Below are 72089 nucleotides of genomic sequence, written 5' to 3'. Positions count from 1 at the left end.
ATCTTTGTTATAGAAATACAAGTTTGGTCTCTATTATTCTTTCTCAATCACTTTTTGTAAATGTAGCCATATACACTTCTAAGAATAAATTTAAATCATAGAATAATTATGAATCTTTTTTTTATCAAAGGTACAAACCTAAAAAAAACACTTTTAAAGAAAAGTACTCCAATAAATCCAATTTGTTTAAATCCATCAAATTATTGAGAAGGATGTAATCTTAGATAGAGATTTACTTATTATAGAAATCCTCAAAACTTTGATTTTATTCCATCAAACTTCTTAAGTATACTTATTCTTTCTTCTCTTATATTTGTATTAGCAAGACTTCTCAGATTTAATTAAGAACTTGATTGACTATCACGGACAAAGAAATATAGACTCGAGATTTAACAAGAAGTTCAAGAAGAACTCGCAAGAATTAGATTAATCAGATGAATACAAGAACAACACCAGAGAGGTGAGCTAGAGCTCTAAGAGATGTGTTGTTGAGACTGAAGAATTCTTCAGCCTCGATTCCAATAAATACTCCTATTTAGGAAGCTTCTCAGGTAACTTCTACTAATTAGGAAGCTTCTAGAAGATTCCAAAGACTTACTTCTAGAAGATTCTAGAAACTTGTCTCTAAAAGGTTCTAAGGACTATGTCCTTAACATCTTCTATCAACTAAGAAGCTTCTAGAAGGTTCTAGGGATTTGCTTCTAGAAGGTTCTAGAAACTTGTCTCTAGAAGGTTCTAGAAACTTTTCTCTAGAAGGTTCTAAGGACTATGTCCCTAATATCACTCCCTCTTTTAGCTTCGAAGTCTCTGAGAAGGAATGTTATTGTTAATTAGTACCAACGCAAGAAAATGAAGATTTGTCACATAACGTTTGCTATGAACTCCAACTATTATTCATGAGGCAAGTGATTCATCCACCCTTGAAGCCAACGGTAGTGGCCCACTCCTTCAACTTCTGACCAAGCATGAACTTTCGTGTCCTCATTGTGAAATTGTCTTGCAAATACACCTTCTCGCTGACCATCGTAATCAGGCTCAAACTCGAATACAATCACCAATGATCGGTTACTCGATATCCTCCGTTGTCGTCGTAGTGTAGGCGATTCTTCATCTTGGGGTTGCCTTCGTGAGCTAGTCGGTTGAGATAATCTGACTGGCATAGTATCTATCTCTAGGCTATCCATATCAAAAGACCAAACTATGGCTACTGAAAAAATTCTACTTTATCTTGGAGAAAATGACTACATCAACTGTAGATTTTGGTGGTGCTCTCCCTCTTTCTTATATTTTTAGGTGAACAAGCTTGAGAAGGAAGCTATCGTCGAACCGGCTTAGGTTTATGAGGATGTTGTTGATGAAACTCCTGTACTTTTTGTAGCACATTGGCAAGATTTTCAGCTGGCTTCCACGTTCGCTTATTAATGACATAGCTGAACCAATGAGCAAGATACTCCAACTTGCTCCACCTTCGCCGTGAATCCAAGACCTTTTCAACCTCGTATTCCTCATGGTTCTCGATCTCAATACTAGGTGGCGGACATTGCACTCTTCTAGGAAAAGATGACTCTCGATAAGGCTCCAATAGAGAAACATGAAAGACTGGATGTACTTTCATAGAAGCCGGTAATTCCAGACCGTACGCCACTAAATTGATTTGCTTCTAAATGATAAATGGTCCCAATCTTCGATAGTCCAACTTATCACATGGTTGCTTGGTCTTAATATTCTGTCAAAGAAGCCATGCTTTATCTCCAATTATAAAAGTAGGTGCTTGATTTTGAAATCTATCTGCAGATGCCTGGTAGGATTCTTGAGCGGATTGTAATTGAAGCTTCAACATATTTTGAAGCTCTGATAGTTGTTTCGCAAATCCTTCAGCTGCTGAATTGATATTTGTTGACAGACTCAATAAATCAAGCTTCAGATGATACCCATAGTTGGAAAAGAATGGTGTGTATTGAGTCGACGCATGGAGGGTGTTGTTATATGCAAACTCGACTAGCGACAGATATGTGGTCCAATCATCTTAGTGATAATTGATGCTGCATCGTAAGTATTGTTCCAAGACTTGGTTCACCCGTTCCGTTTGGCCGTCAGTTTGAGGATGAAAAGCCAAAGAAAGCTTGATATCCACCTTCAGTATCTCAAAGAGAGATTTCCAAAACTTTGATACGAATTGGGTTCCTCGATAAGATACGATATCATCTGGTAGTCCATGATATCGATACACATTATCGAGAAAGAGCCTTGTTGTGACTTCACTAGACGATGTCTTCTTGCAAGAGATAAAGTGTGCCATCTTTGTAAGCCAATCAACCATGACAAAGATGCTGTCAAATGAGTTCGATGATGGCAGGTCCATGATGAAGTCCATGGAAATTGAAGACCATGGTCGACGTGGAATTGGCAATGACTGTAGGAGTCCATAAGGGTGATGCCAAGGATTCTTGGATCTTGAATAGATGTCGCAAGAGAGGACAAAATCTTTCACATCCTTCTATATTTGAGGCCACCAAAAATCTCGAGAAATAAGCTCCAAGGTCTTGTTGAATTCAAAATGTTCCACAACTGGAAAATCATGGCGAGATTGAAGAACTCGGAGTCGTACTGGTCCTTTTGGGATATACAACCGCTCCTCAAAGTATAAAAGTTCTCCCTCCACCTTGAACTTGTTGTCATTGGCACGCTGCTTAATATCAATGGCTATTGAATCTTCAATGGTCATTGCACGTACCTGATTCAGGAAGTCAGCATCAATTGGCACAATGGTAGCGCAAAGCCAAAATTGCTCTAGCTTCAACAACGTCATACATTGTTGATCAAACGCTGCTTCTCCAATCTTTGGTACAAGATACGATCTCCTTGATAAGGCATCAGATAGTCTTTGCTACTTTTTAGGTCGATAAGTGATAACAAAATCGAACTTAGATAGCGATATACTCCACCGAGCTTGACGTCGATTTAGAACTCAAGCTGACATGAAATACTCCAAATTCTTGTGATCTGTGTATACCGTCACTAGGTGTGTAGCTCCTTCAAGAAAATGATGCCATTCTTGGAAAGAATCCACTATAGCAAGAAGTTCCTTATCGTGGATCTCATAATTGATTTGAGTAACAGAGAACTTTGAGAATAGAATGCAACTGGATAGAGCTTCTTGTCTTCTCCCATTTGTGAAAGTACAGCTCTCAAAGCAAAATCCAAAGCATCAGTTTCTAAATAAAAGGCCTTTGTAAAGTCTGGATATACTAAGATTGGAGCTATAGTAAATGCAATCTTCAGGTCTTGAAATGCCTTCTCCGCTAGAGGTCCCCATTTCAGCTTATCCTTGCATGTCAATCGAGTGAGAGGAGCAATAACTTGAGAGTAATTCTTGATGAAGATCTGATAGAAGTTGGCAAAATCAAGAAAGCATTGTACGTCTCTAACTGTCTTTGGAACCTCCCAGGACACGATTACTTCCACCTTCTTGGGATCCATCTTCAAGCCTTCCATAGTTGCAACAAACCCCAAAAACTCCATCTCTATTTGGTGAAATAAACACTACTCCAACTTGGCATATAGTCCTCGCTCGCATAGTTTCTCCAAGACCAAACAAATGTGCTTTTCATGCTCTTCCTTGTTTTTGGAGAATATCAAAATATCATCCAAATAGATGACAACAAAATCATCAAGGTGCTCTCGAAAAATATCATTCATCATATGTTGAAAGACCGCTGGAGCATTGGTAAGACCAAAGGGCATGACATTATACTCAAAATGGCCATATCTTGTATGGAACATTGTCTTCTACTCATCTCCTTCCTTGATTCGTACGAGGTTATAAGCTCCCCTTAGATCAAATTTTGTAAAGATCCTTGCACGTCCAAGTTATTCTAAGAGACCAAAAATCAAGGGTAATGGATAACGATTCTTCTTTGTTACCTTCTTGAGGCCTCGATAGTCCACGCACATCCGCAATGAGCCATCTTTCTTCTTCACAAATAAGATAGGTGCTCCAGCTGACGATTTTGAATGACGGATGAAGTTCTTGGCTAGATTCTCGTCGATGTACTTCTACAACTCCACCAACTCCATCTGCAATAGATTGTAGATTGGGCCAAAAGGCGGTTGTGCTCCTTCCTGCAAGTCTATGGCACAATCATATGGTCGGTGTTCTGATAGCATGTCGGCATTCTTCTTTTAAAACACGTCTTTAAAATCTTTATATTGCTCAGGTATACTTGCTGTCGAGATTTCCTCCCCGATAGTTGGAGCCGCATAAATGAGAAACGGTGTACCTTCCTTGGACAATCTTATAAACGCTCTTGCTCCAATGAATAAAGATTTTTCTATTCGGGATTTTCTACTAGGCTTACTCTTGGATGGTTTTGTGGAAAAGGTCATCTTCCGCAACTTCCAATCTATGGATGGATTATGCTTTTTCAACCAAGAAAGACCAAGAATAACAGGATTTGATGGAGTTCTAATAATATTAAAAATAATATGACTACTATGGCCCTTAAACATCACTTCTATAGGTTCTGATTCATGGGTGATACTCCCAGACAATAAAGGTCACCCATCTATGACCTCAACGTGAACAAGTTTGGATTTTTGTACTAAAGGGATCTTATGACGCTTTGCAAATTCTTTGTCTAAGAAACAAGCAGATGCTTCTGAATCTAATAATACTAAGGTTCTCAATTTTTGAGGGCCAATAAGCAAAGAGATTGTAAAGCAAAGGGCAAGTTGAGCGGAAAGAAAGGAACCTGGTTGTTGTTGCGATATTTCACTGTCTAGCCGCACGGTTCCTATTGTGGCTGGGCATCCTCATTTTCCTGAACAAACGTGCCCCTAGTCTTGACAATACGTCGATTTTGCTTCTTGGAACAGTTTCCAACTTTGTGGCCTTCTTCACCACAATACAAGCATAGACCTTCCTCCATGCGCCACTTTTTTTTTTCTAGAGTAAGAGATTTGATACGTACCACATCAATTTGCATGTCTCCTATCTCTGAATGTGAATTCACGCTGCTTGTTGACATAGTTGGGACATGACAAATCATATGTTGGCTTGAACGTTGGTCTTGGTGGCATTGAAATAGGCGGTTATTGCACTTCACAGCTTGGCTAATAGCTTCATTCAGCGTTTGTGGATCAGGAAGAGTTAACAGCAAATCCTTCACATCGTCCCTTAAACCCCAATAGAATTGACTAATCAACGCTTCTTCGTCCCAATTGATGTCGCATGCTAATTGCCTAAAGTTCGATGCATAGACTAATGTAGAGCGCATCCCTTATCGTAGTGACTGGATTTTTATTGTAGCCCATTGAACCTTGTCGTGTTCACCAAATGCTTTTGCAAACGCCTCCAAAAAGGTTTCAAACTTGTTTAGTATGGACGATCGTTTCTCAAACAAAGGAGCAAACCATGATAGAGCTTGTCCTGTAAGTAAGGTTCCAACAAGCCCAACACGTGACTCCTCCATTGGATAGCGTTCGGGCTGTAAAACTGTTATCAACCTGATTTGATTGCCGAATCCTCGAAACTTGGAACGCGTACCATCAAACTTGTCTGGAAGGCTAACTCGGGGCTCTTTATGTTGTAGAACCAGCGGTGCTTGTTGAACTTGAGGCAAAGTTGCTTCTCCAAGTGCAGAAGTTTGAGGCTGGTGCAACCTAGATTGTGCCATCCTAGATGCTCTATTATTATGAAGCCTTGCCACGACTCCTTCAATCTCTGCAGTTCTTTGCGATAACGTAGCGAGGGCATTCATGATAGTATCCAAATTGGACTCCAAACTTTTCATCATACTAATGTCTTAGCCTCCGGCCATTCTAAGAGAAGGACAGAAATGACTCTACAAGAAGACAATATTGGTTTAGAGGAGAGTACTCCGCAACCTCTAAAATGCCTTAAGAGCTTCAAGAAAAGGGGTAATCCACTCTCTCCAAGAAGAATAAGACTCCAATATTATAACAAAAGAAATATCAGTTTAGAGGAGGGTAATCCACAACCTCTAAAATGCTAGTACACTTCCAAGCAAAGGGGTAATCCACACTCTAACAAAGAAGAAACTAGCTCTGATATCTGAGGTGAGTGCAGTCTCGACAAACTGTCACGGACAAAGAAATACAAAATTGAGATCTAACAAGAAGTTCAAGAAGAACTCGGAAGAACTAGATTAATCAAATGAATACAAGAACAACACCAGAGAGGTGAGCTAGAGCTCCAAGAGATGTGTTGTCGAGACTGAAGAATTCTTCAGCCTCGATTCTAATATATACCTCTATTTAGGAAGCGTTTCAAGTAACTTCTACTAACTAGAAAGCTTCTAGAAGGTTCTAGAGACTTGCTTCTAGAAGGTTCTAGAAACTTGTCTCTAGAAGGTTCTAAGGACTATATCCCTAATATTTACTTGTCTCTCTTAATTATATAACTTCTTAGCGCAAACTTTGAATTTTATTGATGACTTCTTTTATAGGTGTAGGAATAATATCTCTATGATTTATATTGAAAATAAATGGAATTTTTGTCTTAAAAATATTGAGAATTTTATAAAGAACTGTAATAATTGCAAATCTATTCTCACTTCTCCTAAGTGTTTCATCCATAATTTTTCTATCTATTTCAAACAACTTAACAAATCCACAAATCAAATTACAGAAGGATCATCTACAACCTCTAATATCAAATAAAAATTTCTACAAAGAAGGATAATCTGCTCTCTTTAAGAAAAAAATCAATGTTAAAAAATTAAATATTTTATTTTAAAGTAGATAATCCACAATCTTTAAAACAAAAAATAGAAGTGAGGTAATCCATTCACTTCTAAAACGAGACAAGAACAATAAATTAGAACTTTTGTCAAATTGTTAAGGACATAAATTTTTAAAAAAGAAATCTTCAATATATTCTTCTATTACTTAAAAAGACAAGGAAATCACTCAAAGTTGGTAATATATTAAACTAGAATGGCTATTGCCAAAGATAAGAAAACTAAAAAGTCTTGAAACAAGAGTAGAGACTAAAAAGGCATTGAAAAGATTGAAAAAAGCTTTAGACTTGCTTCCATACACTATCTAGTTAAAAGCTACATAACAATGTTTTATAGGACCTTCAATTCATGTTGACTTTATTAGACACATTACTTAACTTGCAAGGCAAATTTTTTTATATGTGTATTATATAGTTAGCTTGTTCCACAAGCTATGAACATGTATAGTACATGATTAATTTGTTGACCAAATTTCTAACTTATTAATCAACTACAAATACTATAAAGTCAAAATCACATTTATAAAGTTTTTCTAGAAGATATTATAAAATTAATCTATATTTATTTATTTCTATTTAATTATATAAGTAATTATTAAAATAAATATATATATATATATATATAATATTAATTCTAAGTCATATAATATAGAGACATATTCTCACTCAATATCATTTCTTCTTCCTATTTTTTTTTTCTTGCTCTCTACCTTCTTTGTGCTATAAAACATGGTCAGTACATCTTTAAATTTGCCAAGAGATTAAAAAAGAATCAAATAAATGAATTTTCAAGTGTTCCCATTTTCAAATTAGAGAAGTAGCTACAAAGATTAAACTGAACTATAAAATTAAGGTGTAAAGATTTAATATTTAAATAAGTTGATTAAATATTTTTTTTATATTACTTTTTTGATGCTAATCTTATCATTAGATCAAATTAATTATTTAACTTATTTTATTATTATAGATTTATTATTAATAATTTTTTTTATGTTTTATTTTATTTAATTATTATTTTATATTAAAAAGAATTATTTTTAGAATATAATGTTTTAATCTCAATTTTAATTTTTAAAATTATATTCTCTTTAATTATTATTTTACTAATTTTTCAATTTATTTTGTAATAATATTTGATTAACTTTTTATTTAAGGTGTTTATCTCAAAATAAATCATTATCTAATATAACTAAATCTTATTTTCTTATGTTAAAATATTTTCTATTCTTGTTCTTTAAATAATATACAAGCCAAGTTTTAGAGGACTTTTGTTTATCCACTTCACTTTTATCTTATGAATGATAATTATTGGTTTTTTTCTCTATTATATATACAAACTTGTTGATAAGTAGATTTGTTAACTTAGCAATTTAGCATAACATTTGTTTTCTTTCCATCACTAGTAAAAGCAAAAAAAACAAGTTTTAAATTAGCATTATGTTGATATATTTGAAAAATAAATTTTAACATTATATATAAATAAATAAATAAAATTATAGATGATTATTATTTTTTAGATATAAAAATAAATTTAATAACTTAAATAAATTTATTGTACAGTTCAAAGTATAAAAAAATGTAATTAATACAATCACTTCTATTAAATCATTATCATTAACAAATCACATATACAATTTAAGTAAAAAGGAAATGAATCATTTTTATTATACACAAATAGCATAATATAATATAAAAATGATTTTATTACAAACACATTGTACAAAAAAGAAATTGTAAATAATAATATTTTCTACAAATAAACTATAACAAAAAATTAAGAAATATAATTGTAATAAAATCGAATCAAAATTAAAAAAGAAAAAATAGTTTAAAATCTGAATTAAAATACTTTTACTTGAATAATTGTCTTTAGGGTTTATTTTATAAAGTTCAAATAAAAATCTATCTATTATGTTATATCAGGGCTTTGATATACACAGTTCTAACCACCATTTGCAAAACCAATCATAAGTCTTTTGTCTTGTAATTTTCAATTATCAGCGATTAAAAGCTTTCATGACTTTTATCTAGAGTAGGGTTTAGAAGCAAATTTGTGTCGAGTCTTTGGTAACACGCTGACAACCTCTCTTCAAACTTAGAGAAATATGTATTGTTATATGAAATTATGGCAGAATTTGTAAGAATTATATGTGTGTAGTGAATATATATATATATATATATATGGGAGTGTTTGTTTTTCATATATCCACACATATATATATATATAGGTCTTCATTCAGAAAGATTTTCAAAGAGTGAAAGAACACGTCGTGTGGAAACCGAATCATTCAAAGTGAACATGAACTCATGCGTCGAATCTGACACAAGAATCATGCTTGCTGCCTCCGGCCTCCATATTTGGAAACTTCTGTTAGCTCTGATGTCGTTTTCTAAGCTGCGGTGTGATGACACTACAGCGATGTTGCCCAAAAATTCGCTTTTTTTATTTTTATTTTTAATTTTAATACTGGTACTCCATACTCACATGCAACTGATGGTGTGAGCCTGTACATCCGTGGAAAACCATCCTACCGCCACTTCTTCATCACTGTCTCAGATGGAGACCGGCCTCCGACAAGCTCGTCGAGTTCAGTGTTGCTTTGCTTGCCCTCACCATATCGCTGTGCTCTGTTGCTTCTACACTACCTGTTCTTCTCGTGCTGCGATTTCGTGCTGAGTCTCGTGCGAGTAGTGCCACCGCGACAGTCGTTTGTAGATGTCTCGTTGTTCAAAAGAGGCTGGTGTGAAGAGGAGTTCGGATCAGAGGGGGGAGCACTTTGTTAAGCTGAGGGTGTCGTGGGTTGAGCGGACTGCAGCGTGAGTGCAAGTTTTGGAGGATTCAGCGTCAAGGCCTTGACGGGATCTGAAGCGATAAGGAGATAACAGCCATACCTGGACGGTGCGTATGAAGAATAGCTTTGCCGCTGTGCCTGTGTCGGTGAGGGTTTGCTGTGAGGGTCGATGTACAGGCTCACACCATCAGTTGGTGGGCTGTGGCGAAGTTGCTCTGCTGAGTCTGCAGGGGTTTTGTTGTTGTGGTTGCTGCTCAGTCACGATTGCATGCGATGGAGGGCGTCTGAGATTTGCTTGTGAGTTTTGGTGTGTTTGTGGTGGTCGTGAGGGGCAGAGTGGACGATGGTGTTCATGTTGTGGGTTTTGAAGATAATTGCCTTTCCTTTGGCGGATTACTGATCTCCTTGCTTGTGCACGCGATTAGAGTTGAGTGGGATGCTGTTGCAGGAAAGCAGTTTGGTGACGGCTTTGTTGTGGTTTTAGAGACAGGAGGATTGTGTTGGCACTAGAAGTTAGGATATAAGAATGTGTTATTTCAACTTTGCGCATGAGTAGTGTTTTTTTCGTATAAAGTTATCACTTTCCGATCAGCGGCGTGATGGCATTGATACGAAATTGTTCAAACATCAGCTCGCATCTCACAAGTGCACTGTCTTGCATGCAACTGACAGTAATAGAGAATTGTTTTGAGCAATGTTTTCATGCGTCCTTGGATGTGGGCCGGCCACCATTCGTTACCGATTATATCCACAACGTGTCTGGATCCTGATCACGGGCTGGCTAGGGTTGTTTGTTGTAGTCGCTCTCACCACATGCTGTGTGCTCTGTTGCTTGTGCGCAAGCTATTCCTTTCGTGCTGTGATTTTGTTCCGGAGCTCGTGCAATTGGAACCAGCACATTAGTCACTTGTGGAGGTTTTGTTGTTCAGAAGATGGTGTCGTGTGGGGCAGTTCAAATCCAGGTGTAGGGGGTGCTTTGCTGAGGATGTCGTGGGTTGAGGGGATTGTAGCGTGAGTGCAAGTGTTGGAGGATTATAGCCTCAAGGCATCGACGAGATTTGAAACGATACAATGACAACAGCTCTACCTGGCCGGTGCGCATGAAATCTTGTCTATGCTGAATTGCATGTATGGGTGAGGGTTTGCGGCGAGGCTCGATGCGGAGTTTCACAACATTAGTTGGTGGGTAATGAAGTAGTTGCTTTACACGGGTGTGCATAGGTTTTGCAGTCGTGGTTGATGCCTTGTCACGATTACATGTGATAGAGGGCATGCGAGGTGTGTTTGTGAGTTTTGGTGTGGTTGTGTTGATCGTGTGGGACAAAGGGGCGGTTGTTGTGGATTTTGTAGAAGATTGGGTTTGATGTGAATTGTAGAAATTTATTGTAATATTGATTTGTATGAAGGAACTAACTTGCATTACATAGAAATCATTGATAGTGAAGGCATTGGATGCTATGTGGAAAAAATAATGCTAGCGATATTTAGTTATAAATCTAGGTGTGAGCATTTGATGAGTCATTCAAATGAAGTGACTATTTATTATGGTGATTGTTTTAACATTAGATATTTATAGTATAAAATATTGACAATAAAGAATATTCATGTGAGATTGTGAGATTAGATATTTGTAGTATAAAATATTGACAATAAAGAATATTCATGTGAGATTGTGAGATTAGATATTTGTAGTATAAAATATTGACAATAAAGAATATTCATGTGAGATTGTGAGAATCTATAAGAAAATGTGGAGGTAATTTAAATTGAATTTAATAAGTTACAAAATGTGTTGTTTACTTTTGCATGAATAGTATTTTTGTATTTTGTGTAGAGTGAAAATGAAATGTATATAACTAAGTAAAGTTTGACAAGAAATGAATCTATAATTTTTATATGATGGTAATGCCTCATGAATTCAAAAGCTTGTATAGAATAGAAGAAGAATTGATTATGAAAACATGGGATATTAATGGCAAGTGAATAAAGAAGGATATATGAAGGGTAGATTGAAAAGAGCATGTGTAGGATTAAATGGTAAGTGTAATTCATTATGAAGAAGAGTGTATAATTTAGCACTTCATGTAGCGATTATGTTTGTATGATTTTAAGTTCAATTTATAAAATTAGAAATCCTTCATACAAGTATTTAAAGTATTTAGAATTGTAAGTTTTGACATATTAGTAAAGTGGATTTTGGACATCATATATTGGATACAGTATTTGATATATTTGAAGATTAATGTTTGGATCTAATAAAAATATGCATTGATATAAGATATAAAGGTCTTAATTATTATATTTGTTATGTTTAATTGTCTTAATTGAGTAATTAATAGATTTGACTTATGTATCTATAAGTAATCTATTATGGCCAATTATTCAATGGATTGTTAGTAAGGACTTACATTTTCATTGCAAAAAGAACATATGAAGGTACAAAGTATTTATTTTGTAATGTCAAATCTTCATAGAAAGAATGAAAGATTTATTGAAGACAAAATGCATGTTGAATAGAAATTAATGTACAAATTTACACATGCAACTTAAGCATGTAATAAGAGTATTTTACAAGTTATTGACTTACAATAATAACATTAGAAAGTAATGTCTCATGTTTGTTGAGTTACATGTAGTAAAAAAACCTACTTATTTTTTAAAAATTGTGTAGATAAAAAATGATGTGAAGCAGTTATCTTTCATATAAAGAATAAAAAAATATTTAGAGAAATTCTTTTAGATTTAATGAATTTTTGCAATGTGACAAGTGAGGTTCTAACAATGTATTATTTAGAAGAATTTGAAGGCATTGTACATTTTGTGTGTAATGTTATATTTGATGAAGTTAAAAAAGATGATATAAGTTTTTATGAAAGGCTTATTGATGCTTGTTTTGAAGAATGTTAATTAACTATATATTTATTATAAAAATGGAAAGACTTGGATATTAAGGATATGAATTTTGAAAAAAAAAAAATCTCAATACTTTTATGAGTCATTACATTACATATGTAAGATCATGAAGACTTTTTTCTACCTTCAATAAAATCATCAAACATTGAGAATCTCTTTTAATGTTATTATATCAAATAAGTTGTATCTCACCATGTATTCAAGGAAGAACTTGTTGTTTTTGAGGGTCTTTATGTTGACTATACAATCTTGAAGATTGTGACAATTACAATATCTCATTTGATAAGTTAGCAAATAATAGTTATTAAGTTGAATTTGTTGGTTATTAGATTTTCATCTATTAAGTCCTATAAATATACATGAATTACAAACAAAGATAGAAGATAAAATATATTATCTTTCCTAAACGATATTTTTTTATAAAAAAGATTTATTATTTTTCATCTTGATTTTGATAAATATTGTTGATGAAAAACATCAACTTTTTTTTCCTGCATTTATAAGATTCTTTGTTAGTTTTCATGTACATTTGCTAATATCATAACCACACTAATGAACAAGATATTCCAACCTATTTTGATGCCACCTTGAATCTAAGGCTTCTTTTATTTAGAATTTTTGATTATTATCTACTTCTATAGGTAGAATTGGCATTTATCTTCTTTTCAAGATATTCATTGTCTTATATGATTTAGAAAAAAAAACACGTGAAATATAAAATAAAACTTCATAGACTTTGATAGATAAAATTTATAAGAAAATAGATTGATTTATTTACAAATAAGAAATGATCTAAACCTATAATAATCCAATTTTTTATAAAAACAATTAATCTTAATAGTGCAATGAAGTAACTATAGCTTATTGTCAAAGTGGAATTGAAGTTGTTTCTTACAATAGGCATCTACATTGATCTTTTATCTTTCTTGAATTTCTTTAAATAATACCTTTATTATTGTATTTAGCTCAGACATATGATTTAGCATATATTTTACAATAAAATTATCAACTTTTGAAAAGTAAAAAATATCAAATTGTAGATGGTAATCATAATTAATAAAAAATGATGTTTATTTAATAGAAAAATATATAGTATTATTATAATCAAACTATGCTAATAGTAAAAAAATTGTCCAATTATTTTATTGGTAGTTGATGATATATTTCAAATATTGCTCCAAAATTTGATATACTTGTTTAGTTTGTCTATTGATTTAATGATAAAAAGACAAAGATAGATTTATGTCTACTTTTAAAATTTTAAAAAAGATTTTTTAAAACCTTGATTCAAATTAAGTCTCCTTATTTGATATAGTATCTTCAAGTAATCTATAATAGCAATAGATGATGTCAAAAAAAAAACTTAGCTATTTCTTCATTGGTGATAGATTATATATGTGGTGAAAAATATACTATCTTAGTAAAATAATCTATTATCTCAAATATAAAATTATATAAATATAAGATTGAAAGATCTAGGATAAAATCCATAGAAACAAACGACCATAGTTGTTTCAAAATTTGTATTGGTTGAAGAAGTCAATAAGGTCAATATTAACGAATTTTTTATCTTGAAAAATATTAAATTATTGTACAAAGTTTTTGATTGCCTTTTTTATTTGAAGCTACTAAAAATTTCTTGATATTAGCTCCAAAGTCTTGTTGTATTCAAAATATCTAATTATTCAAAAGTTGTGACAAATTTGAAGAATGTGTAATTGTGCTTTGTATCAAAGATATGAATCTCGAAGAAAGAGAATCCTCAATACACTCTTCTATCACTAAAGAGAACTAAAAATTCATTCAAAAGGTGATATAATATTAACTAGAATGGCTATTGTCCAAAATATGAAGACTTGAAAGTCTTGAAACAAGACTAAGACTAGAAAGGCGTTGACAAGAGTGAAGAAGGCTTCACTCTTGTCTCCATGTATACTATCTAACTAAGAGCCACGTGGCAATGTCCTACAAGACCTCCAACATGTATTGACTTTGCTAGCCATATGTCTTATCTTACAAGGCAAGTTATCTATGTATGCACCATATAATTGGCATGTTTAACAAGCTACTACACGGAGGTAACTTGTTCCACAAGCTATAAATACATGGTTAGCTTTTTGGCCAAGTTTCTAACCTACGAACACATCTAAAGTCAAAACTGAGTCTGTGAAGCTTCTAGGAAGCTATTCTAGAAGACTTTATGAAATTATTTTATTTTACCTACTTCTACTTAATCATATAGGTAACTATTGAGGTAAATATATATGTCCGTGACATTACCCTCGTTTCTAGGGACGAGTTCCACAAGGAGTGGTCTTCATATGTTGACGAAGTCCAAGATGTGGCAAATTATATTTGCTACATACTCCAATCTTTGCTCCCTTTGAAGATGGTTGATAGGTCCTCTCAACCATCTATAGTATCCCATACTAGGGCGAAAGACCACACTATTATTTGATTATTGTTAAGGCCTTTATAACTTCTTTCACATAAAATATTTGGAACACCGACAAGAGTAGTTCCTACTTCTAATAAAATCACTAAATATTGAGATTCTCTTCCAAGGTCATGATACCAAACACATTATATCTCGCCATTTATTTGAAGAAAGACATGTCGTTCTTGAGGATCTTCATCTCAATTTTATCGTATGATTACTCGTTTTACTTATTTCAAATTAATCTAATAGGAATAAATCCATATAGGAGGATTCAAATACGGAGAATGACTAATTGCTTAAGCGTTCACGTTAGGGTCACACAATCAATTACCTCCTGAATGTATCATCTCTATTTTCAATATGTGAATACACAAGGAAACTATAATTTCTTCCTTCACCTTATTGGTCTCTTCTTTATAGCAATTCAGTCATATCAATAATTGCTATTTCTACCAATATATTCACCTTCATAATCTCCAACTGTAATACTACGTCCTAACAGCTTTCAGCACACAATTACCCTCATTCCAATCACTGGAATTCTTCACACAAAACTGCCATTCATATTACGGTGTTTCACACAAATACAGACTCATTCTCTCTGCTGAACTATAATCAGATTTCAACATTCAATCTTTCTTCTTCTCAAATAATACTAATCACATTTCCATTCCATAATTCACTTCACAATATTCAGAAACTTTCAATCCTCTTATTCAAAGAAAATAACAAATAAAAGAAAAGAGGTAGTACCAAGCTTATCCCGGCTCACAATTATCACACCGATGGCACCTTAATTAACTTCTACAACTCTTATATACTTTTCTTTGATTCTCTAGATTCCAATTGTAATTCTATAATTAATCACTTTTAATAACTAAAACACTCATCCGATCTCTTAAATTTCCTATTATATGGACTATTAATATATTTTACCAATATCTTTCAAAAATGAATTAATATCTATTCTACATGTCATCTTGAAGGTTGTGATAATTGCAATGTCTCATCTAATAAGTCCGCAAATAAAAGCTCTTGAGTTGAATCTGTTGATTGTTGGTGCTCCATCTCATCACAAATATACAAAAGCTACAATAAAAGATAGAAGGTAGAATGTTATTTTCTTTTGATCTTATTTTTTTTATAGCAAAGGTTTGTTATTCTTCATCTTGGTTTTGATGGATGTTGTTGATGAAAGACTTCAACTTTCTTTGCTACATTTATAAGATTCTTTGATGGTTCCTATGTGCGTTCACTAATATCATATCCACGCCAATGAATAAGTTATTCCAACCTATTTTGGTGCCACCTTGAGTCTAAGACTTCTTCCACCTCAAACTCTTGGTTATTATCCACTTCTATAGAAGGAGGTGGCATTTGTCTTCTTTCCAAGATATTCACTATTTTATACGGCTCCAAAAGAGACATGTGTGATACATGATGGATCTTCATAGATTTCGGTAGATGTAATCGATAGGCAACAAAATTGATTTCTTCACAAATATAAAAAAGTCAGAGCCTACGATAATCTAATTTATCACAAAGACAAGTAGTCTTGATATTACAACAAAGTAACCATATCTTATCATCCATATTATATTGTGGTTGCTCCTTGCAATAAGCATATGCATTGGTCTTTTGTCATTCTTGAGCTTCCTTTAATTGTATCTTCATTATTGTATATAGCTCTGATAAGTAATTTGTTAAATCTTCCACTGCAGGATTATCAACTTTTGAAAAGTCAAAAGTATCAAGACGTGGATGATGACCATAATTGGCAAAAAAAGATATGTGTTGAGTAGAAGAATGTACCAAATTATTATATAAAAATTCTGCCAATGGTAAAAGAATTGTCCGATCATCTTGATGATAATTGATGGTATATCTCAAATACTACTCCAAAACTTGATTTATCTATTTTGTTTGTTCATTAGTTTGAGGATGAAAAGTTGAAGAAAGCTTTATATCCACCTTTAGAATCTTGAATAGGGTTCTCCAAAATCTTGATACAAATTGAGTCCCCCTATTCGATATAATATCCTTTGGTAATCCATGATAGTGATAGATATTGTTAATAAAAAGCTTAGCTATTTCTTCACCTGTGATAGATTTTGTACATAGTACAAAATGTGCCATCTTGGTAAAACGATCTATTATCACAAATATAAAGTCATAAGAACCTCAGATTTGAAGATCCGTGATGAAATCCATAGAAACAAAAGACCATGGTTGTTTTTGAATAGGTAATGGTTGAACAAGTCTATAAGGTCGATGATAAAGAGTTTTTGATCTTGAGCAAACATCACAAGATTATACAAAATCTTTGATTGCCTTCCACATTTGAGGCAACCAAAAATATATAGATATTAGTTCCAAAGTTTTATTGTACCCAAAGTGTCTTACTACTTGAAAGTCATGATGAGCTTGAAGAACACATAATCAGGCTTCATCTTCTAGAACATATAGGCATCTTTCAAAATATAATAGATTATTCTTGAATTCAAACTTGGAAGTATCATGGGACTTAGAGGAAGTATCTTTGATATTTCGAACAAGAGGATCAGAGGACATGCTTGATTGAATTTGCTTCACAAACATTGAATCAACAATCAATGTTGATTTTATAGCTCAAAGATGAAAATACTCGGGCTTCAAGAGAATTGATCTTTATTGATCAAAAGATGCATCTCCTTCTTTTGGTGCAAGATAAGAACATTTAGAAAGAGCATCCTATAGACCTTGTTGTTTTTCAGATCAATAAGTGATCTTAAAATTGAATCTAGATAAAGACATGCTCTAATGGACTTGACGACAATTCAAGACACGTGCTAACATGAAATATTCAAGATTCTTATAGTCTGTATACACGATAGTTAGACTTGAGGTGCCTTCTAGATAATGATGCCATTCTTGAAGTGAATCCACGATTGCAAGGAGCTCTTTGTCATGGATCTCATAATTAATCTCGGTTACTGAAAATTTCTTTGAATAAAAATCTATTGGATGGAGTTTGTCATCTGTTCTCATTTGTGACAACACGGCACCTATAGCAAAATCTGACGCGTCTGTTTCCATAAAAAATACCTTAGAGAAGTCAATGCAATATAAGATTGGTACAAAAATAAATTCATTCTTTAAAGCATCAAATGATGCTTTTGTTTCTTTATTTCACTCAAGTTTGCCTTTACAAGTCAAACGTGTAAGTGGAGCTGCAACTTGAGAAAAATTCTCGATGAAGATTTGAAGGTAATTAGCAAAGCTCTAAAAGCATTGCACATCTCGTATTGTTCTTGGAATCTTCCAATCAATGATAGTTTGAATCTTCTTGGGATCCATCATAATGCCTTCGTTGGAAATGATATATCCTAAGAATTCAACTTGAGTAGTGTGGAATATACACTTTTTCAATTTGGCATATAATCCTGCATCTCTAAGTTTTTGTATCACGTGACAAACATGAAGCTCATATTCTTTTATGTTCTTAGAGTAGATTAGAATGTCGTCTAAACAACAAACATCAAAATTATCTAAAAACTCACGAAAAACATCATTCATAAGATATTGAAAAGCGGCCGATGCATTTGTGAGTCCAAAAGGCATGACATTATATTCAAAATATCCATATTTAGTTCAAAAATCAGTCTTCCATTCATCTCCTTTTTTGATACGAATTAAGTTGTATGCTCCTCGTAGATCTATTTTGGTATAAATCTTTGCTTGTTTGAGTTGATCAAAAAGTCCTGAAATCAAAGGCAAAAGATACTTATTTTTTATGGTGATCTTGTTGAATCCTTGATAATCCACACATATTTGCAGAGATCCGCCTTTCTTCTTTACGAATAAGATAGAAGCCTCGGTTGGAAATTTAGAATGGCATATGAAGTTCTTTGCCAAATTTTCATCAATGTACTCCTTTAATGCAGCCAACTCATTCTGCGAGTAGCTATAGATTGGTTCAAATGATGGTTGAGCTCTTTCTTGTAGATCAATTGAACAATCATAAGGTCGATGCTTGGGAAGAATATCTACATTCTTCTTTTCAAAAACATCTTGGAATTCTTGATATTGCTTAGGAATACCACTCGACATTGTTTCACCATTAGAAATGGGTGTAGCATATATAACAAAAGATGATCCTTATCTTGCAGCATGCATGAAAGCTTTTGCACCTATTAGTAAAGGTTTGGATGTACTGAACTTATATACTTCTACTTTGCTAACGCGATCTTGGATTATACTATCAAAAAAATTAAGGTTACGAGAAATCTAATTTATTTGAAGGTTATATTTTTTTAGCAATGATAATCCTAAAATAATCGGATTAGAGGGAGATTTTATTACATTTAATACTACTACGATGTTATGATCTTTAATTGCTATATCTAAAAGAATAATTTCATAGGTAACATTTCCAGAAGATAACAAACAACCATCTATGACTTCTATATGTACAGATTTAACTTTCTTCACTAAAGATATTTTTTGATTTTTGACAAAAACTTCAACTATAAAACATGCTAAGGCTCCTAAATTTAATAAGGCAAAGACTTTGTGATTATTAGGTCCTAAATATACTTCTATTATAAAACAAGATCAAGGGTCTGAGGAGAGAATAGGACCTTTACTAAATGTTACACATGATTCCAGTCGCACGGTCCCTATTGTAGCTGAAGAAATTCATTTTCCGACACACTATCTTCTTTGATAATTGTGCTCCTCATTTTGTAATTGTGTTGCTTCTTTAGACAATATTGAGTAATGTGATTAGCTTCTCCACAATATAAACACAACCCTTTTTGGTAATGTTGAGTCTTTTTCTGCTTTGTAAGAAATTTAAAATGTATCATATCAATTTGTATTGGTTCTGGCTTTGGCAAATATATTTCAGAAAACTTGAGAGCTGTTGCCATTACTTGACTTATTTTTTTCCAACCAAATCTTTGTTCTTGATACCTTTCAAATAAATGATTGTCGCATGTAATGGCTTGAGTAATAAATTATTCTAAAGATTCTACTTTCGACATTATGAATAACAAATCTTTGATGCTATCCTTCAATCCATATCAAAATTGGTTGATAAGTGCTTTGTCGTTCCAGTCCACGTCGCAAGCAAGATTTTAAAATTTGATAGCATATATAGTGGTTGATCATGATCCTTGTCATAAGGATAAAAGCTTGGTCTTTGCTACTTGTTCTCAATCAGTTTCTTTGAATGTAGCCATAAACACTTCTAAAAATGAATTCAAATTGTAAAAGAGTCATGAATTTTTTTCATTAAAGGTGCAAACTAAGAGAGAGCACTTTTTGATAGTAGTGCGCCTATAAATCCAACTTGTGTAAATCCATTAGGATATTGGAAAGGGTGCAACTTTAGATATAGCTTAATTTATTGCAAAAATCCTTGAAATTTTGATCTTGTTCTATCAAACTTCTCAAGCATACTAATCCTTGTCCTTGTCATACTTGTAGAAGCAAAACTCCCTGGATTTGGTTGTGATTTTGATCTACTTGCTTCTTTCAATTGTACAACTTCTTGTCGTAGACTCTGAACTTTTTCTATAGGCATAGGCATAGTACTTCTATGATTCATGTTGAAAATATGTGAGATTTCCACTCTTAGAGTATTGACAAGCTCATGAAGATTTGCAATAGTTACAAATCTATTTTCACTTCCATTGAGAGTAGCATCCATAATCTTTCCTTCCATAGACAACTCAAACGAATTCAAAAGTTAAATTAGAGGAGGGTAATCCGCAAGGTCTAAAAACAAATCCCACAAAGAGGGATAATCCACTCTCTTTAAGAAAAAGATTAGTGTTAGATAATAGGATTTTTTGTTTAAAGGTCAGTAGTCTACAACTTTCAAAATACAATAATAGAAGTGGGGTAATCCACTCACTTATAGAACAAGACACAAACAATATGTAAGGATTTTTGTCAAATTGTCAAGGACATGAATCTCAAAGAAAGAGAATCCTCAATACATTCTTCTATCATTGAAGAGAACTAGAAAGTCACTCAAAAGGTGATGTAATATTAACTAGAATGGCTATTATCAAAAAAAAAGAAGACTAAAAAGTCTTGAAACAAGACTAAGACTAGAAAGGCGTTGAGAAGAGTGAAGAAGGCTTCACTCTTGCCTCCATATATACTATTTAACTAAGAACCACGTGGCAATGTCTTATAGGACATCCAACATGTGTTGACTTTGCTAGCCACATGTTTTATCTTGCAAGGCAAGTTATCTATGTATGTGCCACATAGTTGGCTTGTTTTACAAGCTACTACATGGAGGTAACTTGTTCTTTAAGCTACCAATACATGGTTAATTTTTTGGCCAAGTTTCTAACTTACAAACACATCTAAAATCAAAATCGCATCTATGAAGCTTTTAAGAAGCTTCTCTAGAAGACTTTATGAAATTATTTTATATTTATCTACTTCTACTTAATCATATAAGTGACTATTGAAATAAATATATATGTCTGTGATACTTTGTCATTTGAAATATAATATATTATTCTTAAATTCAAACTTAAAAGTAATATGAGATTAAGAAGAATTATTTTTAATATTATGAATAAGAATATTAAATGACATATTTGATTTAACTTGCTTCAAAAAGATTGAATCAATAGTCAATATTAATTTTGTTACCCAAAAATAAAAATGCTTTAGCTTCAAAAAAATTCTTCTTTGTTAATTAAAAATTGCATCTCTTTCTTTGGATACAAGATAAGAATGATTAAAAAGGACATCTAATAAACTTTGTTATTTTTTGGATCAATAAGTGATCTTGAAAGCAAATCTTCATAAAAACATGCTCTAATAAATTTGAAAATAATTCAAAATATATATTAACATAAAATATTTAAGATTCTTGTAATCTAGATATATGGTGATTGGAATAAAAGTACCTTCTAAATAATGATATCATTTTTGAAATAAATCCATCATTGAAAGATGATCTTTGTTATAGATCTCATAATTAATCTTAGCTACTAAAACCTTTTAAGAATGGAAAACTATCAAATAGAACTTATCATTTATTCTCATTTATAACTACATGTCAAGGACAAGAACTTGATAAAAAATAAATAAAAAAGTAAAAAATTTTTCAAAGAAAGATGAAAAATTAAAAATAACTAAATATATATATTAAAAAAGAAACTAGAATGGCTATTTCCAAAAGATAAGAAAACTAGAAACCCTTGAAACTAGACTAGAAGTAAGAAAGGAGTTGATAAGAGTGAAGAAGGCTTCACTCTTACCTCTATATATACTATCTACCTATGAGCTACGTGGTGACATTCTATAGGACCTCCAAAAACGTGTTGACTTTGCACAACACGTATCTTAACTTACAAGGGAAGTTTTCTATGTGGACACCACATAGTTAGCTTGTTCTATAAGATACCAATATGTGTGGCACATGGCTAACTTGTTGACCAAGTTTCTAACCTACCAATCAAGTATAAACACATGTAAAGTCAATGTAGCATCTATGAAGCTTCTAAGAAGCTTTTCTAGAAGATATTATGAAATTAATCTACTTTTATCTACTTCTACCGATTCATATCATCTAGGTAATAATTACAATAAATATTTGTCTGTGCCTTTTATGTCCTTCTAGGGACAAGTTCCACAAAGAGCGGTGATCACATATCAAAGAAGTCTAACATATAACAAATTATATTTGCTACATACTTTGATCTTTGTTCTCTTCGAAGATGATTGATACGGCTTTTCAACCATTGATAATATCCGATATCAAGGTAGAAAGACCACCCAATTATTTGATCGTTATTGAGGCCTTCATAACTTCCTTCAAATAAAATATTTGGAACATCGTCAAGAGTTGTTCCTACCTCTAGTAAAATTGTTAAACATCAAGAGTCCCTTCTAAGGTCGTGATATCAAACACGTTTTATCTTGCTATCTATTTGAGGAAAAATATGTTGTTCTTGAGAATCTTCATCTCAATTTTGTCATCTTGAAGGTTGTGACAATCGTAATGTCTTGTTTGGTAAGTCACCAAATGAAGGCTCTTGAATCAAATCTGTTGGTTATTAGTTTTCCATCTCCTCAATATCACAACTACAAAGAAGCTACAAATAAGGATTGAAAGTAGAGTGTTATCTTGCTTAGATCTTATTTCTTTTATAAGGAAGGTTTTTATCTTGATTTTTATAATTTTTGTCTATGAAAAGCCTCCATTGCCTTTGCTGCATTTTCAAGATTCTTTACTAGTTCCTATATGCATTTACTAATATCATATCCATGCCAATAGACAAGATATTCTAATTTATTTTGGCGTCGCCTTAAATCTAGGACTTCTTCCACTTCAAACTCTTCATTATTATCCACTTTTATAGGAGGAGGTAGAGCTTCTCTTCTTCCTAATATGTCCACTGTCTTGTAGGATTCAAGAAGAGACACATGGAATATTGGATGGATTTTCATTGACTCGGATAGGTATAAACAATATGCAACTAGATTGATTTATGCATAAATAGAAAATAGTCCAAGCCTTCGATAGTCCAACTTGTCACAAAGACGAGTGGTCTTAATATTGCGACGAAGTAACCATACTTTGTCATCCATATAGAATGGTTGTTGTTCCTTTTGATAGACATCTGTATTGATCTTTTGTTGTTCTTAAGCTTCTTTTAACTATGCCTTCATTGTTACATATAGCTTTGAAAAATGATTTGTTAAATCTTTTTTTGTAAGATTATCAGCTTTTAAAAAGTCAAAAGTATCAATTTATGGATGATAACCATAATTGACAAAGAAAGGTGTTTGTTATGTAAGAAGAATGTACCATGTTATTATAAGTAAACTCTACCAATGGCAAAAGAATTATCCAAATATCTTGTTGATAATTGATGGTACATCTTAAATATTGCTCCAAAACTTAATTAATATACTCCATTTATCTATCAGTTTGAGAATGGAATATCGAAGATAGTTTTATATCCACTATTAGAATCTTTAAAAGAGTCTGCCAAAATCTTGATACAAACTGAGTTCGCCTATCTAATATAATATCTTTAGATAATCTATAATAGCGATAGATATTATCAAGAAAGAGCTTAAAAGTTTCTTCTCCTGAGATAGATTATATACATGGTACAAAATATGCCATCTTGGTAAAAAAATCTATTATTATAAATATAGAGTCATAAGAACCTGAGATTAGAATATTCATGATAAAATCCATAGAAATAGAAGACCATGGTTGTTTCAGAATAGAGAATGGCTGAAGCAGTCTACAAGGTCAAAAACGAGGAATTTTTGATCTTGAGCAAACATCATGAGATTGTACAAAATCTTTGATTGTCTTCCATATTTGGAGCCACCAAAAATATCTAGATATTAATTCCAAAGTTTTATTATATCTTAAATTTCTTACTGTTAGAAAGTCATGACGAGCTTGAAAAACACATAACCAAGCTTCACCTTCTGGAACATATAGGTGTCCCTTGAAATATAGTAGATTGTTCTTGAATTCAAACTTAAAAGTATCATGATACTTTGAAGGATTTCTCTTAATATCACAAATAAGAGCATTAGAAGACATACTTGAGTGAACTTGCTTAATATAAGTTGAATCAACAGTTAATGTTGATTTAAATGTTAAAAGATACACATGTTGATCAAAAGCAATATCTTCTTCCTTTCATGCAAAGTAAGATTGTCTAGAGAGTGCATTTGATAAACCTTGTTGTTTTTCTAATTGATAAGAGATCTTCAATTCAAATCTACACAAAGACATAGTCCAACGGGCTTGGCGATGATTCAAAATACATGTTGACATAAAATATTCAAGTTTTTTGTGATCCGCATATATGGTGACTAGACTAGAAGTACCTTGTAGATAATGTTGCCATTCTTGAAATGAATCCAAGATTGCAAGAAGTTCTTTGTCGTAGATCTCATAGTTAATCTCGATTGTTGAAAATTTTTTGGATTGAAAAGCTATTAGGTGAAGTTTATCATCTGTTTCCATTTGTGACAATATGCCATCTAAAGCAAAGTCTAATGCATCGATTTCCATAAAAAATGGCTTAGAAAAATCGATGTGATACAAGATTGGTGCAAAAATAAAGGCTGTCTTCAAAGCTTCAAATACTACTTCTGCTTCTTGATTCTATTGAAGTTTGTCTTTATAAATCAAACAAGTAAATGGAGCTGCAACTTGAAAGAAGTCTTTGATAAAGATCCGATAGTAGTTGGCAAATCCCAAAAAGTATTGGACATCTTTTATTGTTTTTGGGATCTTCCAATCTATAATAGCTTGAATTTTCTTAGGATCCATCACAAGTCCATCATTTGAAATGATATATCCTAAAGAGTCAACTTAAGTAGTATGAAATATACACTTTTCTATCTTGGCATAGAGTCGTGCATCTCTTAATTTTTGTAACACATGACAAACATAAAGTTCATATTCTTTTGTATTCTTAGAATAAATTAAGATGTCATCTAAGTAACAAACAATAAAATCATCTAAAAAATTCCAAAAGACATCATTCATTAGATGTTGGAATGTTGCTCATACATTTGTAAGTACAAAAGGTATGATATTGTATTTGAAATGTCCATACCTTGTTCAAAATGTAATCTTCCATTCATCTCTTTTTTTGATGTGTACCATATTGTATACTCTTCATATATCTAATTTTGTATAGATCTTAGCTTGATTCAACTGATCAAAGAGTCCAGATATCAAAAGTAGCGAGTACTTGTTCTTGATGGTAATTTTGTTGAGTCCTCAATAATCGACATACATCCGCAATGATCCATCTTTTATCTTCACAAATAAAATTGGAGCTCTTGTTGGAGATTTGGAATGGTGTATGAAGTTCTTAGCCACATTTTTTTCAATATACTCCTTGAATTCAGCTAACTCATTTTTTGATAAACTGTAGATTGGTCCAAATGGTGGTTGTGTTCTTTTTTAAAGGTCAATTGAGCACTTATAGGAACAATGTTCTAGAAGAATATTGACATTCTTCTTCTCAAATACAACTTGAAAATCTTGATATTGGCTTAGAATGCTACTTGAAGTCTTTCTATCAATAGAAACAAGTGCGACATAAATGACACAAGATGATTCTTCTTTTGCAACATACAAGAAAGCTCTTGCATCTATAAATATAGGTTTAATTGTACTAGACTTATGACTTTCTACTTGATTAACTATACTCTTAGTTATATTTTTAGAAAAATCAAGACTACGAGAAGTTCAATCTATTTTAGGATTATATTTTTTTAGCTATGATAAACCTAAAATGATTTGATTAAAAGAAGATCTAATGATATTAAATATAAAAAAGCTACAATGACCATTAGTTGCTACTTCTATAGGAAGGGTTTCATGAATAACATCTCCTAAAGACAATAGACGACTATCTATGACTTCTACATGAACAAGTTTAGTTTTCTTCACTAATAATATGCTATATCTTTTAGCAAATTCTTCATCTAAGAAACATGCTAAGGCTCCTGAATCTAACAAGGTAGAGGCTTTGTGATGTTTAGATCCTAAAATAATATTTATCGTAAAATAAAGAGAAGGTTCTGAGGAGAAAATAGGACCTTCACTAGATGTTGTACAAGGTTCCAGCCGTATGGTCCCTATTATAAATGGAAAAACTTGTTTTCCAACATACTATCTTTTTTGATAGCCATACTCCTTATTTTATGCTTGCATCGCTTCTTTGAGGAATGTTGAGCAGTGTGCTTATATTATCCTTAATATAAGCTCAATCTTTCTTGACGATTACAAGTCTTTTCTTGATCAATAAGAGGTTTGAAATGTATCTCATCAATTTACATATCTTCTACTTCCAAATGTACGTGATGAAGAGATGTTAGTATTGCCATTGAATTATAGTAATGTTGATGTCCACTTGTATGGTTTTTAGATCAAAATTCAAAAAGATGATTGTCATACTTCACAACAAAGTCAATTACTTGTTTCAATGTTTGAGGATCAGGTAAGTTGAGCATTAATTTTTTTACCTCATATTATAATGCATAGAAAAATTGACAAACAAGTGCAGCATCATCCTACTTGATATCAATTGCAAGTTGTCAAAATTGTGAAGCATACAATGTTATTGATCGATTGCCTTATCGCAAAATATGAATCTTGTTGGTTGCAACACAAATTGCATCATGTTTTCCATACATGGATTAAAACTCTACCAAAAAAGCCTTCAGATTATCCAATATTGGATCTTGTCGTTCAAAAAAAGATGAAAACCATGATAATATTGAACCTGAAAGAAGTCTATCAATGAATCTTACTTGCGATCTTAAAGTTGGATAACTATGGGATTGAAGTTTAATCACAAGTTATACTTGATTGGTAAATCCTCTAAACTTTGATCTCGTGCCATTAAACTTCTCGAATAGGACAATTCTTGGTTCTCTAACACTAGAAGGGTGTTCGACTATAGGAGAAGGAACATGATTTGATGTAGATGTTGAAGCAGCTCCAATCATTTCTATATCTTCACTTCCTACCAATCTTATTGCTCATTAAAGTGGTAAATTAAGTTGATGCATCGTAAGTATTAACTTCCTCAATTGCTCTTGTATTTGTGCCATTGCACTCTTCATTTCAGCAAGTTCAGCCATGATAATACTTAAAAAAAAAGATATCTAATATCGCTCAAGACAAATAGAAGAGATGACTTGAGAACAAAGAAAATACTAAGAATAATATTAGTTTAAAAGAGGGTAATCCACAACTTTTAATATGCTTATGTCTTATGAAGAGAAAGGGATAATCTACTTTTAATCAAGATTAGACAAAGCTCTAATATTATAAGTACACTCTTATCAATTTGTCAAGGACAAGAATTTGATAAAAATAAATTAACAAGTGAGACTTTTTTCAAAGAAAGATAAAAAAATAGAAATAACTAAATATGTATATTAAGAAAGAAACTGGAATGGTTATTGCCAAAAGATAAAAAAAACTAGAGATCCTTGCAACTAGACTAGAAGCAAGAAAGGAGTTGACTAGAGTGAAGAAGGCTACACTCTTGCCTCTATATATACTATCTACGTAGGAGCTACATGGCGATGTTCTATAGGACGTCTAAAAATGTGTTAACTTTGCATAACACATATCTTAATTTATAAGGCAAGTTTTCTATGTAGGTGCCACATATTTAGTTTGTTCCACAAGCTACCAATATGCATGGCATTTGGTTAACTTGTTGACCAAGTTTCTAACTTATCAATCAAGTATAAACACATGTAAAATCAAAGTAGCATCTATGGAACTTCTAGGAAGCTTTTCTAGAAGATATTTTGAAATTAATCTACTTTTATCTACTTCTACCTATTCATATCACCTGCATTCTAAAAAGGCCTTTTAGGTCAACACACAATGTGTTGTACAGACCCAAAGCATTTTTGCATTGTTTCATGTGGGGAACAATAATGGAATAAAAGAATCTTTTGTTCTTGTTCCACCAATGGGGTTGTGACCTGTGGCTTCTCTTCATCCCTCATGTGGATCTCAGATGGAATCAACGATAAGAGGAAGAAGTAAACATAAAAATAAAAAAGGAATTTGTTTCAAACCACTTACAATTTTGATAATTCTGAAAAGAAAAGAAAATTGTTGGAGCTAGTGTTCAAAGATAAACTTGGCCACAATGTAAGATTTCAAATTCATGAATATATATATATATATATATATATATACATACATTTACACATACACTTTCAGATTTTGAAACTCAACTTCTCATAATCATTTTCACCAAATTCCATTAAACTTATGGACCCATGATGATTTCAGGGGTGACTGCAAGTATGAGCAAATGCACATTTAGATGTCAATGGGAATAGATAAATATCATCACTTTGGGCCTCCTGGTTCAAGCTTTTGAATCAACCTCACTTCTCCTTTACAACATTTATTATTTTGACTATATGGGTAATCTTCATAAAAGAATATAAATATATATTGAATCTCAGGTGCTATGGTTACCCATGAAGTTGTTTTGTATTATATATATAAGTATATCTATCTATGCAATGTAAAGTTCCCAAATGCTTGTAGCAAGGTACAAGGACCTTACCTTTCTGTTAAGAAAACAATTTTAATATGTAGCCCAGTACATCTTCCCAGAAGTGATTTCAGGGGTCAACACACCTAAAACTAATTATAAATAAGTCAACTGCTTCAAAGACTTCATGCATATCTCATTCACACATCTCATTGACTCCCTATGTAAAAATTTCCTTTTCATTGCATAATATGCTAATTCAGTTATTTTTTTAAATTAAAGTGATTCAAATTGTGAAACCCTTGTGAACCAGATTCCTGAGACTTTCCTCCTCCTGTTGACTAGCCTCAAGTCATGAGTCCCCAATGTCGGTTACATTTTTCTACAGCACTCAGAAATTCTTCAACAAGGTCTGTACATCAATCAACTATTCTGAATGAACCGCATATTTCAACCCCACCCACCAGAATGAAAGCTGTTGAAAACTCATCCACTGCAACATGTCAGTTTGGACAAATTCGGGTTTCATGTGGGTGGTGTGTTTTTATTGCTGTTTTTCCATGGCAGGGGGGAGAGGGGGGGGGGTGCTGCAACCAAGGGGTTTCTTTACCCTGAGACTGACTGACATTGCATGCTCTGCCTCTACTGCACAGGCAACTTCAATGCTGAAAGGCGGAGGTTACAAAAAGCCTCATTTGGGGGGTTTAAAGGCATGGGATACTGTGCCCCCTCCCAAATCCTGCTTCATTTGAAGGCTACAACAAACTTCTCTCAGGGTGTGTGTGTGTGTGTGTGTGTGTGTGTCTGTCTGTCTGTCTTGCTCATTCTCCATGTGTGTGTGAGTGTGTGTATTGAATAGGGCAGAGTTTAATCCCACAAGCACACTACATGTATATGTGTCTGCATCATTTGACACTCCTGTCACAAGTTTCAAGTCAAACCATGCTGCCTTGTCTTCAGTACCAGAAGAGGTAACTCAAGATGTGCTGTACCCACACCAACAAATCCCATTAATGTTTATTATTATTATTATTATTATTTATTTATTATTAATTAAATGATCAGTTGCCTCCTATTATCAGAGGAAGGGCTTTCACAGGTTGTGAAAAAACCTGGATGAAAAATATCCATTGGCTATAGGGTGAACATTTCTTCAACAGATTATTTTGTTTTGTTTTGTTTTGTGTTTTTGTGTTTTTGTGTTTTTTTTTTTTTTTTTTTAATTTTTTTTTCGTGGGTGCTCAAACATGTTGCAACAAATTGCTTTCAAACAACCTCATTAGAAAGTATCCCTACCTAAAGTTCCACATGTCTCCTTTAGCTACCATAATGATTCTACTTGGCAAGCCATCTGAAAAGACCCTTCCACCAGCTCTCAATACTTTGTGGCCCATTTTGAAGCTTCAGCGCAAACAACTATTGCTTGGACTACATGTACATACATATAGATAGATGTTTATTATATTTTTTTGGAACTTGAGGTCATAATATGTTCACTTCTACTATGCTTCACATTAAGAGACTGCAGGTTTGATCATTGCATTTGAAATTTTGTTCTTTTAGTAGGAACTCAACATGGTGAATGTGAATAGTTAGTTAATGTTTTGAATCACATATCCTGTTTAAAATCACATCTCTTTTGGAAGATTTGTTTGATTTATTCTGAGTTCTACTACAGTCATTGACTACATTCAGATTGCAATCATTCAATCATGTATAAAGTGATTTTCAATAACTGTATGTGTGTCTGTATACATGATTGTATGTGCACACACACACACACACACACATATATATATATATATATATATACATATATTCTGTATCTTGTTCTTTCATGTCTGGAAAAACACCATTTCCAACAAGTAATCCCCTCATGTACCAAGTTTAAGAATGAAAATTATAATGAATAAAGGAAAATTTTATTGAGTCTTGTGGAGTAAAATCCTGGCCAGATTTTTTTAATTTGTGAGATTTTGATTGAGCCATTTGACTTGCAACTCATGAATGTATCATCTGTTTTACACATAGACACAACACTAAGAATGAAAGAATCAAAGAGACCCAGAAAAATCAAAAAGGGGTAGACAGGGTAAAAAGAATCCCTTTTCTCAAATCAATCACCTTTCTGGTAAAGTCAGTCATTTTGTTTTTGTTTTTGTGGTTTTAATTTTTAATTTTTAATTTCTCCAAACTTTTCCTTCCACCACTGCCTACAAGTATCCTCCCCAACTTTGATAGAGGTTAGGAAACTTTCATTCAGTCAGAGGAGTGCTCAACTACCACCTCAGCAAAAAATTGCTAAAAATCACTCTTGTGTTTCCCTCAAAAGGTGGAACAATTCAATCCATGTTCTTTCCAAGTATTTATTTTTCATTTACTTACTTATTCAATTATAATTATTACAACATTTCTTTTTTTGTATTTTATTTTAAAAAAACTTTACCCCTGCTTACTCTTCTGCACTTTGTCTTATTCTCACAACAATCAAGGATCTGCTACTCATACTTTTTTTCCTATTAAATACTGAAACCCTAAATTGCATTGATTTCTGGCCACATGATGGGCGAAGCTCCCATGTCCACTTTTCCATGACTCCCTCCTCAAATGCCCATTTCCAAGGCAAGATCCCCACATGGCCCACTTTCAATGAAGATGCTTTAAAACGGATGAACTTACTAAACTCATCGAATACGGACGGATCCATTCATCCAAGATCAGCAGCTAAGCAGGCCTGGTGGGGTTAAGAGCATCCCCACCCATGCTCCGGTATACCGGGTCTTTTGCAGTGGCCTGATGGGGATGCTCTGATAATAGCTGAGGCCTGCAGGAAATGAGGACATGGCCTCTTCAAGCTGGAAGTCTCCAGACTCAGGTCCATGGAAGGTACTAGAAGGAAGAGGTCAAGGGAATGGCTTCTAACACAAAAATACAAACTGCAAGATGGTAAGCTTTTATGTCCAGCTTGTGATTACCCACTTTGGATTGAATTAATGTACATCTTGGACAATATATATATATATATATATATATATATATATTTGTATATATATTTGCATATGTGAGTAATATGCACTTCTTTTCAAAAAGTTTTCTTTTTTGGTTGGAAAGGTGTGTTGTTAAATGTGCACCCCCCCCCCTTATTTTAGGGGAATAAATCATACATTACATATTTGTACAATGTGATTTTTGAATGTTTCAAAAAAAATCATAATATAATAAATTTTGATGCATCTATTTCCATTAAAAATGATTTGAAAAAATTATTGTAATACAAGATTGGTATAAAAATAAATACTACCTTTAAGGCTTCAAAAGATGCTTTAGCTTCTTTGCTCTACTTAAGTTTGTCTTTACATATTAGACATGTAAGAAAAGCTACAAGTTAAGAAATATTCTTAGAGAAGATTTAATAATAATTAGAAAATTGTAAAAAATATTGAATATCTTTAGTTTTTTTTGAAATCTTTCAATCCATGATAGTTTAGAATTTTTTATGATACATTATAATGCCATCATTTGAAATGATGTATTCTAAGAAATCAACTTGAGTAGTATAAAATATAAACTTTTTTATATTGATATATAATCTTACATCTCTAAACTTATGTAATATGCATCAAATATGAAATTTATACTCTTTTATGTTCTTGGAGTAGATTAAAATATTACCTAAATAACAAATGAAAAAATTATCAAGAAATTTATAAAAGATATTATTCATTAGATGCTAGAATATAATTAATACATTTGTGAATTCACAAGACATTACATTATATTTGAAATGCCCATACTTGATTTGAAATGTAGTCCTCTATTTATATATTTTTTTTAATGCATATCAATTTATATACTCTTTATATATCTATTTTTATATAAATCTTTATTTGATTAAATTAATGAAAAAAAGTCTTAAAATCAAAGATAGAAGATACATATTCTTGATGGTGATCTTGTTGAATGCTTGATAGCCCATATACATCTGCAAAAATCCATCATTTTTCTTTTCAAATAAGATGAAAGCTCTTATTTAACATTTAAAATGGCATACAAAGTACTTAGTCAAGTTTTTGTCAATATACTCCTTTAATGCAGTCAATTTGTTTTGTGATAAATTATAGATTGGTCCAAATGGTGGTTGAACTTTATCTTCAAGATCAATAGAATAATTATAGAAAAAATGCTTTTAAATATATATATATATATATATATATATATACATAATTTTCAAAAATATCTTGATAATCTTCATATTGGCTTGGAATACCACTTGAAATCTTTTTTCTATCAAAAATAAGTATAAAATATATATTAAAAGTTTTTTTTTTTTGTTGCATGCATAAAAGTTCTTATACCTATCAATAAGGATTTGACTGTATTGGATTAATAGATTTTTACTCAATTAGTAGCATTTTGGACTAAACTATAAGAAAAACCAAGGTTATAAGAAATCCAATCTATTTGAGGATTATACTTCTTTAGCAAAAATAATCCTAAAATAACTAAATTAGATGAAAATCTAATAACATTAAATATTACTAAATTATTATAATCTTTAGTTGTTACATCTAAAGAAATTGTTTTATATGTAATATTTCCAAAGGAAAACAAACAACCATCTATGATTTCTACATGCATAGATTTATTTTTTTAACAAAAGATATTTTTTGTTTTTTAACAAAGGCTTTGTCCATAAAACAAATTGAGGCTCTTGAATCTAGTAAAGCAAAGACTTTGTGATTTTTTGATTCTAAAAAAATTTCTATTCTATAATAAAGTGAAGGATCTAAAGAGAGAATATGACCTTTATTAGGTGTTATGTAAGATTTCAACCACATAATCCCTATTATAGCTAGAATTTTTTTTTTTTTGATTCATTATCTTCTTTAGCAACTGTGCTCTTCATTTTGTGGTTGCGTTGTTTTTTTAGATAATATTAAGTAATATACATAGGTTCTCTACAATATAAGCATAATTCTTCTTAATAGCATTGAATTTTTTTTTTCTCAATAAAAGACTTGAAATATACCATATCGATTTGTATAGATTTTGGTCTTCATGAATAAAATTTTGTAAGCTTGGAGGTTATTGCTATGGCTTGATTTGTACCTCTTCAATCAAATCTTTGTTTTTGACATCTTTTAAAGAATCAATTATTATATGCAATGGCTTGAGCAATAAATTGCTTTAATAAGCTTGTTTTTAATATCATCAATAATAAATCTATCATTATTATTTAATCCATATAAAAATTAATTAATAAAGAATTTTTAATTTTAATTTATATAATAAGTGAGATTTTGGAATTTTGCAGCATATATGATGACTAAACGTGATCTTTATTATAAAAATATAAGTTTGATCTCTACTTTCCTATCTCAATTATTTTTTATAAAAGTGATTATAAATATTTTTAAGAATTAATTTAAATTATAGAAAATACATAAATATTTTTTCATCAAAGATTTTAAAAAAAAATGCTCTTAGAGAGAAGTGCATTTATGAATTCAATTTAAATAAATTTATGAAGGTATTGAGAAGGATGCAACCTTAGATAGAGCTTTACTTATAAAAATCTTTAAAAAATTTATCTTGTTTCATTAAACTTCTTAGGCATACTTATCCTTACTTCTTTCTTACTTGGAATAGCAAGATTTTTTAGATTTAGTTGTGAGTTTGATCCACTTGCTTCTTTCAATTATACAATTTTTTGGTATAGATTTTGAATTTTATTGTTGACCTCTTCCATAGGCATCAGAATACTACCTCTATGGTTGATGTTAGAAATACATAAGATTTCTATTCTAAAAGAATTGACAAACTTATAAAGATCTATAATAGTTAAAAATCTATTCTCATTCATGCTAAGAGTAGTATCCATGATTTTTTCTTCTATACATAATTCAAACAAATCTAAAAATCAAATTAGAGAAAGGTAATCTATAACTTCTAATATTAAATAAAATTTTCTATAAAGAAGAGTAGTCCATCTTCTTTGAAAATAACAATAAGTGTTAAAAAACTAAAAATGACTTTAAAGATAGGTAGTATACAACCTTTAAAATATAACAATAGAAGTGAAATAATCCATTCACTTCTAATACAAATAAAGATAACAAGTTAGTATTCTTATCAAACTATCAAGGACATGAATCTCAAAGAAAAAAAAATTGATTACATTCTTATGTCACTTAAAAAGTCTAAAAAATTATTCAAAGAAGATAATATATTGAACTAGAATTTCCATTGCCAAAGAAAAAAAGTTTAGAAAGACTTGAAACAAGAGTAAAGACTATAAAGACATTAAGAAAAGTAAAGAAGACTTCACTGTTGCTTTCATATATACTATCCAACTAAGAGTTATGTGGCAATATTTTATAGGACCTCTAATACATGTCTAATTTACAAGACATATGTCTTAACTTGCAAAGTAAATTTCTTTTATGTACACCACATTATTAGCTTGTATCATGAGCTATCTAAACATGCATGACATGATTAACTTATTAGCAAAGTTTATAACTTATCAATCAATTAAAAATATGTATAAAGTCAAATATTCATCTATAAAGCTTTTAAAAAGCTTTCCTATAAAATAATATCAAATCTACTTATATTTATCTTCTGCTTGATATTTCTTATCTTGATAAATATGTATGTCTATGACATTGGATTGCATTGAAGGTAGAGAGTTGAATGCTTTAGAACTTGTAACTAACATTGAAAGTTTAAAAATTGGTGATAATATAGTTGAAGGATTTTTGAAATAGTCTCATATATTATTTTTATGTGATTTTATAATATAATATACAAAATTATTGAAAAGACTATATTTTTTGGGATAAATTTTAAATCGTCTTAGATAGGCAACCTTAGCTATTTTTTAGATACTTTGATATGTTAGAAGTAAATTTAATTTATGGATTTCTAAAAATAAATATATTAAATAATTCAAAAAAAATTAAACAAGTTTTTTTATAATAAATTGTCAAAAAATATATAATAACTTTATTAAGATATTATGTAAATAATTTTAGTTTTAGAAATTATTTATATAATATTAGTTGATATGAGCATAGTTGAAATATATATATATATATATATATATATATATATATATATATATATATAGGTTAAAAGTATGTGCCAACATTTATCAACAAATAAAAAATGATCTTAAATTTTGTTCAAAACCTTATTAATATAGCTATTGTATTATAATTTGTATTCCAAATGGCTCAAATATTTGAACCCTCGCAAGATTGAAAGTCTTATTTGAATTGATTCAACTTCATTGTGTGCTAGAAATATTCATGATGTCAAAGATTTCATACTTATATTCAAAGCAAAAATAGAGATTTATAGAAGATAATGAGTATATGCAAACAAAGCTTTAAAAAATAAATAATATAATAACTAAATTTTTACATAAATATAAATTATATTATGCTCATTATATTGCATATTTTGTTAAGATAATTAAAAAATATGGATTTTTTTAAGTTTCTATATATATACAATGTAAAAACTAAAAGTACTTTTATTAAGATCTAAGAAGGAATCAAAGCATTTAGCAATGCAACACAACACACCTGATCAATATTCCATACTTGGACCTATATAGCCTCAAACAATAACAGCTAATGAACTTGCATTGGCAAATACACAATAAGTTGAGACAAGCTGGTATAAATATATAACAATTTAGGCCATCTGTAAGCAACATACGTGATTGCAAGTATCTACTTTCAATTTATAAATACTTGAATAGCATCCTAACAATGATTCTCTTACTTCTAAGTTACATATCAAGAGCTAACTTATTGCAAATTTCTATCATTTAGTCTAAAAAATGTGACAACATAAATTATAGGATCTTTGTGATGGAAATTATCTAAATTTTTTCTTTTTTCTTTTCTTACCATTGAAATCAGTACCATGAAAAGATTTATTTTTATTAGCTTAAGATTTTTCAATAATAACATATCATTGAAAATCCTAATGTATCTTTTTTGACATGCATTATGTCTTTTATTGAAATAGTGCATCTTTGATTAGCACATACTTGCAAAATTTTCTTGCAAATATTTATTGAGAATAAACAAGAAAGCATTCATTTTTAAAACCATTAAAATTCAATTGCCTCAAATAAAAAAGAAGATCTACAATTCCAATTTATTAAAAGATAACATCCAAAAAATCTACAACATAAAGAAACAAAATCTCAAATTATAATGCTAAATTTCCTTAATCTAAGGAACAAGGCAGAAACAACAACAATAATATCAAAAAACAAAAAAGAATAGAAACATGAACCTTGACATGGCGAGTTGTTAATTTGTTTGTTCCACAATTTTGTCACAATGCGAGCTATAGAGAAGAATCCAACCATTTTTAGATACATTTATGATTATTACTATAGTACACTAATATTATAATAATTGAGTCTTTTTCTAGAATAATGTCTATAGATATATAGGTGTGATTCTTTCAAAATAAAGTAATCTTTATTATACAATGAACATATTGATTATTTATACAATATAATAAATAAATTCCTATAATTTTTATATGATATTAGGGCAAATCTAAAATCTTCTATGAAGTTCTAATAGAATTATAGTGACTTCATTAAACTTCACAATAGAGACAATAGTCTTCTATGAAATCTTTATTCAATTTTTTCTTAAAAGTTTGAAAATATTAAAAAGAGAGTTTTTACCTCTAGATATAACATGCTAAATACATAGAATTAAGAATATTTATAAAAATTTCAATTTGAAAGTAAAAGCCTTATATTTATTAAACATCTATGATATTAAAAAAAATGAGAAATAATCAAATGATGCTTAAAATTAAAAGAAACAATATTTTATTATCATATTTTTATATTCTATAGAATTATTTAAAATTTATTCTTTAATAAAATCAGATAAAATAAAATTTCTTCACAAAATAAATATCAGTTATATTTCTAAGTTTAATGGTTTTTATTTTAATATATAAAAATATTAAATTATATTAATTTATAAAGTAAAAATATTATAATCTCTATTGAGTGGTAAAAATTGGTGAAACCAATTCTAATTCAAATAATTGCTAGAACTCTAACTTCACATATTAAAAGAATAGAAAGTATAATCAATTAGAAATATAGAAATATGTTGTTTCTTTAACTATTAGTAATGATTGTCTTGAAAATAATATTTCTCTATATATTCAATCAATTCAAACTTCATATTAAGTATAAAATAAATTTTAAAAATATATAATTGAATTACAAAATGTAGTAGCAAAAATTTATTTTAAAAAAAATAATATATAATTTTAAATAAAAAAATATATATTTTTAAATAAAAAATAATTAAAGTTTCTTAAAATCATTTATAATTTTATTTCAAAAATCCACCAAATATTAGCAATAAGATTATAATTTGTAGATGATAAAGCAACATTGATCATAATTATAAGCCTTTTTTTAATTATAATATTTTAATTTGATTCCACAAAAGACAACAAGATATAATTTTATAAATTTAAATAATAAACTTGATACAAAAAAAAATTGATAATAAAATATGAATCTTAAATCAAAAAAAAATTAATATTTTATATATGAAGTAAATATTCTAGAATTGGAAATAAATCCTACTTTACAAGAACTTTAAAAGATCTTTAAATTTAAATTCAAATTCAAATTAAAAAGTTAAAAGTAATTTTTATCTAAAAAAAGATTTTTTTAATACTACAAATATTATGTTTTAAGAAACTTAGGCATATAATTTAAAATTGTAGAATAAAAATTATTATTGAATTATTGCATCTTAAACTTAGACATATCAATTAGCATAGATTAAAAAAATTCAATTAATGGCATAAAAAATTTATTATTTTGATATTTAAGGAGCAACTTTGTACATACCTTATATTAAATAAAAACAACTCAAATACAAACTCTTTAAAGGAGGGCCATAAAGAGCTCAAAAAGTCTTAAATTCAACGCAATTGGATATGTACAATCTAATATAAGTTGGAACCTATTCTAATTGTTACTACTTCATATGATTTATAGATAACTTATCCATATATTGTTATGTATATTTAATTCAATACAAATCAAAATAATTTTTGTTTCAAAATATATATATATATATATATATATATATATATATATATATCTATTATAATCAAAAAATTAAGATATTAAAGATAGATTGTGGAGAAAAATATGTATTTGACAAAAAATTTAAGTTTTGTGTCAAAGGAGGAATTAGAAAGAATTAACTATAGTATTCTTATTACAATAAAATGGAATTTTTGAATAAAAAAATAGACTTTAATGATGGCAAACTTAGCCATGATATCACATACTAAATTATTAAAAAGCTTTTGGAAAAAAAATTCTTTTTATAAAAAAAATATCTTTAAAATAGGAATCCTAGAAAATCAATTTTGGTAAACAAAATATCTCCTTAAACATGGTTTTGTAAAAAAATAAATTTATTCTACCTTCGAATTTTTACAAAAAAAGTCTATATTGTAGTTTAAAAAGAGACAAGACTAAAGTTAGGCTCACATTTTATTGCAGTTATTTCTTAGGCTATAGTAAAAAATCTAGAGATATCATCTTATAAATTCTTTTAATAATGGTTTTTATATCTCAAAATGTTAGAAACTACCCATATTGAAGAAGAGGTTGACAAATAAAAAGATAAAGAAGAATTAATATATCTCAATCTGTTAATTGTTCCTAAAGATCTACAAATACCTTTACTTCTATTTAATTAATCTCCATCTCAACCTATTGATTCTAATCAGCAAGCTTTATCTATGCAAGTGAATTTATCACAAGATACTTTAAAAACTATAGAAAATCATAAAAATTCATGTTTAAGGCACCATAGAAAAATATAAGATCCAACTAGTAGCTATAAATTTTATATAAGTACAAGATATAGACTATGCAAGAATCTTTTCTTCTATAGTTCAAACTCAATTCCATAAAATTATTACTAGCATTAGCTACACAATATAATTTAGAACTTCATTAATTAGATGTAAAAACAATGTTTTTGTATGGATATTTAGATGAAGAAATTTATATGAAACTACAAAAAGGATCAAAGTATTATTTATAAACTATGTATTTATCATAAAAACTAAATCCTAAGCAAATTTTATTACTATTCAAATCCTTATATGGATTCAAAAAATAAATTAAAATTAATATTAATTTATTGACTAATTCTTATTTTTTCATGGATTTTTGAGATTAAAAATTGATGAAAATATTTATATGAAAAGAAAAAATAATAAAAGATTTACCATCTTAATAGTCTACATAAACAACTATATTCTTATTAACAAAAAATTACTATTCATTCAACTTCTTAGAGACATTCTTTAAAACAAATTGATATGAAAAATGAAGAAAAAATCTATTACACACTTAATAATGCTATTAAGCAAAACAAAGAATACAATTGAAGTATTTTACATCAAATAAGTAATTACTTTCTAAACTCAACAAACATAAAATTAAAAATTACAACCATATTTGTACATCAATATAATCACACATGTTATTGAATTAAAAAAAAAATGTCCTTTTATTCTTGAGGAATAGAATTTAATAATAAGATTTATATATTTTTAATTAATTAAAATCTAAATATATATTTATATTAATTATAGATTAGATTGTACATATATTATTAGAAAAATTAAATAAATATTTTTTAGTCTTAGTATATCTAAAATTCAACTATAAAACAAACTATAAGATGTATTAAAAAAACATGTCGCTTTGGAATAAAATACCAACTATTAACTATATGCAATGTTGTCTACAATTTCTCTAATGAAGATTGATCAAGCAATAGGAATACTTATAGTTCAATTCATTTCTTTTAGCAAGGCATTGGTTTTGTGGAAGAAAGAAAATAACGATAAAATATTGCATTATCATTCATATAAAGAAAGAATATGGCTCTTCCTAAAGCTACAACTAAATTAGTTTAGCTTTGTAAATTATTATTCAAATTAAGATTTCTACAATCTACTCCTACTATTATTTATTAAAAAAACCAAAGTCCTATTACTCTAAGTAAAAATCTTAAGTATTATTTATGCACTAATCATATTAATTTTTATAATTAGTTTACTAAAAAAAATATAATAATAAGAAGTTCCATTAAAATATATTTCAAACTTAGACATGATTATTGATATTTCAACCAAATCTTTATCTCAAATATATATATGTATATATATATATATATATATATATATATATATATAAGATATGTATTTAATACTTAAACCTCAAGACTATTCAACTCCTTAAATTTAAGCTTTAATGACTTATACAAATCATTATTATACCTATCATTTTTACTTTTATAAAAGAAATTTTTAGCATTGCATTTATTGATGTTGTTCTACATTTGATCAATTTTATGATCTTTTTCTAAACTCTTCTATCCAAGCCATCAAAATCTATTCACACTTTGATATGCCTTAGATTAGAAGACATATCAATCATCAAGATTTTTTATCCAAAATCTATCAAAATGTGAATTCTTTAATAAATATAATTAATCAAATTTATTTGAAATATAATTTAATACACTTGAACAAGTCTAAATAACAACTTTGTAGAAAAAAATCTCTCTTATTTCATAACAAATACAAACAATAAAAATATTTGAACAAATTCTACTTTAAATATAATGATTGACAATAAAGATAAATCCTACATAAAAAAAATAAAAAAACACTTCAAATATACTACCAATATTATTTATTTTAAAATTTTAATCATAAAATTTAAAAAATAAAGATGCTTTATCAACTTGGTCACAACAAAAGTCAAGATCTACAAAAACTATAGCTTGTCATATTTCATTAAAAAGCTTATGTTTAAGTATTATTATTACCTTTATAAAATATTTCAATAAATCAACTCTACAAAACATCAACAATAAACTTGACCAAGATTCTTATAAGATATATTTGCTTATAATTTATATCATCTTAAAAAAAAAATACTACTCAAAGTTCTATAACAAAGAAAAAGACAACAACAGTACATTTCAAAGCTCCAAATTACAACAAAGAGAGTACAAAGCAACAAATACACATTGCAGAATCCTAGATTATATCAAATAAAGCACAAGGGAGAAACAACATATTGTAAAACTCTAAATCTTAAATTAAAAAAATAAAAAAATAAAAAATAGCAACAATACCTTGCAAAGCTTCAAATCACAACAAAGAATGCACAAAGTAGTAACAACATGTTTTAGAGCTCTAAAATACAACAAAAATAACACAGGATTATAACAAGACTCTAAATCTTAAAAAGATAATAAAGATTGCTTAAGTAGATGGATGAAAACATATTAACAATTAAGCTAATATATTAAAAGAAGTGCATGATACATTTATGAGTATCAATACAATACACTAGTATTATAATAATTAGATCTTTAGATAGAATTATGTCTAAGATTGTGACTCTTCTAAAAGAGCATCATCTTTATTTTATGATGAAGCATGTTAATTATATATATATATATATATATATATATATAATATTATAGAAATTTCTATATTTTCTACAACTACAAAAATTGACTTGATAAACACAAAAGCTTAATAATAGAATGGTACAAGATATGGGGAGCTAAGCATTGTTGTTGGACTGAATTTTATTAATTCCTTTGCATTTTGTCTTTGCTTCATTTTTATATAAAAGTAGGCTCCATCAAATAGAATGTCTAAGAATTGCAAAGAGATGATGAAAAAAAAATTCATATAATATTAATGTTCAACTAGATACAATTAATCTTTTGGATTTACCAAAATAGAGAGAAGAAGGGATGACTTTGTATTCTATGCCATTGCAAGTTGTAATAGCAATTTTAATTTCTTTATTTGTTTTTGAATAGGATTTTGTTTTTGAATATATAATCTTCACCACATAATCAATTGAATGTTTTTTTCTTATTTTTTTATATAATAATATTTGATTCTTGTAGTATTTTTTGTTTGTTCAAACTTTGGAAAGATAATAAGACTTTAAAATTTTTATTATTCTAGTATTTTACAATCAACTATTGTAGAGAGTTAATCTTACAAAAATTATTATTTTTTGTAATTAAAATTATTATTATATTCTTTTTTCTTATGTACCTATATTTAGAATATATTTATGAAATTTCCATCAAATTTATATATATATCACTACTTTTGGTCTAAATTGCTCTTTAAGGTGTATTTTTTTCTTCACAAAATTATTATTATTATTATTATTATTATTATTATTATTATTATTATAATATAGATTCTAATTCAAGTTTGTACAAAGTCATGTTTGTTAAATAGTTACTAAGTTTATGTTTTTTAAACAACATAATCAAACTAATAGAATACAAAAAACAACAACAGAGTACAAAAGAATGATAGGCAATCAAAACTTGTGCAATTATATTATCCTTCTAAAATCCAGATTTAGCCAAGAAACTTACATTATTTAGAAAAAATATCTTATATAGTAAATTATAAGATGAATTACTTACAATTTTGATTGATCTAAAAAACACAACCATCATTATTATAATTAAATAATTCTATAATTGAATAGAAGTTTTTCTATAATTATTTATATTTTTTGTCCTTTTTAAACTTCTTTTAGTTATATATTTTTTTTATTATTTAAAGCTTTTATTTTTTGCTAATCACATCTTTTATTGCAATCTTATTAATTTTGAAACAATTAATAAAATATCAAATTTAGGATTTTAATAATAATTTGCAAAATTAATATTAGTTGAATAGAAGAATTTCTATGTTAATAAATAAAAGTATGTCAACATAAATATATTCATTAATTTTTTAATGATTGTTGATGATATATTAAAAATTATTATCTACTAATTGATTTAAATATTTATTTTTTATTACAATTTGAAGATATAAAGTTAAAATTAATTTGATTTTTGAAATTAATTTTTCAAAAAAATATTCTTAAAAAAATTAATAAAAATTATAATACTGATTTTAAAATAATTTATTAGAATTTTATAATATTAAAAAATTATTAAAAATATTTTATTTATATCTATATTTGTAATAAACTTTAAATAAAATACAAGATATGTCATTTTGGTCAAGAAACCTGATATTGCAAAAATAGAGGTGTAAAGATTTAATATTTATAGATGGGGAATAAGATGCATTAGAAAAATGAAATATATTTGATTTAGAATAGACAATAATCAAAAAATCATATCAGATTGATAAATTAGAATCTTTTCTTAAGAGCAAATATTACAAGATTATATAAATATGTTGTTTGCTTTCTACATTTTAAGCAAGCAAAACTCTTTTAAAATAAATTCTAAATATCTTTTATATTAAATAAAATCATATTTTTCTTTAAAAAAAACATATAATTGTATTTGATTTTTTAAAATATATAAGCTTTTGAATAAAATTTTGTTAGATAATTTTTTAATTTTTTTTTAAAAGAATTTTGTGATGATTGATAAGAACAGATACCATTAAAATAATATGGAATAAGAAGTAATTGTTCATTGTGCAGCTTAAACATGTAATTACTTCAAGCTTAAAAAAAAAAATAGTTTGTTATTGATTGTATGCAACATTATCTTTACTTTTTTGAAACAAATAAAGAATGCCTAAGAAAGGCATTCAAAAAAAATTGTTGTTTTTAGTCAACATGTAATAAATACAACTTTTAACAACAATATGTTTTTAACAAAATTACCAAAGATTTAAAATATGTAGTATTATGAAATAATTGAGGTCATCCCTGCCGAAATAACCCACACGAGCAAAATGCTTCCTATGCTCCCAATTGTTCAAGTCTCCCAAAACAGAGCGGAATCGTGCACCTAGTGCCCACTCGTAGATATCGGCGTAGTGTCCTGGACTTCGATGCATTCCCATGTATACGTCCTCATTAGCAAACCCAACAAGCTCCGCCTCACGCTCTGCAATCAGTTGCTTCAGATCTGTCAGTGCTTTATACATTTCACGGGCAAATGTTTAAAACGCATCAGTCTTCAATCCTTTCTTTCTTCAAGGAAACCCACAAGATCAAAACACCACCCTCCTTGACTGCATTTTGCTTGCTCTGTGTATTACCCTTCTTGGTTGGTTGTGCAATCTCCTCTGCTTCCGCCATGCGCACACACCCTATTGCAATGGAATTCCCGGGTCTCACGGACTTGGAAAATCTCTCCACAGTAACACCTTCCTCATCAACATCCGGTTCTACACCAAAAAAACAACGTTTACTAGCTCTGATTTCTCACACGTCGTTTCGTCTTTACCCTATTGATTTGTTACGAAGAGAATTAAATTGAACAGCTTCTGATAAACTTCTCTAGAAAAACATTCTAGTAACTAGTAAATATTCTAGTAAATGTGGTTTGATTGCTATGATTTGTGGCTCACCAAATTTGGGTGCTTGCGAACTTGTTCTCGGTCGGATATCAACTGAGAACGGTCGTTCACACGTCATTGGGAACCGATTTGGATAAGGAAAAGATTAGGGCCGAGAAAAAGAAAAAACCGCTGAAGCACCAACATGCCAGTGTGAACACCGTAAATTACACGATGACGTGGACCTCCTTCAGAATCAGGAGAATCGTCATGCCACGTGAGAGTCTACGAATTCCTCTTCTCTTTGGTTCATCCTCTGTATATGTACTATAACTGTACATTTCAAAGATCTACAAGTTGAGGCTTATCTGAATCGGTGGGGGGCGGGGGGGGGGGGGGGGTTCATCCCTACCTCCTCCCCCCGAGGCTGATGAACTCACTCCGGTGCTCTAGTTTGAAGCTCGCCGTGCTTTTGCTTCTCACTTGTTTGCTGCTGCTTCTGCTGCTTTCGGCGATGAACCTACGTCTTTAACCTGCGTGTCATTGCTCGTGGAGCTTCTCCGTCAATTGAATAAGCTGTAGAAGAGCTCTGACGCAGGTGGAGAGCGTTCTTGTAGCGGGAGATATAATTCTTGGTGGTAGCATGTAGTTTTGGGGGATTGGGAGGAGCAATTTGGATTTGGCGATGGCGGCATTGTCGTCGGCCTGGGGCGTGGTTGCCTTGGAAAGCAGAGGAGGGTTGGGGCACAGAGGGCAGGATGGTAATGTCAGCTCTTGCAGCGGGAGGAGCGACAGTGGCGTGGAGTGTGCAATGAGGTCGACGAGGGCGAGCCAGCGAAAGATTGCGTCCATGCGGTTAGTTTTCGACTGCTTGGCTTCGGGTGGCAGTGTTCCGTGGTGAAATTGGTAGTTCTGGAGCGGTTGGAATGCTGCTTTTCGTAGCTTTGTGAAGGGGTGACTCGCAGGGTTTTGGAGTTGGATGTTGCGCCTGTGAAAGTGCTGTCCCTGAGGTTTTTGTGGAGTCCGGAGAATTGTGTAGGGTTCCACACGAATGTGCGATCTTGGATGTTAACTTGTTATTTGTACTGGAATTGTGCTGGTTTGAGTTCTGGTACAAATGCTTATGGAGTGTCGGCATTGTTGTTTTTCCAGGATTAAGCTTCAGTCGGCGCTGTCGAGGTGTGAAGCGCTTTTGTCATTGTCAGTGTATCCCGTCCGAAGTTCAGTGCATAGTCGAGCTCTAAAAGTGGATGATGTTTTAGTGACTGAGAGCTGGCTCAGTAGCGAAGAAGAAGTTTCATGTCATGATGCCGAAGAAGCGATGGCGTTAGCATTGGAAGCTGTGAAGGCTGCCAGGGCTGCTTCCTCATACGCAGATGCGATGAAAGTGGAGAACGACGAATTCCCGTCGGAATTCGATTTGCTGAGGTTGGAGAGGGCTAGGTTGAATGATATGGAGCAGACTTTTCGGGAGGATTATCATGCCGAGGCTGCAATGCTAGAAGCAGAGCAGAGCTATGTTCAGAAATTAGAATTGTTGTTGGAAGATGTATCCACTCTTGTTGGCGAGGCAGAGGGTACCTCTTCGGTAGTGGCAAATCCAGGTACTAGTTACAGCCTCAGTATTCTCTACATTACACCACCTCGTCATTCTCTGTATTTCATTTCAAGTGTGTGTGTGCATTTGTGCATTCTCTCTCTCTCTCTCTCTCTCTCTCTCTCTTTTTCTGGTTAAGTTGGCTCTCAACTTTAATGTTATTGTTATTGAAATTATTCTTGTGGTGAAGAGTTTCAAGGAGTTCCCATGTGTGATCTAATTTCGAAAGCCTATGCTGGGTGTTTTTCATCAATTCCTTTAACCCCAACGGCAGACGGCTAGGTTTAGCCTGTTTAGTATATGTTCTGTCTGTTAATGATGTGTCAGAATGCATGTAAGCCCAAGCAGGGATCTCTTCAATAAAACAGTACTTGCAGGGGTTCGTTAATTAACTTATTCTGAAACAATCTCTGACTTGCAGGTTCCGAAAATGCGGAGACTCTAGATGTGTTGCCCCCAACCAAGGTTTCTAATGTCGCAGTGAAATCGAAGCGTAAAGGAGAGAGACGAAAGAAGCGCGAGCGTGCGTTGGAAAAGGCGGAGAAGTTAGCAACTGCTCTTGCTTCTGCGCCTCCTGCGCCTAGGCCCAAGAAACCCCAGATCTCGCAGGAACCTACAGACCCGGTTCGTGCATATTTGCGCGATATTGGAAAAACCAAGTTGCTCACAGCATCGGAGGAAGTTGCTCTTTCTCGAAAAATCCAGGCAAGGGTTTCTTGTTAATGTGCTTCGTCAACTTCACAATATGTTGAAACTTTGACGAGTTTTATTGTTCGGACCTGTTTAAAGGTTGTATTAGAAGCTCTGAAAGGCAGTAGCCATTTTCCTCGTCATTAAACGTAGATTCCAGCGATCTTTTTTCAGCTATCGCAATACACGGATCATTACAGCAACTTGAATTCTTCATGTTTGAAGATTGCATGTTTTCATTATCTGGTTCTCAAGAGTTGTGTTCTTTTCTGGATACCTGGGAGAGAGTATTCTATTACATAATATGTCAAAGTCCCATGCACATGAATTTTTTTCTGAACCTCGTCTGTTCTCTGTTCTGTACTCAGGATCTTCTTGTGCTGGAGAAAGTAAAAAGTGATTTACAGCGAGAGATAGGAAGGGAGCCCAGCATTGGTGAATGGAGTCGAGCTGTAGGGATGGAGCAGAATGCATTTGAATTGCGAGTTAAGGAGGGCCGATATTCGAAGGATAAAATGGTGAACTCGAATTTGCGGTTGGTTGTATCGATTGTCAAAAACTATCAAGGCCGGGGCATGACTCTTCCTGATTTAATTCAGGTTCGTTTTAAACGGTTTTTATGCGTTCCTTTGAACCAAATTTCCTAATTCCAAGCGGCAGTTTGTTTTATTGCTTTGTCATATCTGACAGAGCTCATACAAATGTCATTTTCTTTGTTGAAACAGGAAGGGAGCATGGGCTTGATTAGGGGAGCCGAGAAATTTGACCCGGACAAAGGGTTCAAGTTCAGTACTTATGCACATTGGTGGATTAGGCAGGCTGTAACACGGGCAATTGCGGATCAATCTAGGATCATTCGTTTACCAGTGAGTTATTTTGTTACTCAGTTAGTATGTAGAGTAATCCCAGAGAGTGTACCGCATTTGGTATAGGGTTGGGTTTTTTGAGTTCGCAGTTTGCAACGATACGATCATCCATAACTAGATGAATAAATAAATGAGCTCAGCCTTGTATATGTTCCCACTGAAATGAGCACGTTTTAAACTTTTTGAAGTTATTCATTTACTACTGTGTACAGCCTGATTTTGTGCAGCTATCTGAAGACTGATCTGTGTTTGGCCATTGTTCTGGCAGATTCATTTATACGAAGTTATATCTCGTATCAATAAGGCCAAGAAGATGCTGATTCAGGAGCATGGGCGGCAGCCACGTGACGAAGAAGTTGCTGAACTGGTTGGTATGAGTGTAGAGAAATTGAAATTCATAGTGAAGTCAGCTAAAACCCCAAGTTCGATGGATCGGCTTATTGGCAAAGAAAAGGATCAGTCAATAGGGGTAAGTTTTCAAGACAGTATTGTTATTTATTAACTTCTAGCTACCTAAGAATGATAGTTGATGGTAGCTGAATTCTGTAGTGCTCGTTCACTATTGCCTTTTTATCACGTAAGTTTCTGGTTTTGGCCACAGATCTGATTTGGAGCCTTTGATACTGTAGGAAATGATCGCTGACAAAGACGTTGAATCACCTGAGGATGATCTCATAAGGCAAGTCCTGAAACAAGATGTAGATGGTGTTCTATGCACTCTCAATCCAAGGGAAAGAGAAGTCCTCAGACTGCGTTTTGGACTGGACGATGGCCAGTCGAGGACTTTAGAAGAAATTGGGACACTCTTTAAAGTGACTCGGGAGAGAATAAGGCAAATAGAGGCTAAAGCAATGCGCAAGCTGAGGCAGCCAAGTCGGAATGGGGTTCTACGGGAGTACTTAGACGTGAAAGATGGCTAATGGATCATCATTCCAATGGCAATGCACACAAATCTGCAAATAGTTAACATTCAATAAAGCTTGAACTGTTACGTTCAATCTTTAAGGCTGTCAAGGCTGTGTTCATCATTCATGCCTCAGTATCACCGCTAGCTGCCTTCGTGACAACAGAGAAAGAAATATCCATTTTTCGGGGCTGTTTTAATGCAGTACGTTTTTTACGTGTTTATGTTGTATATATATATAGAGATATAGATATATTTTCTTCTCTTTTCTTTTTTCCTAGTAATTGTAATCTGCTCAACATTCACAATAAGAAAAGTAGAGGGCATTCAAACACTGTTCAAGAAACTACTTCCCTTCCTCTTTGAAGGCATAAATGTGTGAGAGATGGCTGCATTGCTGTGGAGCTGAGCTCCACATCTTAGGAGAGAATTGTATGCATGACCTGAAGCTCCTTGAATCCATGGATGTGCTGCACAGACTGTGAGGAGAGTAACATTTGATATTTCTACTTCATCTGCTTGTCATCCGTGCATATCTATAGATATGGCTGTCACGTAGTTACCACAAATTTTCTGATTAATTACTAACAAGCAAGCCATTGCTGAGAGTTCTTGAAATATTGGAAGAAGTGTATGATTAAGGGGATGAGATTTATTTTTTTATTTGATACATATACACATATATATATATATATATATATATATATATATGCGTACAAAAGTATTCTAGGTTGAAGATTTAGAATTTATTAAAATATACTTACGCAAAGAGCCATTTAAATTTTCTATTCATCCTAAAAATAAGACACGATGTGTCGACCAGGTGAAACTTGGCAACTGTAGCATAAGCAGCGATCATTCATTTCGCTTCATGTAGGTAATTAGGTTAAATGCGGTGTTCAGGTGCAACTTGCTAATTCATTGCACAGATGATGAGAAAAACTGTACTTGAAGATCACGGTACTATGTTGCAGGGAGCTGCATAGAGCAGCAAAGGGTTGGCCTCCCTTTCATGTCATAAAACTGGTGCACAGCACAATTATGACAGTGATGTAATATGTTGAGAAAGTCTAAACCAACAGACAAGATCAATCCACGCCCTTTGTTTCTCAACCCGCTCACCTAAGTCTATGACTGGTAACTGTATAGGTACATGGAGGAGGACTAAGATTGGGTCCAAATTGTCCAGCAAGTTCAGCGAAAGTAATGCCCCAAAAAACTGGAATGCAAACAAAACTCTTCCCTAGAATATCAAAGAATATTGATATTTGATCCTACAGCGGAAGTCCAGCAGAAGCACACCTCGTACTGGCAGTGATTCATTTGCCAAAACAAGCTCATATAAATTACATGGACACATCAAGGGTGCCCTCTAACAGAGTGCTTCAACCTCACAATTTGGGTTGAAGAGGCTACCAGGTTTAGGGTTGTCATCACTAAGACTCATATCTTGCAAGTAAAAGAATCCTGAATGCGAATGTGCACTCCTGACAAAGGACCTCCTACAGCGTCAAACTCTGTAATCACAACTGAGAATATAGTACAAGCCGTTTGAACACTCTGAAACCAGTTGATGCCACATCACAAACACAGCTTGTTAAGCGTTCCACATTTCCACCGACCCCTATGCCAAAAACCGAAAAACGGCATCCAGGTTCTTGAATCAGGAACTATTCCACCCCCACGTTCTGTCTGCAGCACATTCAACCACACAAGTTGACCAAGTCGTATACATCATAAAGTAGGACGTGGACACGGTCAAATAAAAAAAGTTGGACAAACAAGCTACATAAGAATATAATATTTAATATAGAAATAACCAACTTCTCAAGGATCACGGTATTTACAAACTAATGCTTTAGGTTAGCAATGTCAATAATATTAAGGAATGGAATGAAATAACACTGCTTTGAACTCACCTGTAAGTTCTGTGCAAGAGTGTAGGGAACTCCACGCAAAATCTTCACAAGGAATAACATCACACCCCTTTCATTTCCCGTTTTTGATCAAAACAGTCTGTCCTTCCACCTTAGAAGAGTGTTTGTGCTGCAATGTGATAGCCACACCTATTAGCACGTCCAGCCACATGAAAACTGCACAAAAGGATGAAAACTAACTACGTATTAAAACCACATGGCCCACCTTCTTAGATTTGTGCTTATGCCCGTCGTCACCATCTTCCCCATCGTGTCTCCTCTTCTGCGTCCAATAGACACTATTATTTCTGGTTCTGTATTTGTATTCTACAATAACAGAGGTGAAAAACCCTGATACACACGAAGCCCAGAAGGAACTCAAAAACTGATGCCATTCAATAAGTTCACAAAAGGCACAGCATTCAACAGACTCAATTACCTTTTTCTTATGCTTCTTCTCGCCATTCTCTCCTTTGCTCCGATCTTTGTCTTTGTCCTTGTCTCTTTTCTTGTCTTTATCCCTATCTTTCTTCCTTTCCTTGTCTTTGTCTTTATCCCTGTCTTTGCTGCGGTGCTTATGCTTCCTCTTCTTCTTTTCATCATCTTGATGCTTGCTCTTGGAACGGATGATGGGTAATCCTCTTTCAGACTGCAAGAAGGTATTGAGCACATTAAAACTGGATTGCGCTGGATTACTTACTGTAGAATAAAAGTTGAAATAATTTGCCGAAAACATGTTTGATTCGTTCTGTGGGTATCATTGCTAACCTCTGGTAAAGATATTGGGCCCGATTCTTTTAAAGCGAAAGCCCTTCGTAGCACTTCAATATCAAAAGGCTGAAAGGGCACGCGATCTGAAGGCATCGAGGATCCAGCGGGTCCCTGTATGAGTTGACCAAGCTCCATATCATCTCCCCTTCGAATTTCACTGTCTCCAACTACATTACTCAAATACTTAGAGTCGGAAATCGATGTTGGCAAAGGCTTCTTGCAAATCGCTTCAAATGGCTCCCTCAGTTGATAGTGAGATATGAGATCGACTGTTCCAGACAATTCTCGAGATCCTATGGCATAAAGATGAGGCATCAAACGTTAGTACATTTCAAGCCCCGAGAATAGCCCAATCAACTGAGCATACCTCATGAAATATAAAATTTCATGCAGTTCAAATCAACGGCCCATTTCAATTAACAGTAAACAAATCCTGTTAAGAACAACGGCAGCTTCGAGAAAGCTCAAAACAAAGAACTAGCGACTATATTGGACACCTAATGCATCAGATGACTCCGAAAGTTTAAAATGTTCTTTGTGGTTAAATATAGTAAAAGTTGGAAAAAAGCAGTCCTTATTCCATGTAGGTGTCACTTGATATGCTGTCAGACAAGTGAGAGCCTATACATTTCGATGAGGTGGTCAATACATAATATTAATTTGCTAGATAAATTATTTTTGCAGGGGAAGTTGGTGAGAATCCTGTCAAATATAAATTTGCAATAATCCACTGACCTACAAATAGAAAAGGGAAGGTTAGAAAGGAAAGGATTGGAGAGAACGCACTTGGAGCTACCGTAAGCAAACGAAACAAGCTGTCGCCAGTGGAAGCCATGCCAGTTATACTCTAAGAAGAAATAAGCGGAACCAAATAGAATCAGATTCTCTGTGATCTGCCAAACAACCCCGCATTCCCAGGTACAGCTCCAAGACCAAAACTAAGTATTGCCCTTTTCAGGGGACAAATAATTGCAGAACAAACGTCAATGAGTCAGGTGCGTGATCATCCGGCCCTGGAACTTCCCAGATAATAACTCTTTCTAGGTCAATCTAACCTGCATACTTCTGCAGACAGACGATCCTTCCTCTGATTAATTCAATCAGAACGGAAAGACGCGACTTCATGCGGGCTCCAATCTACTGACGTCTAAAATGCCCACATGAAGTCTCAAGCTTCGGTTGCTGTAGGAACCCTGACCTTAAGCTTCCGGAAACAGACTGACTTCTTCCCGACCTAAAATGTGCCCCACACGCATTCCCTTCATGAGAAAATGCTATTAAACCCATGTGAATGAAAATCCGATTTCTGATTCCTCCCAGACCAAAAATTTAAGAAAACCCAGAACATTTATTGAATCATTTGCCAACCATTCGAAACCTTAACATCAAAACTCCGCGAAAACGGTCCACACCATCTTGGAAAAATCTCGTGCTCCGTCTGCTGCTATCAAAAGCTAATCCCGTCCAAAAAGCTTTCCGCAAGCGAAATGAAACCCACTACTCTCCTAAACCTGCATGAGCTCTAACATATTCTCCCCACACTGACATTCCCCGAAACAAAAACACCCACGGCATATTGCAATTGAAAAACTCCCGCACGGGGTGTTTCAGATTAATTCCACCCCAATTCCATCCAAATGGTGAACAACCTGGACGCAATTTTTTTCGCTAGGCTCTTTGTAATGTGTTTAAGAAACAAGACCAGACCACCGGCCACATCCCGAGGTGCCCTAGCGCACGACCCTCGCATGCACAGCAGCCTCAGCGATGCATACAAGCAATCTCAAAAAGGATGCGGAGTGTTGAAGCACAAGGAGGGGAGCTAGGGTTGGCGGTAAGCGAGAATCCCAGGGTCTCCCCCACGGCGACGTCACGTCTGTACGCGTCCGACCGCGGTCGTCGGCGTCCGTCGGCGTCTCAAGAAAGCGTCGGCCGTTGGACTGGTTGATGTTGTTCTGTCCGCCGCAGCTTTGACGTAGCGTTTAGACGCCGGCTTGCGGCGATCGATGCAAGAGGGCCGTTGCGGGGGCACGCGGTCTTCCTTCTGCGTAAGGCCCCATTCGGAGGGCCTTCCGTGACATAATAATCCACGCGCGACTCATCTCTCCCTTTCATCCATTTTCGACGACATCTGTCCACTTCCAGAATTTACTGTCTCAATTACTTTCGTCTATTCTAAAGTGAATGTTCTTGTACGTGGCATGGAATGTAAAGGAGTGTTAATTGAACAAATTCAAATGAATTTTTTCTACAGAATTAGAGGAGTTCAAAAAAATAAAAAAAATTATTATAAAATGTTTAATATTATTTAATTGGTTATCATTTAAAATTATATATATATATATATATATATATATTTCTTTTATTTTATTTTCTTTTCTTTTCTTTTCTATATAACATTTATTTTATTTTAACATGGCCATTTGGTAATCTTTGGTAATCTTGTTATGTCTAATATGGTCAATGTATCCTACTATTCTTTAAATAATTTTGAACAGGATTGGTAATCTAAGTTTAATATTTCAAATAGTGTATTTTTAATTTTAATAATATTTAATAAAATGATATCAAAATTAAATTTTTTTAGCAAATATAAGAAATCAACTGATCTTTATTATTCTTAATCATAGTACTTAAATTTTGTAGATTGGCTATCTTTAACTTGAATTACTTATATTTTTTATGTTTTATATTTCTTGTATTTTTATTATAGATTAAAAATAATAATTTTTAATCAAATTATATATTTAAGATGCATAAATAAATAAAGAAATTACCTTATACATTAGATTTTCTAATATAAAATTTCACAAAAATAGGTTTAAAAGAATTCTTACAAAAAAATCTAGATATGACATAATATTTTATGAATAACTATTCTATCTACAATCTATGTTTTATCTCTTGCAACAAAAAATCTTATTACAAATTTCTATTATTTAAAAAAGTATCGATCTTTCTCTATTAATAGTTTAATAAAATAAAATTTTAAATTTTTATCGACCAAGTATGATTTTCTTATTGAACTTTAAATATATACCTTCACACACCATATACAAAAGTATCAAAATTATATTCTTTTGACTTGCATCAAGTTATTTCTATAACATTTGGAAGATTAAGATGTAAATTGAAATAACTTGGATTTATCTCTATTAAAAACTTTGGTTTATTATTCATTCATTTTTCAAAAACAAATCATATAATTATGACCATAATCAATAAGACTTGTAATTTATGATAAAGAATTTTTTTGTTATTGAATATGTATTATAATTTTAATAATTTTCTATCAACATAAAATAGTATAATTATTTATTTATGAACTATATTTTTAATGATTTTATAATAAAAAAAATTAATAATAATGTATATATTTAAATAAAAAGTACTATTTCATAAGATTACTGTTTTTTTTTTGGTTTTTATTTATTTAATCTATTTTGAAACAATTTCTTTTGATATCTTTTTAAAAAATTGCACGATTGTATTTATTACATGTATATTTATTTGATCTATTTTGGTTTTTATTTATTTAATCTATTTTGAAACAATTTCTTTTGATATCTTTTTAAAACATTGCACGATTGTATTTATTACATGTATATTTATTTGATCTATTTGCTATACTTCATATTATTTTTTAATTATTCGTATACATTATATTAGTAATTTTATTTATTACTTGTATACTTTTTAATTATTTCATATATTATAAAATAATTCAAAATATACATCAAATAAAAATATTGATATGGACATAATATCAAGTCAAAACAAAATGTTATCCATTTACAAATACAGATTGCATATTTTAATTTTTTATTTTTACATATTTATAAAATATTATATATATATATATATATATATATATATATATATATACCATATGTTTTATTACACTTTTAAGAGCACATAGCAAATTACACTTTTAAGTATCTTCTAAACTTTTCTAAAATATTTCAAATCCTTTCAATCTTTTACATCACTTTTTGCAGATATCTTTTAAGTTTTTAGAACCTTATAGAAATCTCCATGGTTTTTTTTTTTTGAAATATTTAAAACAAAAATATAGACTTTAAAATATTTTATAATCCTTAGAATCTTTGTTGAATTTGTTTATAAGATTTAGTTGGTACAGTACAAATGAGTAAGTAAGACAAGTAATATCTAAATACAAACATATAAATAAATATTTGGTCTTTGAATTTAGAAATTATTCCTTTTGAAGAAACATCATTGTATGATTTCTATTTTAATTTTAAGTCTTATTTTTTAAAAATATTATAATATTTTTGGGAAAATAGATGCTATTTAAATAGCTATTATACATCACAATAAATTAAGAGTTTTATACTGATATCAAATATGGAATTAAAACCAAATTAGATTATATAACTAAGATACTCATAAGAAAGTTTGAAATACAAGAGAAATTATAGAGGGAATTTTTTATTTTGTATATTTTTGTTTATTCTTTTTGTGTTTTTATTATTAAAACAAGTAAAATCTTGAATTGCTTAAATTGGAAAAAAAAATTAAAGAAGATATAACATAAAAAAAAATACATTATTGGAACAATATGGAGATTAGAGCAACATTATATGAAATGAGCAATTTCATATTGCTAGAGCAATGTGGAGATTGGAGCAACATTATGTGAAATGAGTAATTTCATATTGTTAGAGCAATGTGGAGTTTGGAGCAACATTATGTGAAATGAGTAATTTCATATTATTAGAGAAATATGGAGATTGTGAACAAGTATAATTTCATCTACTATCAATTTCATCCAATATTTTTTCTTCTATTATAATTTCATCCATTATTAAGTTATCTAATAGTTTTTTGTCCAAGTAAAATTCTATTATATTCTCAAATCTCTTTTAAGTTTAAATTTTAGACATTGATTTTCTAAGCATATATCAAGGACATGAATCATGATAAAATTCTAAAGAAAAAATATACTTTTATAGAACACAAAGAAAGAAATTAAACAAATCAATGATAGATATAAGATATAAATTAGAATGGATATTTTTAAATACAAAAAGATTAGAGATTCTTGAAACAAGGCTAAGAATAAAAAAGGCCTTACTAAGAGTGAAGAAGGCTTCACTTTTACCTCCATATATACTATCTAACTAATGAATTATATGACAACGTTTTATAGGTTATTTGATACAAGTTCAACTTATGGAATACGTAGCTAACATGTATGTTATGTGGCTAACTTATAAAAAAATTAGTTAAGTTTTTTTTTTTTTTATTGGTGTTGATATATCCTTGACATTGCTTCTTTTTTTGAAGACAAATTCTATGAACAATAGTAATTATATGTTAAAAAAATTTAAGATGCAACAAATTATATTTTCAAAAAAATTTGATATTTTCTTATCCATTTTATCCTCTCAACCATTAATAGTGTTCTATACCAAAGCAAGAAAACCACTCTCTTATTTGATTATTATTGAGGCTTTTATAACTTGCTTCAAAAAGAATATTTAAAATACCATTAAAAGTGGTTCCTACTTCTAATAGTATCACCAAGCAATGAAAATCTCTTCCAAGGTTGTAATATCAAATACATTGTATCTTACTATCTATTTAACAAAAAACGTGTTAATCTTGAAAGACTTCATTTCTATTATGTTGTCTTAAAGAATGTAACAATTTCAATGCCTCATCTCATACATCAACAAATGATAACTCTTGAGTTGAATATGTTGGTTGTTTATCCTCTATCTTTTTAGTTATAAAAATATAAAGAAACCACAAATAAAGATAGGAAATAGAATGAAATTTTTATTAAACTTGCTTTTCTTTATAGCAAAGAATATTTTATATCTTCATCTCAATTTTAATGGATATTATCAATAAAAAAAAACATCAATCTTCTATATTAGATTTACAAGATTTTGAAATGATTCTTATGTGCATTCTTTAATATCATACCCAAGCCAATGTACAAAATATTCTAATCTATTTTGATGCTATTGTCGAGGATAAGAACTGGATGAAAAAATAATCTAGACAAGTGAGCCTTCACTCAAAGAAAGGTAAAAAAATATAAATAAATAAGTATGTATATTGAAAGAGAAACTAGAATGGCTATTGCCAAAAGACAAGAAAACTAGAGACCCTTGAAACTAGACTAGAAGCAAGAACGGAGTTGACAAGAGTGAAAAAGGCTTCACTCTTGTCTCTATATATACTATCTAACTAGGGGCTACGTGGTGACATTCTATAGGACCTCCAATATGTGTTGACTTTGTAAGACACATGCCTTGACTTACAAAGCAAGTTTTTCTACGTGTGGGCCACATAGTTAGCTTGATCTTCAAGCTAACAACATGTGTGGCACATGGCCAACTTGTTGACTACGTTTCCAATCCAAAAAGTCAATTAAAGACACCTATGAAGTCAAAACAACGTCTATAAAGCTTCTAGGAAGCTTCCATATTAAATACTATAGAATTAACTTACTTTTACATACTTTTATTTATTTCTACCTATTTGTATATGTAATTATTAGCTTACATGAGTATGTCCGTGACATTACCCCCCTTTCTAGGGACGAGTTCCACGAGAAGCAGTCATCATATGTTGAAGGAATCTATCATGCAACGAATTGTATTCGCCACATACTCTAATCTTTGTTCTCTTCGAAGATGATTGATAGGGCCTCTCAACCATCGGTAGTGTCCCATACCAAGGCGGGAAGACCATCCAATTATTTGATCATTGTTGAGGCCTTCATAACTTCCTTCAAATAGAACATTTGGAATACTATCAAGAGTTGTTCCTACCTCTAGCAAAATCACCAAACATCGGGAGTCCCTTCCCAAATTGTGATACCAAATGCGTTGTATCTTGCCATCTATTCGAAGAAGAACATGTCATTCTTGAAGATCTTCATCTCGATTGCGTCATCTTGAAGGTTGTGACAATCGTAATGTCTCATCTAGTAGGTCAGCAAATGAAGGCTCTTGAGTCGAATCCACTGGTTATTAGTTTTCCATCTCTTGAACGTCACAACTACAAAGAAGCTATGAACAAGGATTGAAAGTAGAATGTTATCTTGCCTAGATGTTGTTTCTTTTATAAAGAAGGTTTTCAACTTGATTTTGATGGATGTCGTCGATGAAAAGCCTCCATCGCCTTTACTGTATTTATAAGATTCTTTATTGGCTCCCATGTGCATTCACTAATACCATATCCATGCCAATGGACAAGATATTCCAATTTATTTTGGCACCGCCTTGAATCTAAGACTTTTTCTACTTCAAACTCTTCATTATTGTCCACTTCTATAGGAGGAGGTGGAGCTTGTCATCTTCTTGGTATGTCCACTATCTTGTATGGTTCAAGAAGAGACACGTGAAATACTGGATGGATTTTCATTGACTCCAATAGATATAAACGATATGCAATTGGATTGATTTGTACAGAAATAGAAAATGGTCGCAACCTTCGATAGTCCAACTTGTCACAAGGACGAATGGTCTTGATATTATGACGAAGTAGCCATACCTTATCACCCAAGATGAATGGTGGTTGTTTTTTTTGATAGACATCCGCATAGACCTTTTGTTGTTCTTGAGCCTCTTTTAACTGCGCCTTCATCGTTGCATGTAGCTCTGATAAATGAATCGCCAAATCTTTTGCAACAAGATTATTAACTTTTAAAAAGTCAAAAGTATCAAGTCGTGGATGATAACCATAATTAACAAAGAAAGGTATTTGTTTTGTAGAAGAATGTACCGTGTTATTGTAAGCAAACTCTGCCAATGGAAAAAGAGTTGTCCAATCATCTTGTTGGTAGTTAATAGTATATCGTAAGTATTGCTCCAAAACTTGATTAACACGCTCCGTTTGTCCATCAATTTCAGGATGGAATGTCAAAGATAGTTTTATATCCACTTTTAGAATCTTGAAAAGAGTCCGCCAAAATCTTGATACAAATTGAGTTCTCCTATCTGATATAATATCCTTGGATAATCCATGATAGCAATAGATATTGTCAAGAAAGAGCTTAGCTGTTTCTTCACCTGTGATAGATTTTATACATGGTACAAAATGTGCCATCTTGGTAAAACGATCTACTATCACGAATATAGAATCATAAGAACCTGAGATTGGAAGATTTGTGATGAAGTCCATAGAAACAGAAGACCATGGTTGTTCTGGAATGAGTAATGGCTAAAGAAGTCCAAAAGATCGATGACGAGGAGTTTTTGATCTTGAGCAAACATCACATGATTGTACAAAATCTTTGACTGCCTTCCACATTTGAGGCCACCAAAAATTCTTAGATATCAGCTCCAAAGTCTTATTATATCCAAAATGTCCTACTGCTGGGAAGTCGTGATGAGCTTCGAGAACACGTAAACATGCTTCTCCTTCTGGAAAACATAGGCGTCCTTCAAAATAGAGTAGGTTATTCTTGAATTCAAATTTAGAGGGATCATGAGATTTAGAAGAATTATTCTTGATATCATGAACAAGAAGATCTGAAGACATACTTAACTGGACTTGCTTAAGAAAAGTTAAATCAACAGTCAATGTTGATTTTATTACTCGAAGATGAAGTTGCTCCGGCTTCAAGAGAACCGTTCTTTGTTGCTCAAAAGCTGCATCTCCTTCTTTTGGTACAAGATAAGAATACCTAGATAAGATATCGGACAAACCTTGTTGTTTTCTTGGCCGATAAGTGATGATGAACTCGAATCTTGATAAAGACATGCTCCAATGAGCTTGATGACGATTTAATATGCGTGTTGACATAAAATATTTGAGGTTCTTGTGATCCGTACACATGGTGACTGGACTGGAAGTGCCTTATAATGATGCCATTCTTGAAAGAATCTACAATTGCAAGCAGTTCTTTGTCGTGGATCTCATAATTGATTTCTGCTGCTAAGAATTTTCTTGAATGAAAGGCTACTGGATGAAGTTTGTCATCTGTTCCCATTTGTGATAAAATCTCACCCAGAGCAAAGTCTGATGCATCTGTTTCCATAAAGAATGTTTTAGAAAAATCAACACGATACAAGATTGGTACAGAAATAAATGCTGTCTTCAAAGATTCAAAAGCAACTTCCGCTTCTTGATTCCATTGGAGTTTGTCTTTACAAGTCAAACGTGTAAGTGGAGCTGCAACTCAAGAGAAGTCTTTGATGAAGATTTGATAGTAGTTGGTAAATTCCAAAAAACATTGGACATCTCTTACCGTTTTTGGAATCTTCCAATCTATAATAGTTTGAACTTTCTTAGGATCCATCATAAGTCTATCATTTGAAATGATGTAACCTAAGAAATTGACTTGAGTAGTATGGAATACACACTTTTCTATCTTGGCATAGAGTCCTGCATTTCTTAATTTTTGTAACACATGATGAACATGAAGTTCATGTTCTTCTGGATTCTTAGAATAGATCAAGATGTCATCTAGATAACAGACCAAAAAATCGTCCAAAAACTCTCGAAAAACATCATTCATTAGATGTTCAAAAGTTGCTCGTGCATTTATAAGTCCAAAAGACATGACGTTGTATTCAAAATGTCCATACCTAGTTCGAAATGCAGTCTTCCATTCATCTCCTTCTTTGATGCGTACTAGATTGTATGCTCTCCGAAGATCTATTTTTGTATAGATCTTAGCTTGATTCAGTTGATCAAGAAGTCCAGATATTAAAGGTAGTGGATACCTGTTCTTGATGGTAATCTTGTTGAGTCCTCGATAATCAACACACATCCATAATGATCCATCTTTTTTCTTCACAAATAGAATTGGAATTCCTGTCGAAGATTTAGAATGGCATATGAAATTCTTGGCTAGATTTTCTTCAATATATTCCTTGAGTTTAGTCAATTCATTTTGTGATAAACTGTAGATTGGTCCGAATGGCAGTTGTGTTCTTTCTTGAAGGTCAATTGAGCAATCATAGGGACGATGTTCCGGGAGTGTATCTGCGTTCTTTTTTTTGAATACATCTTGAAATTCTTGATATTGGCTTGGAATGCCACTTGAAGTCTTTTCACCAGTAGGAACAGGTGTGGCATAAATAATATATGGTGATTCTTTCATAGCAGCATGCAAGAAAGCTTTTGTACCTATAAATACGGATTTAATTGAACTGGACTTATGACTCTCTACTTGATTAATTACACTGTTAGTTATACTTTTAGAGAAAATAAGAGTTCAAGAAATCCAATCTATTTGAAGGTTGTATTTTTTTAACCACGATAAACCTAAAATGATTGGATTAGAGGGAGATCTAATGATATTAAATACTACAAAACTATTATGACTATTGATTATTACTTCTATAGGAAGGGTTTCATGAGTAATATCTCCAGAAGACAATAGACGACCATCTTTGACTTCTACATGAACAGATTTAGTTTTCTTTACTAAAGATATGCTATGTCTTTTAGTAAATTCTTCATCTAAAAAATATGCTGAGGCTTCCGAATCTAACAAGGCAGAGACTTTGTAATATTTAGGTCCTAAAATAATATTTAATGTAAAATAAGGAGAGGGCATTGAGGAGAGAATATGACCTTTACTAAATGTTGTGCAAGGTTCTAGCCGCACGGTCCCTATTGTAGCTGGACAAACTTGTTTTTTGACATATTGTCTTCTTTTACAGTCATACTCCTCATTTTGTGATTGCGTCATTTCTTTGGCCAATGTTGAGTAGTGTGCTTTGGTTCTCTACAATATAAACATAATCCTTCTTGACGATGACGAGTCTTTTCTTGCTCAGTAAGAGGTTTGAATCATACTGCATCAATTTGCATATCCTCTACTTTCGAATGTATGTGTTGAAGAAGTGTTGGTATTGCCATTGAATTATAATAACGTTGAAGTTCACTTATACGGTTCTCAGGTCGGAATTCAAAAAGGTGATTGTCGTACTTCACAGAAAAGTCAATTGCTTGACTCAATGTTTGACAAATCACGTAAGCTGAGCATTAATTTTTTTACCTCATATTGTAATCCATAGAGAAATTGGCTAATAAGTGCAGCATCATCCTACTTGATATCAATTGCAAGTTGTCAAAATTGTGAAGCATACAACATTACTGATCAATTGCCTTATTGTAAAATACATATCTTATTGGTTGCAACATGAATTGCATCATGTTCTCCATACATGGATCGAAACTCCATCAAAAAAGCCTCTAGATTATCCAATATTGGACCTCGTTGTTCAAAAAAAGATGAAAACCACGATAGTGCTGAACCTGAAAGAAGGGTATTGATGAATCTAACTTGCAATCCTGGAGTTGGATAGCTTTGGAGTTGAAGTTCAATCACAAGTTACACTTGATTGATAAATCCTCGAAACTTAATTCTGGTGCCATCAAACTTCTCGAGTAGAGCAATTCTTGGTTCTTTAACACTGGAAGGGCATTCCACTATAGGAAAAAAGACATGGTTTGGTGCAGATGTTGAAGCAGCTCCAACCATTTCTATAACTTCACTTCCTGCCAATCTTGTTGCTCCTTGTGGTGGTAAATTGAGTTAATGCATCGCAAGTATTAACTCCCTCAATTGCTCTTGAATTTAAGCCATTGCATTCTTCATTTCAAGAAGTTCTGCCATGATAACACTTAAAAAAGAGAAGATGTCTAATATTGCTCAAGACAAATAGAAGAGAGGACTTGAGAGCAAAGAAAATACTAAGGACAATATCAGTTTAGAAGAGGGTAATCCGTAACTTCTAATATACTTATATCTTATTAAGAAAATGGGGTAATCCACTCTTAATCAAGATTAGACAAAGCTCTGATATTGTAGGTGTACTCTTGTCAATCTGTCGAGGATAAGAACTCGATGAAAAAATAATCTAAACAAGTGAGCCTTCACTCAAAGAAAGGTAAAAAAATATAAATAAATAAGTATGTATATTGAAAGAGAAACTAGAATGGCTATTGCCAAAAGACAAGAAAACTAGAGACCCTTGAAACTAGACTAGAAGCAAGAACGGAGTTGACAAGAGTGAAGAAGGCTTCACTCTTATCTCTATATATACTATCTAACTAGGGGTTACATGGCGACGTTCTATAGGACCTTCAATATATGTTGACTTTGTAGGACACATGCCTTGACTTACAAAGCAAGTTTTTCTACGTGTGGGCCACATAGTTAGCTTGATCTTCAAACTAACAATATGTGTGGCACATGGCCAACTTGTTGCCCACATTTCTAATCCAAAAATTCAATTAAAGACACCTATGAAGTCAAAGCAATGTCTATGAAGCTTCTAAGAAGCTTCTATATTAAATACTATAGAATTAACTTACTTTTACTTACTTTTACTTACTTCTACCTATTTGTATATGTAATTACTAGCTTACATGAGTATATCTATGACAGCTACTTCAAATTTAAGACCTCTTTTGCATCAAATTTTTAATGGTTATTTACTTCTATAGGATGAAATTATATATGTCTTTTTTTTAATATATCCATTGTCTTATATGGCTAAAAAAAATATAAAATGTGGCATGGATCTTTATAGATTATAGTAGATGCAATTAAAATGCAATTGGATTGATCTATTCATAAATTAAAAAAAAATATTCTAAATTTATAATAACCCAAATTTTTTTTACAAGAATAAATAGTCTTAATATTATAATAAAGTAATCAAACATTATCCCTAATATATAATTAAGATTATTTATTGTAATAGACATCTGTATTGATATTTTTTGTTCTTGAGCTGTCTAATCATCTTGATTGTAGTTGATGGTACATTTCAAATACTACTCTAATATTTTATTCATATGTTTTATTTATCCATCAATTTAAAGATAAAAGGCTAAAGATAATTTTATATCTACTTTCAAAAATTTAAAAAGACTTCAAAAGTTAGATACAAATTTGATATAATATCTCTTTCTATTTGATATAATATCTCTTTCTATTTGATATAATATTTGTTAATAATTTATATTAGCAATAAATTTTATTAAAAAAAAATCAATTTTTTCACCTATGATAGTTTTTATATATGATACAAAATGTGCCATTTTAGTAAATCAATCTTCTATCACAAATATAAAATTATAAGAATTTAAGATTGAAATATTTATAATAAAATCTATAGAAATAGATGATCATAGTTGTTCTCATATAAGTAGTGGTTGAAAAGTCCATAAGAACAATAATAAGAATGTTTTTGATCTTAAACAAATATCCTATAATTATACAAAGTCTTTAAGTACTTTTCATATTTGAAACTATCAAAAATCTATTGAAATTACTTTCAAGGTCTTATTATATTCAAAATATTATATAATTGAAAAATTATAATGAACTTAAAGAACTCATAATTATATTTTTTTTATTCATATATACATATAAGTATCCTTTAAAATAAAAATTATTGTCTTTGAATTTGAACTTAAAAATTAAAAAAAATGATATCATGCATAAAAAGATTTAAAGACATATTTAATTAAAATTAATTAAAAATATTTTAATTAAAATAAATATTGATTTTATTATTCAAAGATGAAATTGCTCTAGAATGTTACTATGTAGCTCTTAATTAGAGAATATATAAATATAAGAATAAAATCTTTCTTATTCTTGTCAATTTTTTTTTAGCTTCTAGTTTAGTTTTAAGAATTTGCAGTTTTTTTTGTTTTTGGCAACGGCTAGTCCAATGCTTTTTTGCATATACATTTTTTTTTTTTTTTTTGACATCTTTCTTTGAGACATATCTCACATGTTTATTTTATTTTTTAAGTTCTTTTCTTTGATAAACTAACAAAAGTACACTTACAATATTAGAGCTTTATTTTTTCTTAATTAAAAGTAGATTATTTTTTTCTCTTTATAAGTCATAAGCATATTAGATGTTATAGATTACCTACTTCTAAACTAGTATATTTCTTCGAATTTTCTTTATTCTTAAGTTCTTTCTTCTACTAGTCCAAAGTAATATTATACAACTTCTTTTCCATTATGTTATTATTGCATAGTTTGTTGAAATAAAAAGTGCAATAGTACAAATGTAAGAACAAACAAGAGTGTTAATGCTTATAATGTATTAACTTAATTCACCACCACAAGGAGCAACAAGATTAATTAGAAGTAAAGATATAGAGATGATTGAAGTTGTTTCAATATGTATACTAAATCATATTATTTTTTCTATAGTAGAACATTATGTAAGTGTCAAAGAAGCAAAAATTGCCTAAATTTTTGATGGTACAAGTTTAAATTTTTAAAGATACATCAATCAAGTATAACTAAAAAATAAACTTCAACTTCATAGTTATCCAACTCCAAAATTACAAGTTAGATTTATTGAATTATTGCTTTGAAATTAAATTTTATCATAATTTTTATCTTTTTTTTAATTGATATGATTTAATATTAGATAATTTGGATATTATTTTGGCAAAATTTTGATCTTTGTATAGAAAATATGATCTAATATATGTAACATATATAAATCTTAATACATAATACATAATCCAATAATATTTGTATTATATATTAAGGTAATTGATTAATAACATTTTATGCTTCACAATTTTAACAACTTGTAACTGATATTTATTTAAATGATGCTACATTTATAAGCAAATTTTTCTACAAATTACAATATGAGGTAAATAAATTGATACTAAACTTATCTAATCTTCAAACATTGCATCAATAAATCAACTTTGTTGTGATGATTGGCTTTTTAATTTTAATTTAAGAGCTTGTTAAGAAAAAAAATTCAAAAAATATAAATATATAAATAATATTTTAGTTAAAGAAATATGACAAAAAAAAACCAAGTAAATATGTATATTCATGAAGAAATTGGAATGATTATTGTCAAAGACTAAAAAACTAAAGACTCTTAAAATCAGACCAGAAGCAACAAAAAATTAACAAGAGAGAAGAAGGTGCCACTCTTACATTTATATATACTATCTAACTAGGAGCTACATAATGATGTTCTATAAGATGTCAAGGATATGAATCTCAAAGAAAGAAAATCCTCAATACACTCTTCTGTCACTAAAAAGAACTAGAAAGTCACTCAAAGATGATATAATATTGAACTAGAATGGCTATTGCCAAAAACAAGAAGACTAAAAAGTCTTGAAACAAGACCAAGGACTAGAAAGGCATTGATAAGAGTGAAGAAGGCTTCACTTTTGCCTCTATATATACTCTCTAAGTAGGAGCTACATTACCATATTCTATAGAACCTTCAACATATATTGACTTTGTTAGCCACATGTCTTAACTTATAAGATAAGTTACCTATATATGTGCCACATAGTTAACTTGTTCAACAAGCTAATACATGGAGTTAACTAGTTTTATAAGCTACAAATACATAGTTAATTTGTTTGCCAAGTTTCTAACCTATAACTTATTTAAAGTCAAAACCGTGTCTATAAAGCTTCTAAGAAGCTTTTTTAGAAGATTTTTTAAAATTAATCTATGCTTACCTACTTCTATCTAATCATATAAATAAATATTGGGATAAATGTATATATCTATGATATTATCTCCCCTTTTAGGCAAGAATTTTTTAAGAAGCGATTATCATCTTTTATGGATCTTGCAATTCCTTATCTTAGTTTTAATAGATATCGTCAATGAAAGGCCTCAACCTTCTTTGATGCATTTGCAAGATTTTTTGTTGGCTCCTATGTGCATTCATTAATATCATATCCATGCCAATAAACAAGATATTCTAATCTATTTCAATGCCACCTTGAATGTAAGATTTCTTCTACCTCAAATTCTTGATCATTATCCACTTTTATACGAGGAGGTGGTATTTATATTCTTTCCAAAATATTTACTATCTTATATGGTTTAAAAAGAGACACATGAAATATAGAGTGGATTTTCATAGACTTCTGTAAATATAATTAATAAACAACATGATTGATTTATTCACAAATAGAAAAAAATCCCAGCCTATAATAGTACAACTTATTAGAAGGGCAAGTAGTCTTGTTATTCAGATAAAGTAATCATACCTTGTCACCTACATTGAATTGTGGTTATTCTTTGTAATAGGCATCTGCGTTGATCTTTTGTCGTTTTGAGCTTTCTTTAATTGTGTCTTCATTTTTGCATGTAGCTCTAACAAACGATTTGTTAAATCTTTTGCCTCAAGATTATCAACTTTTAAAAAGTCAAAAGTATCAAGTTATAGATGATAACTATTATTGGCAAAGAAAGATGTTTGTTGAATAGAAGAATCTACCAAATTATTGTATGCATATTTTGCCATATAATAATTTGATATATTCTTTTATTCAACAATCATCTTGATGATAGTTAAAGGTACACCTCAAATACTGCTCCAAAATTTGATTCATTTGTTCTGTTTGTCTATCAGTTTAACAATGAAGAGACAAAGAGAGCTATATATCCACTTTTAGAATCATAAATAGAGTTCTCTAGAACCTTAATCTAAATTGAGTCCCCCTTTTTGCTATAATATCCTTTAGTAATTCATGATAGCGATAAATATTGTCAATGAAAAGCTTAATTGTTTCTCCACTTGAAATAAATTTTGTACATGGTAAAAAATCTACTATTTTGGTGAAGTAATTTTCAAGGACAAAAACTTAATAAAATCCAATAAATAAGTGAGACTTTTCTTAAAGAAAGATGAAAAAATAGAAATAACTAAATATGTATATTAAGAAAGAAACTCGAATGGCTATTGCCAAAGACAAAAAACTAGAGATCCTTGAAATTAGACTAGAAGCAAGAAAAGATTTGACAAGAGTGAAGAGGGCTTCACTCTTGCCTCTATATATACTATCTACCTAGGAGCTACGTGGTGACATTCTATAGGACCTCCAAAAACGTGTTGACTTTGCACAACATGTATCTTAACTTACAAGACAAGTTTTCTATATGGGAGCCATATGGTTAGTTTGTTTCGTAAGCTACCAACATGTGTGGCACATGATTAACTTGTTGACAAAGTTTCTAACCTACCAATCAAGTATAAATACATGTAAAGTCAAAGCAGCATCTATACAGCTTTTAGGAAGCTTCTCTAGAAGATATTATAAAATTAATCTACTTTTACCTACTACCTATTGATATCATCTAGGTAACAATTATAATAAATATATGTCCGTGATATTATCCTCCCTTCTAGGGATAAGTTCCATGATAAGCGGTGATCACTTGTTGAGGAAGTCTAAGATACGGTAAATTATATTTGCCACATACTCTCATCTTTGTTCTCTTCGAATATGATTGATAGGGCCTTTTAACCATCGATAATGTCTCATACCATTGTGGAAAGACCACCCAATTTTTTGATAGTTGTTGAGGCCTTCATAACTTCCTTTAAATAAAATATTTAGAACACCGTCAGGAGTTGTTTCTACCTCTAGTAAAATCACCAAACATTGGAAATCTCTTCCAAAGTCGTGATATCAAATGCGTTGTATCTCGCCATCTATTCAAGGAAAAAAATGTCATTTATGAGGATCTTCATTTCGATTGCCTTATCTAAAAGGTTGTGACAATTATAATGTATTGTCAGGTAGGTCACAAACGAAGGTTCTTGAGTCAAATCCGCTAATTATTAGTTCTCCATCTCCTCAACATCACAACTACAAAGAAGATACAAACAAGGATTGAAAGTAGAATGTTATCTTGCTTAGATCTTGTTTCTTTTATAAGAAAGATTTTCATCTTAATTTTGATGGATATTATCGATGAAAAGCCTCCATCACCTTTTTTGCATTTGCCAGATTTTTACTAGCTTCCATGTATATTTACTAATATCATATCCATGCCAATAGACAAGATATTTCAATTTATTTTGGCATCGCCTTGAATCTACGACTTTTTTCACTTCAAAATCTTCATTATTGTCGACTTATATAAGAAGAGGTAGAGCTTCTCTTTTTCTTAGTATGTCCACTGTTTTATATGGTTCAAGAGGAGACATGTTGAATATTAGATAGATTTTCATTGACTCTGATAGGTATAAACGGTATGCAACTAGATTGATTTATACATAAATAGAAAATAGTCCAAGCCTTCGATAGTCCAACTTGTCACAAAGACAAGTGGTCTTGATATTGTGACAAAGTAACCATACCTTATCACTCATGTAGAATAGTAGTTATTCCTTTCAATAGACATCTGCATTGATCATTTGTTGTTCTTAAGCTTCTTTTAACTACACCTTGATTGTTGCATGTAGCTTTGACAAATGTTTTATCAAATCTTTTGCAGAGGCTTATCAGCTTTTGAAAAATCACAAGTATCAAGTCGTCGATGATAACCATAATTGGCAAAGAAAGATGTTTGTTTTGTAGAAGAATGTATTATGTTATTATAAGAAAATTCTACCAATGGCAAAAGAGTTATTCAATCAACTTGTTGATAGTTAATGGTACATCTTAAATACTGCTCCAAAACTTGATTAACATGCTCTATTTGTCCATCAGTTTGAGGATGGATGTCAAAGATAGTTTTATATCTACTTTTAGAATCTTAAAAAGAGTCTGTCAAAATCTTGATACAAACTGAGTTTCCCTATCTGATATAATATCCTTGGATAATCCATCATAGCAATAGATATTGTCAAGAAAGAGCTTAGCTGTTTTTTCACATGTGATAGATTTTGTATATGGTATATAATAAGTCATTTTAGTAAAACAATCTACTATCACAAATAAGAACCTGAGATTGGAAGATTCATGATGAAAACCATAGAAACAGAAGACTATGGTTGTTTTAGAATAGGGAATGCCTGAAAAAGTTTATAAGGTCAAAAACGAGGAGTTTTTGATCTTGAGCAAATATGACAAGATTGTACAAAATCTTTGATTGCCTTTCACATTTGGAGCCACCAAAAATCCCTGGATATTAGTTCCAAAGTTTTATTATACCCAAAAATATCCTGTTGTTGGAAAGTCATGACAAGCTTGAAGAACATGTAATTGAACTTCACCTTCTAGAACATATAGGCATCCCTTGAAATATACAAGATTGTTCTTGAATTCAAACTTGAAAGTAACATAAGACTAGAAGGATTTTTCTTAATATCATGAATAAGAGGATCAAAAGACATACTTGACTGAACTTGCTTAATAAAAGTTGAATCAACAGTTAGTGTTGATTTTATTGCTCAAAGATGAAGATGTTCTAGCTTGAAGATAATTATCCATTGTTGATCAAAAGCAGCATCTCCTTCCTTTGGTGCAAGGTAAGATCGTCTAGAGAGTACATCTGAAAAACCTTGTTGTTTCTCTAATCGATAAGTGATCTTGAATTTGAATCTTGATAAAGATATACTCCAATACTCTTGGCAACGATTCAAAATACATACTGACATAAAATATTCAAGGTTCTTGTGATTCGTATACATAGTGATTGGAGTAGGAGTACCTTCTAAATAATGGCACTATTCTTAAAACGAATCTACAATTGCAAAAAGTTCTTTGTCGTGGATCTCATAGTTGATCTCGGTTGTTGAAAATTTTTTGAAATGAAAAGCTATTAGGTGAAGTTTATAATCTGTTTCCATTTGAGAAAATATGGTACTCAAAGCAAAGTTTGATACGTTTGTTTCTATAAAAAGTAGCTTAGAAAAATAGACACAATACAAGATTGGTAGAGAAACAAAGACTATCTTTAAAGCTTCAAATGCTACTTCTACTTCTTGATTCTATTGAAGTTTGTCTTTACAAGTCAAATGTGTAAGTGGAGTTGCAACTTGAGAGAAGTCTTTGATAAAGATTCGATAGTAGTTGGTAAATCCCAAAAAGCATTGGACATTTCTTACCATTTTTGAAATCTTACAATCCATAATAGCTTGAACTTTCTTAGGATCTATCATGAGTCTATCATTTGAAATGATGTATCCTAAGAAGTCAACTTGAGTAGTGTGAAATATACACTTTTCTATCTTGACATAGAGTCATGCATCTCTTAATTTTTGTAATACGCGACAAACATGAAA

At 31.1% G+C, this 72089-nt stretch overlaps 2 protein-coding genes and 3 long non-coding RNA genes across 6 annotated transcripts; 3 read left to right on the top strand and 2 right to left on the bottom strand.

Moving 5' to 3' along the window:
- The first annotated feature begins 9309 nt into the window (after window positions 1-9309).
- On the top strand, window positions 9310-11758 carry LOC112292235 (uncharacterized). The gene is made up of 2 exons (XR_002972652.3): window positions 9310-9659; window positions 10482-11758. It is a non-coding gene; the product is annotated as an uncharacterized LOC112292235 (long non-coding RNA).
- A 15185-nt stretch (window positions 11759-26943) lies between these two features.
- Window positions 26944-29852, top strand: LOC141046270 (uncharacterized). 2 transcript variants are annotated; one of them, XR_012219070.2, is made up of 4 exons: window positions 26944-28589; window positions 28734-28871; window positions 29258-29354; window positions 29598-29852. It is a non-coding gene; the product is annotated as an uncharacterized LOC141046270 (long non-coding RNA). The 2 variants fall into 2 exon arrangements; XR_016505778.1 differs by lacking the exons at window positions 29258-29354; window positions 29598-29852 and having other exon boundaries at window positions 28734-28932.
- Window positions 29853-44610: 14758 nt separating this feature from the next.
- Window positions 44611-45331, bottom strand: LOC149989962 (uncharacterized). Its single transcript, XR_016502272.1, has 2 exons — window positions 45118-45331; window positions 44611-44963 (listed from the first exon to the last, which is right to left on the bottom strand). It is a non-coding gene; the product is annotated as an uncharacterized LOC149989962 (long non-coding RNA).
- A 469-nt stretch (window positions 45332-45800) lies between these two features.
- Window positions 45801-49760, top strand: LOC112285745 (uncharacterized). Its single transcript, XM_024526831.2, has 7 exons — window positions 45801-46212; window positions 46510-46961; window positions 47376-47659; window positions 48013-48243; window positions 48370-48510; window positions 48779-48979; window positions 49140-49760. Exons 1-7 carry the CDS (start codon window positions 46043-46045, stop codon window positions 49428-49430), a joined length of 1770 nt encoding a protein of 589 aa, XP_024382599.1. The 5' UTR covers window positions 45801-46042; the 3' UTR covers window positions 49431-49760.
- A 976-nt stretch (window positions 49761-50736) lies between these two features.
- Window positions 50737-53900, bottom strand: LOC112285753 (uncharacterized). Its single transcript, XM_024526844.3, has 6 exons — window positions 52888-53900; window positions 52099-52394; window positions 51770-51979; window positions 51557-51613; window positions 51334-51460; window positions 50737-51106 (listed from the first exon to the last, which is right to left on the bottom strand). Exons 1-5 carry the CDS (start codon window positions 52934-52936, stop codon window positions 51404-51406), a joined length of 669 nt encoding a protein of 222 aa, XP_024382612.1. The 5' UTR covers window positions 52937-53900; the 3' UTR covers window positions 50737-51106; window positions 51334-51403.
- Window positions 53901-72089: the final 18189 nt, after the last annotated feature.

This window comes from Physcomitrium patens, chromosome 1 (assembly GCF_059467195.1).
Source record: "Physcomitrium patens ecotype Gransden chromosome 1, ASM5946719v1, whole genome shotgun sequence".
NCBI classification, from domain to species: Eukaryota; Viridiplantae; Streptophyta; class Bryopsida; order Funariales; family Funariaceae; genus Physcomitrium; species Physcomitrium patens.
The sequence above is the reverse complement of the archived record's forward strand: the minus strand, read 5'-3'. Positions and strand labels throughout refer to the sequence as shown.

What these genes read in the sequence shown, in the direction of transcription:
- LOC112285753 (XM_024526844.3), bottom strand. Translation starts at nt 52,936, where the DNA reads ATGGCTTCCACTGGCGACAGCTTGTTTCGTTTGCTTACGGTAGCTCCA. An exon ending in TTTGCTTACGGTAGCTCCAA is followed by an intron (nt 52,395 to 52,887) that starts GTGCGTTCTCTC and finishes TTTATGCCATAG; the next exon opens with GATCTCGAGAATTGTCTGGA. An exon ending in AGAAGAAGCATAAGAAAAAG is followed by an intron (nt 51,614 to 51,769) that starts GTAATTGAGTCT and finishes TATTGGACGCAG; the next exon opens with AAGAGGAGACACGATGGGGA.
- LOC112285745 (XM_024526831.2), top strand. Translation starts at nt 46,043, where the DNA reads ATGGCGGCATTGTCGTCGGCCTGGGGCGTGGTTGCCTTGGAAAGCAGA. An exon ending in CTCTTCCTGATTTAATTCAG is followed by an intron (nt 48,244 to 48,369) that starts GTTCGTTTTAAA and finishes TTGTTGAAACAG; the next exon opens with GAAGGGAGCATGGGCTTGAT. An exon ending in AAAAGGATCAGTCAATAGGG is followed by an intron (nt 48,980 to 49,139) that starts GTAAGTTTTCAA and finishes TTGATACTGTAG; the next exon opens with GAAATGATCGCTGACAAAGA.